This window comes from Phyllobates terribilis, unplaced genomic scaffold, assembly GCF_046119375.1.
Source record: "Phyllobates terribilis strain yellow unplaced genomic scaffold, ASM4611937v1 Scaffold_5__5_contigs__length_657084704, whole genome shotgun sequence".
NCBI classification, from domain to species: domain Eukaryota; kingdom Metazoa; phylum Chordata; class Amphibia; order Anura; family Dendrobatidae; genus Phyllobates; species Phyllobates terribilis.
This window is the reverse complement of record NW_027362765.1, coordinates 65,593,101-65,665,189: the sequence shown is the minus strand read 5'-3', so window position 1 is coordinate 65,665,189 and position 72,089 is coordinate 65,593,101. Positions and strand designations below refer to the sequence as shown.

The window sequence follows — 72,089 nt, the reverse complement described above, 5'->3', positions numbered from 1 at the left end:
CACCTTCTGACCTGCTTGCTTTCCCTCTATTGCCGCCCTTCTCTGGCTCTATGAAGCCAGAGCTGTCAATTAAAGAAGGGGTAAGGGTGGAAATAGAGGGACAACAAGCAAGTGGGAAGCTGTATTGAAATGATTGGTCCCGCCGTGGTGCACCGAGCGCCTGTACTAGGCTTAAACAGTCATTCTGTGCTGACAGAGTCCCTTTAACCAATTATATGCCTCAGTGAACCACTGACAGTGGCATTTAAATGGCATGATTGCTGATGCTTGTGATGCAATTGCGGTGTGCCATTGGGACTAAAAAAAACTGGGAAAAAAAACTATATACAGTACAGACCAAAAGTTTGGACACACCTCATTTAAAGATTTTTATTTATTTTCATGACTATGAAAATTGTACATTCACACTGAAGGCGTCAAAACTATGAATTAACACATGTGGAATTATATACTTAACAAAAAAGTGTGAAACAACTGAAAATATGTCTTATATTCTAGGTTCTTCAAAGTAGCCACCTTTTGCTTTGATGACTGCTTTGCACACTCTTGGCATTCTGTTGATGAGCATCAAGAGGTAGTCATCGGAAATGGTTTTCACTTCACAGGTGTGCCCTGTCAGGTTTAATAAGTGGGATTTCTTGCCTTACAAATGGGGTTGGGACCATCAGTTCTGTTGTGCAGAAGTTTGGTGGATACACAGCTGATAGTCCTACTGAATAGACTGTTAGAATTTGTATTATGGAAAGGAAAAAGCAGCTAAGTAAAGAAAAACTAGTGGCCATCATTACTTTAAGAAATGAAGGTCAGTCCGTCTGAAAAAATGGAAAACTTTGAAAGTGTTCCCAAGTGCAGTTGCAAAAACCATCAAGCGCTACAAAGAAACTGGCTCACATGAGGACCGCCCCAGGAAAGGAAGACCAAGAGTCACCTCTGCTTCTGAGGATAAGTTTATCCGAGTCACCAGCCTCAGAAATTGCAGGTTAACAGCAGCTCAGATTAGAGACCAGGTCAATGCCACACAGAGTTCTAGCAGCAGACACATCTCTTCAACAACTGTTAAGAGGAGACTTTGTGCAGCAGGCCTTCATGGTAAAATGGCTGCTAGGAAACCACTGCTAAGGACAGGCAACAAGCAGAAGAGACTTGTTTGGGCTAAAGAACACAAGGAATGGACATTAGACCAGTGGAAATCTGTGCTTTGGTCGGATGAGTCCAAATTTGAGATCTTTGGTTCCAACTACTGTGTCTTTGTGCGACGCAGAAAAGGTGAACGGATGGACTCTACATGCCTGGTTCCCACCGTGAAGCATGGAGGAGGAGGTGGGATGGTGTGGGGGTGCTTTGCTGGTGACACTGTTGGGGATTTATTCAAAATTGAAGGCATACTGAACCAGCATGGCTACCACAGCATCTTGCAGCGGCATGCTATTCCATCCGGTTTGCATTTAGTTGGACCATCATTTATTTTTCAACAGGACAATGACCCCAAACACACCTCCAGGCTGTGTAAGGGCTATTTGACCAAGAGGGAGAGTGATGGGGTGCTACACCAGATGACCTGGCCTCCACAGTCACCAGACCTGAACCCAATCGAGATGGTTTGGGGTGAGCTGGACCGCAGAGTGAAGGCAAAAGGGCCAACAAGTGCTAAGCATCTCTGGGAACTCCTTCAAGATTGTTGGAAGACCATTTCCGGTGACTACCTCTTGAAGCTCATCAAGAGAATGCCAAGAGTGTGCAAAGCAGTCATCAAAGCAAAAGGGGGCTACTTTGAAGAACCTAGAAACATTGATTTTGGGGATCATATTGACACCACAGGTGTGTCAAAGCATTTAACAGGCCTTACCAACACCAAGTCAGATTACCAAAGCACAAGCCGGATACAGCAGACCTCCATAATAAAGGCCGGGGAAAGCACAGCCACTGACATGTCTGACAATTCATGGAGGGAGTGGCTATCGCATCAGTATTTTGCCCCTGTTCTTCCCCCCGCCTTTATCATGGATGTCTGCTGCATCCTGCTTGTGCTTTGGTAATCTAAACTGGTGTTGGTAAGGCCTGTTTCTTTTCTGTGATGTTTTTTTAATTCATGTCCTTTTGTGAGCCGTTTTTAATTTCAAAACACTTTATACCATTGGGCGGTGAAGAAAAAATAATAAAATTTTTACAACCAAAATTTGGTTTTAGCCCCAGATTTTACATTTTCACGCTGGGAAAATGGTAAAAATGGCACCAAAATTTGTCCCACAACTTCTGCTGAATTTAGAAATACCCCCATATGTGGTTGTGCAGTACTGCTTAGCCATATAGCGAGACTCGGGAGGGACTGAGCTCTTTTTGCCCCCTGGAGCGCAGATTTTAATAAATAGGTTTGTGGACTCCATATACAGAGCCCCTACGTGCTAGAAGAGCAGAATCCCCCCTCAAGTGACCCGATTTTGGAAATTATACCCCTTTCGGAATTTATCTCCAGGTGTAGTGACGATTTTGACTCCATGGGTTTCTTACAGAAACAAGCAGCAGTGGATGTTGTGAAGTGAAGATTGCAAACTGCCGTTGTTGTGCCCAAAACGCTGTACTGATCAGTATGTTGTAGTGACCAGTACATTGTGCCCAGCTCGTGCTTCTGAAGACATGCACTCATAAATTAGGCAGGCTCTCATCGCTACAGGAATGCCAAACATGTGGATGCTAACTGCGGCTTAGGCACACACTGGAGCTCAGAAGGGAGGGTGGCATTTGGATTTGGGAGTTTAGAATTCGCTGGATTTCTTTTGGACGGCAAGAAGCCATTTCGTTTTTCGAGAGCCTTTGTGCTACCAGTAACGTGGAAGTCTCCTATATTTCCATTAACAGATGACGGACCTGAGTGGGGACTTGCTTTTTTTTGTGAATAGAGTTGAAGCTTTCATTAGGAACATTTTACATAACATTTGGGATCACAGTTATTCTGCATTTCACGCTGAGGACTTATATTGGGGTTTTCATCTAAATCTCCGAGTGTTGTCATTCCGATTAAACCCTCAAGGGATCCATTCACTGTAGTGAGGCAGCAGAGTTACTCTGGACTCCGTCTGGCCTCTGTTCAGCGTTGTCCTTTTCAGATGTGTACGAAACTGGCCGACGGCACTTTTATGCACGCCTAATAAAAAGACGGACACTGCCTGATCATAGGCCAGACGGCGTCCACAGTGTCCCCATGTGCTTCATTATAGGGAATCTTCCACTGGGGGTTCCATCTGAATCACGTATTTCAGAGATTTACACGGAAACCCCAGTGTAATCGCTCAGCGCTGGATAAGTGTCTAGTACCTGTAGTGACAGTTTCCACACGTACTGGAGACACTGACACACGCAGACCCATTCAAATCTATGGGTCTGCGCACATGTCAGTGTGTTTCCATGGTCCGTGTGCTCCACACGCTGTCCGTTTTTTTCCGGATGCACGGTCCGCAAGATGTCTAACGCTGAACACACATGGATAACATACATGTGTCTTCAGTGTGACACGTACCGGCATCTGGGAATCAGTGTACAGTTAGCGCTGTTCCCAAGCGCTGGGTGCTGAACGCTGCCCTCATCATTGTTCCTTGCTCACGCTGTGATCAGCACCAGCAGGGACAATGATGAGGGTAGTAGTGTCTGCTCCCACAGTGTCCCTGTGAAAAAATAAGAATAAAATAATAAAATCCTAATACTCACCTGTCTGGAGATGTCCCCCGCTGTAATCCTCTGACGCCGAGGAGCCGGGGAGAATGACTCACTCATTCTCATCTCTAGTTAAAAGGCATCTGTTATTAGGATCTACACTCATAACTAAGCCATCTATATGGGCATGCAGGTCATAGGAAGGTGAATAAAATGATACCTTGATATCTGTGATGCAATGTCTTATTCCAAAGAAATCCATGTTTTTCTTATATGTTAATGAGCTGTTCAGGACTATGATCTGGACATACATCTGCATGAAACTCTGCCTCCAGAGCTTATGAATAAAAGGGGCATAACTAGTGTGAGACATGTAACTAACACAGAACATTAGAACTGAACTTTGTCTCCTTGCAAACACGTTGGCAGTAGAGATGAGCGAACCTCTTAAGGTTCGGTTTGTTTCAGATAGGCAAACTACCCGATGTTCTCCGAACAATTCATCGAACAGTTCATCGAACATATCCGAATCCCATTGCATTCAATGGGAAGCAAAACCAAACGCATATACAACACCTTCAAAAGGGACCCAAAAGCTGCCGAAACAGCTCAAGTTAGGGGCATACACCGGGAAAAGTGGCATCAATTGACCCACAGTACAAATAGTATAATAATTATTATTATTATTTATTATTATTATAGTGCCATTTATTCCATGGTGCTTTACATGTGATAAGGGGTCATCGACTGGTACAGGAGGAGAGAGGACTCTGCCCTCGAGGGCTCAGAAACAATCTACAAGGGATGGGTTAGGACACAGTAGGTGAGGGTAGAGCTGGTCGTGAAGCTGTATGTGGAGCGAGGGTTACTGCAGGTTGTTCCTTTTGAAGGTTTCCACGGTAGGCAAGAGTCTGATATGTTGTGGTAGAGAGTTCTTGAGTAGGGGGATGCATGGGACAAATCTTGTATACGATTGTGGCAAGAGGAGATAAGAGGGAAGTAGAGAAGGAGATCTTGTGAGGATCGGAGGTTGCGCGCAGGTAAGTACCAGGAGACTAGGTCACAGATGTATGGAGGAGACAGGTTTTGGATGGCTTTGTATGCCAAAGTTAGGGTTTTCAACTGAAGTCTCTGTGTAACAGGGAGCCAGTGCAGGGATTGACAGAGGGGAGAAGCCAGGGAATAGTGGGGTGATAGGTGGATTAGTTGTCCAGCAAAGTTTAGGATAGATTGGATGGGTGCGAGAGTGTTAGAAGACAGGTTACAGAGCAGGAGGTTGCAGTAGTTGAGGTGGGAGATGAGGAGGGCATGCGCTAGTGTTTTTGCTGATTCATGGTTGAAGAATGTGAAGATCTGGGAGATATTTTGGAGGTGGAGTCATCAGGAAGTTTGAAGGAGAGATCAGAGTCAAGCTTGCAGGACTGGGGAGAGCGAGTCGCCATTGACTTTGATGGATAGGTCAGTTGGGGGGGGGGGGTTGAATGAGATGGTGGAATGATGTTGAAATCGGTGATCCTGATGAGACTCAGATACCTGAGGTGCACATGGACTGTACTGTGCTGTCAGGGCAGGAAGAGGAGGAGGGTGACTCTCAGGGCGAGGAGTGGGAGAACAGATAGGATGACAATGAGGTTGTAGGTCCCACTTGGTGTGAACCCAGAGACAGCTGAGTAGCTCAGCAGAGGAGGAGGAGGAAGACGAGGAGGTCACGCTGCGGCTTCTCACACAGACACGGAGTGATGCAATCACGACAAGCACTGCATCCACAGTCACAACTGTGGCTGCGGCCAGCAGCAGTTGCTGGTCTACAGTTTTCAGGGGTGGCAAGGGTTGCCTAGCTTGGGTATTTTTAGAGACCGCAAAGGATGACAAAACTCACATTATCTGCCCACTTTGTTAAAAACGACTGAGTAGAGGCAAAAATTGCAAGAATTTGACTACTACATACATGAACTGGCACATGTGCTATCAACATGCGTTAGTCTGGGAGTCTCACTAGGCTAAAATGCAGACTAGCGGGCCTGGCCAACCACCGGCTGCCCCATCAACCGCAACTGCTGCTTCCTCCTCCATCACTGTGGCAAGTGTTCTCTCACAGGTCTCCGGCCGCAGAACCTCCACTTGTTTACCCCCTCCAGACGGTGTGAGTGAGAGCCCATCAGCTATTATGGAAGTGGACATGCCTGCTGTTTTTGACTGATCTCAGACACCGAGCACACCCCATCTTTCTCAGTCCACCATAGCATCTTCGACTGCACCTCTCTCACAGTCCAGCAGTTTGTTGTGTTCACCCTCTGTAAGCACAGCAACCAGCCCTCGGTCCTGCAGTCACATAAAAGATTGTTTCCTCCTACACATGCCAAAGCAAAGAACTTGAACTTCACCATCTCCAATCTGATGGCCACGGAAAAGCTGCCTTTCCGCCTGGTTGATTCAGACATTTTCCAAAAGCTCATGGCCATCACAGTCCCCCAGTACCAGTTGCCATTACTTCTATGAGAAAGCTGTGCCTGCGCTACACCAGCATGTTGCAGACATAACCCGTTCCTTGAAAAATCTATGTTTGCAGGGTGCATTTTACCACTGACACCTAGAAAAGCACGCAAGGCCAGGGGCGTTACATCTCGCTGACTGGGCACAGGGTGACTCTGGTGGCTGTGGGAGCAGGAGGGGAATGGGCTGCTCCACAAGTCTTGGAATGCCCATGGCTTGCAGGGCACTTGGGGATGGAGAACTAAACCACTACTCACCAGAAGATGGAGAACTAAATTACTAGACCACAGCGGTCGGAGAACTAAACTACTAAACACCTAGGGTTGGAGAACGAAACAAATACACACCAGAACATGGAGAACTAAACTAATAGACAACAGGGGTTGGAGAACTAAACTACCAAACAGCTAGGGTTGGAGAACTAAACTACTACACACCAGGGGATGGAGAACTAAACCACTAGACACCAAGTCTTGGAATTCCCAAGGCTTGCGGGACAAACCTCTGTATCTAACACTTCCTCCACTGCTTCTGCCTCCTCCAACTTCTCTAGGGCCTCCACCTGCGCCCTCAACCTCTGCCTTAATGAGACATGCATTCCAACATTCCAACAGTGTAGAGAGAATCCCCCCCACCTCCATACTGTGCAGCCAGGGCTCACCGCAATCAGGCAGTGTCTAAATTAATATGCCTTGAAGATCTCAGTCATTCAGATCAAGAGTTGTGGTCACCTATTCATGCCTTGTCTCCACTGAACCTGGAGCCAGGGAAGGCCATGTGCAATAATGGTGAAAACCAGGTAGTGACCCTACATTGGGGCAACCTTACACTCGTGCCTTGCATGGCCCACATCCTCAACCTGATGGTACAGCAATTTCTCCGCCACTCTCCCGGCTTGGATGCACTGCTGCAGAAACCACGGTCGCTGTGTTTTCACTTCCGCCATTCGCAACCCACGGGTCATCGACTTGCGTTCTTTAGACCTACGTGTTAACCAGTTGATATGCGATGTGCCGATATGGTGTAATTCAACTCTGCAAATGTTGTAGCGACTGTGGCAGCAGCGACGAGCCCTGACACAGTATCTCATGTCATATATGTTTGTCTGGGAAAACGTAGTATGGACGTGGTGCAAATCACACTTGCGGAGTTGACACAGATGTGGAAACTCTGCATCCTTCTGCACATTTTCAAAATGGCTACTAAAATGGTTAGCGTTGACTATGCCATAATCAGCATCACTATTCCGGTCATCTACATGCTGGATCACACTTTGAATAGTCTGCGGGAGGAGGTGGCGGTCCCAGGGGAAGCAGAGGAGAATGCGGAAGGTTTAACAATATCTCTAAGTTCCAGTCTTTCGTCACACAGGCGGATGCCATGGGAGGAACAAATGGAGGAGAACGAGGAGGAAGACGTGATTGACACGTAACCGTTAGGAGATGAAGAGGATAATGATTCCCTCTCTATTGTCCGTTGTTGCCAGGAGGGGATGGAGGAAGCAAGCTTGAATGCTACGCTGCCACCAACACACTATGGACTTGGACCTCATGAAAGATACCGACCCATGAGTGCCTTCTTGCAGCGCTATCTGCAACATGATTGTTGCCCGTATTGTTAGGATTAGAAATGGTGCTGACTACTGGGTTGCCACTCTGTTCGATCCACGGTACAAAAGTAAATTTTGCCAGTTGCTTTCCCCATGAGAAGGGACACGCCCATGCTGCAGTATCAAAACATGCTTGAAGACAATCTTGAGAGTGGTTTTCCCCCAGACAGCAGTGAGGCACACAGTGTGCATCGCAGTGATAGACTTCAACAATAACAACAATATCAACAAAGAATTAAAAGCTCAAATATTATATGTTTTTTTGCAGCACAGTAGTAAGACAACAAATGAGAACAATATCAGCACCAAAGAATTAAAAGCTCAAATGTGGCCTAGTTTGTGTAGCACTGTAGGTGCAGGAAACATTGAGATTTAGTAATGTGAACCCTTGGTTTTTGTAGCACGCTAGTGAGACAACAAAGTTAGATTTTATCATGTCAACCCTTGTATGGAGAACAATATCAGCACCAAAGAATTAAACCCTGACAGTAGTAAGACAACATGTATTCTGCCCAGGGGAGCCAGATTTTCTCAAATTTTGGGACTTTATCCAAGAGTATGGTTGTTAGTTTTTGTTGATCATATACCAGGTAAGGCGCCTGTTAACTTCAAATATTTCCAAACTAGATTTTTTCCACGCCATTGCTATAGTTTGTTTAGCAGCTAGAAATACGAAGGCAATCAGGGCTTGGATATTTTTAGGAGTGTTAGAAATTTGCTTATTGAGAAGGGCCTCCCAAGGGTTTTTCTTGAGGCTATAGTTTGTGACTGAGAAAATAAGTTGGTATACCCTAATCCAGAATCTACGTACTATTGGGCATAGCCACCAAATATGGTACATATCACCTGAGGAACTGCAACCCCTAAAGCATCTGGAAAAATAATTAGGGACCTCTTTGGCCACTCTAGCTGGCATCAGGTACCATCTGGTCAGCACTTAATAATTTGTTTCCAGCATTAGGGTATTCAGTAAACCTCCTGTTGAAGAGGACCAAATCTGGGACCAATTGGAGTCATATAGGATAGAGCTAATGTCAGATTCCCAGTGAGAAGTATAGGTTAGATCAGGGGTCTCAAACTCAGCTGGGCATATGGGCCGCACACAGAAAAACATTTAATTTGGGGGGCCGCATTATTTGCATGACAAAGTGACATTTTTAGTGATACCATTTTATTTTCTATACAACTTTTGAACTGGTCCTCATCTTGCAGACATGGTCTCTCATCCAGGTCCTTCATACTGCAGACATGGTCTCCCATCCAGGTCCTTCATATTGCAGACATGGTCTCCCATCCAGGTCCCCCATATTGCAGACATGGTCTCCCATCCAGGTCCCCCATATTGCAGACATGGTCTCCCATCCTGGTCCCCCACACTGCAGACATGGTCTCCCATCCTGGTCCTCCACACTGCAGACATGGTCTCCCATCCAGGTCCCCCATATTGCAGACATAGTCTCCCATCCAGGTCCCCCACATTGCAGACATGGTCTCCCATCCAGGTCCTCCATATTGCACACATGGTCCCCCATATTGCAGACATGGTCCCCCATATTGCAGACATGGTCTTCATATTGCAGACATGGTCTTCCATCCAGGTCCTCCATATTGCAGACATGGTCCCCATATTGCAGACATGGTCTCCCATCCAGGTCCCCCATATTGCAGACATGGTCCCCCATCCAGGTCCCCCATATTGCAGACATGGTCCCCCATATTGCAGGCATGGTCTCCCTTATTGCAGACATGGTCTCCCATCCAGGTCCCCCATATTGCAGACATGGTCCCCATATTGCAGACATGGTCTCCCATCCACGTCCCCCATATTGCAGACATGGTCCCCCATATTGCAGACATGGTCCCCCCATATTGCTGACATGGTCCCCATATTGCAGACATGGTCTCCCATCCACGTCCCCCATATTGCAGACATGGTCCCCCATCCAGGTCCCCTATATTGCAGAGATGGTCCCCCCATATTGCAGACATGGTCTCCCATATTGCAGACATGGTCTCCCATCCAGGTCCCCCATATTGCAGACATGGTCCCCCATATTGCAGACATGGTCCCCATATTGCAGACATGGTCTCCCATCCACGTCCCCCATATTGCAGACATGGTCCCCCATCCAGGTCCCCCATATTGCAGACATGGTCCCCCATATTGCAGACATGGCCCTCCATCCTGGTCCTTATCTTGCAGACATGTCCCCCCCATACTGCGCACAGGGTCGCCCACCCCCATACTGCACACAGGGTCCCCCCCCCCATACTGCGCACAGCGTCTGCCCCCCCCATACTGCGCACAGGGCCCCCCTCCCCATATCCCCATACTGCGCACAGGGTCCCCGTCCCCCCATACTGCGCACAGGGTCCCCGTTCCCCCATACTGCGCACAGGGTCCCCGTCCCCCCATACTGCGCTCAGGGTCCCCGTCCCCCCATACTGCGCTCAGGGTCCCCGTCCCCCCATACTGCGCACAGTGCCCCCCCATACTGAGCACAGACCCCATAACAATCGCGGCTCTCTCCAGTAGCCACCAACATCAGCACTGTAATGCAGTGTATTGCCGTGCAGAGACCGGCTCTCTGCACAGCAATACCAGTGTCAGCCGCCGGCCTATCAGAGGCCGGGAGGACTGGGCCTGGCGGGTAATTACTTGGAGCCCGCCGACTTCAGCTAGATGTACGTTCTCTGACACACATCTAGCTGAAATGTATTGCAGCACACAAACTTGCCAAACCCGTGCGCTGCAATGCACGCTTCCAGCAGCCGGTGTCAGCGTACAAGCGACTGGGCACATGGCAATGACGTCATGCGCCCCCATCGCTAGGATGCTGAAATCAGCTGCCGTCTTCAGGACAGGACGTGGCACGGGAGAGGAAGGAAGGTGAGTAGGAGTGTTTATTATGTTTGTCTTTTTTTACTGTGCGATGAGCAGCAGCGCAAATACAAGTATGGGGGAGCATATTCATGGGTGGGCATGTTCCAGGATGAAGGATGGGAGACGACAACATATCTACAAGGATGGGGGGGCAGCATATCTACAAGGATGGGAGAGCAACATATCTACAAGGATCGGGGAGCAGCATATATACAAGGATGGGGGTAGGGCAGCATATATACAAGGATGGGGGAGCATATTCATGGGTGGGGCATGTGCCTGGATGAAGGATGGGAGACTACAACAAATCTACAAGGATGGGGGGCAGCATATCTACAAGGATGGGGGAGAAACATCTACAAGGATGGGGGTAGGGCAGCATATATACAAGGATGGGGAGCAGCATATATACAAGGATGGGGGTAGGGCAGCATATCTACAAGGATGGGAGAGCAACATATCTACAAGGATCAGGGAGCAGCATATATACAAGGATGGGGGTAGGGCAGCATATATACAAGGATGGGGGAGCATATTCATGGGTGGGGCATGTGCCTGGATGAAGGATGGGAGACTACAACATATCTACAAGGATGGGGGGCAGCATATCTACAAGGATGGGGGAGAAACATATCTACAAGGATGGGGGTAGGGCAGCATATATACAAGGATGGGGGAGCATATTCATGGGTGGGGCATGTGCCTGGATGAAGGATGGGAGACGACAACATATCTACAAGGATCGGGGGAGCAGCATATATACAAGGATGGGGGTAGGGCAGCATATATACAAGGATGGGGGAGAAGCATATATACAAGAATGGGGGAGCAACATATATACAAGAATGGGGGAGCAACATATATACCAGAATGGGGGAGCTGCATATATACAAGGATGGGGGAGCAACATATATACAAGGATAGGGGGCAACATATATACAAGGATGGGGGGCAACATATATACAAGGATGGGGGAGCAACATGTATACAAGGATGGGGGAGCAGCATATATACAAAGATGGGGGAGCAACATATATACAAGGATGGGGGAGCAGCATATATACAAGGATGGGGGAGCAGCATATATACAAGGATGGGGGAGCAGCATATATACAAGGATGGGGGGCAACATATATACCAGGATGGGGGAGCAACATATATACAAGAATGGGGGAGCAGCATATATACTAGGATGGGGGAGCAACATATATACAAGGATGGGGGAGCAACATATATACTAGGATGGGGGAGCAACATATATACAAGGATGGGAGAGCAACATATATACAAGGATGGGGGAGCAACATATATACTAGGATGGGGGAGCAACATATATACAAGGATGGGGGAGCAACATATATACAAGGATGGGGGAGCAACATATATACTAGGATGGGAGAGCAACATATATACTAGGATGGGGGAGCAACATATGTGTCACCCTGGCCTGGATGCCACAAATATAATAAAGCTGTGTCTGAGAGCAAGGGGGAGGTTCTCTGGTCAGGGGAACATTAGCATGCAATACCTCCTGTCTCAGGCCAGTAAGGGGAGCAGGCTGCCCCTATAAAAGCTGGAACTGGGGGCAGGGTTAGAGAGAACTGGACGACCTGTCTCTGGATTGAGAGGTGTCCTAGAGCAGAGAGGGACAGTTGTATTGCACCCTAAGAGGACGTGTGGCGGTAGGAGAGCCGCAAGCCAGGGACAAGAGGTGAAGTGCGCCTGTCCTGGCAGACAAAGAACCCAATTTACCAGACTTTGGCGTCTGAGGCTGTGAGGACTCCACGTCCTACAGCAGATAACCAGTCCGCAGGGGACTGTATGTTCCTTGGCCTAAGAAGCCCGGAGGTTCCGCCACACCAGAAGGGACCAGCAAAGCCGTACCAGGCCGGGAATAGAAAGGGACCCAAGTTGCAGGCCATACGAGCGAGAAGACACGGTGAGCTCGGGAACGTGGGCTGTTACCCTATAAGGAGGAAATAGCCAGAAGGAGCGCAGAGAGCACGGTAGGCCTACACCCTCACCCTGACCAGGGCCAATTTCCCGTTTGCTCTCAGACGTCCAGGCCCCCCTCCTAGCCGGGCCTGTTTGTGGGTCAGTTCACCTGTTCTAGTAAAGACCCTGGACTGCAACCTGTTGTCTGTGTGCTCCTTGCTCCTCCAGCACTAACGGCGCTGGGACGCCCTACACCATCACCCCCATCTTATACTATACTGCCCTGGGGCCGCACTCTTCCCGTGGGGAGTCACACTACCCCAGCTGCATACACCATCAGCCCCAGTGGTCTGCCTTGCAGCGGCGGTTTGCACTGACCGCAATCCACGGGTGGCGTAGTCGGACATTACCAACAGCGCATGGCAGACTACCAATGGTCTGACCACCCTGAGCCACGGAACCGGGTTGCCACTACTACCCCCATCGTTTCCCGATTGCCCGGCTCCGAGTGCCCCACGGCCCAGGGGGTGAGTCACATATATACTAGGATGGGGGAGAAACATATATACAAGGATGGGGAGCAACATATATACTAGGATGGGAGAGCAACATATATACTAGGATGGGGGAGAAACATATATACAAGGATGGGGAGCAACATATATACAAGAATGGGGGAGCAACATATATACAAGGATGGGGGGCAACATATATACTAGGATGGGGGAGAAACATATACAGTACAGACCAAAAGTTTGGACACACCTCATTTAAAGATTTTTCTGTCTTTTCATGACTGTCATGAAAATTGTACATTCACACTGAAGGCATCAAAACTATGAATTAACACATGTGGAATTATATACTTAACAAAAAAGTGTGAAACAACTGAAAATATGTCTTATATTCTAGGTTCTTCAAAGTAGCCACCTTTTGCTTTAATGACTGCTTTGCACACTCTTAGCATTCTCTTGATGAGCGTCAAGAGGTAGTCATCGGAAATGGTTTTCACTTCACAGGTGTGCCCTGTCAGGTTTAATAAGTGGGATTTCTTGCCTTTTAAATGGGGTTGGGACCATCAGTTGTGTTGTGCAGAAGTCAGGTGGATACACAGCTGATAGTCCTACTGTTAGAATTTGTATTATGGCAAGAAAAAAGCAGCTAAGTAGAGAAAAACGAGTGGCCACCATTACTTTAAGAAATGAAGGTCAGTCAGTGCGAAAAATTGGGAAAACTTTGAAAGTGTCCCCTAGTGCAGTTGCAAAAACCATCAAGCGCTACAAAGAAACTGGCTCACATGAGGACCACCCCAGGAAAGGAAGACCAAGAGTCACCTCTGCTTCTGAGGATAAGTTTATCCGAGTCACCAGCCTCAGAAATCGCAGGTTAACAGCAGCTCAGATTAGAGACCAGGTCAATGCCACACAGAGTTCTAGCAGCAGACACATCTCTTCAACAACTGTTAAGAGGAGACTTTGTGCAGCAGGCCTTCATGATAAAATAGCTGCTAGGAAACCACTGCTAAGGACAGGCAACAAGCAGAAGAGACTTGTTTGGGCTAAAGAACACAAGGAATGGACATTAGACCAGTGGAAATCTGAGCTTTGGTCTGATGAGTCCAAATTTGAGATCTTTGGTTCCAACCACCGTGTCTTTGTGCAACGCAGAAAAGGTGAACGGATGGACTCTACATGCCTGATTCCCACTGTGAAGCATGGAGGAGGATGTGTGATGGTGTGGGGGTGCTTTGCTGGTGACACGGTTGGGGATTTATTCAAAATTGAAGGCATACTGAACCAGCATGGCTATCACAGCATCTTGCAGCGGCATGCTATTCCATCCGGTTTGCGTTTAGTTGGACCATCATTTATTTTTCAACAGGACAATGACCCCAAACACACCTCCAGGCTATGTAAGGGCTATTTGACCATGAAGGAGAGTGATGGGGTGCTACGCCAGATGACCTGACCTCCACAGTCACCAGACCTGTACCCAATCGAGATGGTTTGGGGTGAGCTGGACCGCAGAGTGAAGGCAAAAGGGCCAACAAGTGCTAAGCATCTCTGGGAACTCCTTCAAGATTATTGGAAGACCATTTCCCGTGACTACCATTTGAAGCTCATCAAGAGAATGCCAAGAGTGTGCAAAGCAGTCATCAAAGCAAAAGGTGGCTACTTTGAAGAACCTAGAATATAAGACATATTTTCAGTATTTTCTCACTTTTTTAAGTATAGAATTCCACATGTGTTAATTCATAGTTTTGATGCCTTCAGTGTGAATGTACAATTTTCATAGTCATGAAAATACAGAAAAATCTTTAAATGAGAAGATGTGTCCAAACTTTTGGTCTGTACTGTATACAAGGATGGAGAGCAACATATATACCAGGATGGGGGAGCAACATATATACCAGGATGGGGGAGTAACATATATACCAGGATGGGGGAGCAACATATATACAAGGATGGGGGAGAAACATATATACAAGGATGGAGAGCAACATATATACCAGGATGGGGGAGCAACATATATACCAGGATGGGGGAGTAACATTTATACCAGGATGGGGGAGCAACATATATACAAGGATGGGGGAGTAACATATATACCAGGATGGGGGAGCAACATATATACCAGGATGGGGGAGCAACATATATACCAGGATGGGGGAGCAACATATATACAAGGATGGGGGCACGGTGGCGCAGTGGTTAGCACTGCAGCCTCCAAACACATACTGATAGGGAATCTAGATTGTGAGCCCCGATGGGGACAGCGACGATAATGTATGTAAAGCGCTGCGGAATATGTTAGCGCTATATAAAAATAAAGATTATTATTATTATATAGTGTGACCGAGAGAATGTCAAAAAATAAAAAAATAAATGTATACTTACCCTCCGATGGCCCGCTCTGCCTTGCTTCACCGTCCCGGCTGCCGGCAGCGGTGGATTGAAGGATCTGCCGACGTCAGCGTCGCGTGACCCGTCACATGACTCTGATGTCAGCGCAGGTCCTTCATTCCATCGCGAAGTGCCGGGAAGCAAGGAGGATCGCACCGCGCGCCGCCAGAAGGTAAGTATATATTTATTTTATTCTTTTTTTACAGCTTTTTTAATGGTTCCTGGGTGTGGATGAGACTCTCCTCTCCTCTACACCCGGGTACCATCCGCACATTAGAACGCGCCAATTATGCAAGTACAGATGCAGTCTTGCGGAATTGGCGCGTTCTAATGCAAGTCAATGGCGGCGAAAACGCAGCACTTCCGCAAAATAATTGGTAGTGCTGCGTTTTTTTCCGCAATGATAATCCGCAGTGGAAATTTCCGCAGCATGTGCGCAGCACATGCGGATTATCATTGGGGGACATGGCAGGCCTTCTACCATGCATTTTTTAAGCGTTTCTGCAGCGTTTTTGCCACTGCAGAAATGCTTAAAAAACGCATCGTGGGCACACAGCCTTCATTATGTTACGGTTCCGGATGGTGGAACCACTGTGCCGTGGTGCAAGGAGGGACCAGAGGGGCGTAACTAAGTGCCAACCTGGACCAACCCTGGCTACACGGCGGCTTAGTCGACTCCGTGAACCAAGGAGGGACCGGGAAGACCAAGTGCCACTATGGGACCGACCTTGTGCGAGAGCAGGCGACTCCCACGGAACTGACAGCCAAAGCTGACAGGCACGGCGGGTGGACTGGCAGCGGTAGAAGACAGACAGGTGTTAACGGCTGGTAGTCAGACAGGCTGGCAGGCACAGCTGAAAGACAGGCTGGTGGGCAGCATGGGAACCTGAGAACTAGAGAGGCAGTTTAATGCAAACAAACCGCAACATTGCACAGGCACCTCCATTTTTGAGGAGGTGCCTTAAATTGCAGATGTCCTCCGGCCATTGGCCGGGGACATTTTAGGATGGCGCTCGGCCCCTTTAAGAAGCAGGGAGCACGCGGGCAAGCAGGGAAGGAGAGCCAGGAAGAGGAGCGGAGGACGGCGGGCCGGGGACGCAGCGGTAAGGGGATCAGCGTCTCTGCCTCCTGCCCGGTGCTACAAATTATAGATAGCGGTCTGCAGTTAGATCATAACGTATGATCTGAATTTGGTTTATTGCTGCGAATAGGGACGATGCGCCTGGCTTATATCCATCTCTCATAGAATTGAAGTAACTAGTAAGATGGGGGATTAGGATAGAAGCATACTTCTTAAAATAAAGGTCTGTAAACCCAACTGGGCCTGGTTTCTTATTGATCTTTAGTTGTTGAATTGATTTTTCTATCAAGCTTGCTTAAGAAGATCAGTAAAATTACAACCAAGGGATGGAAGATAAACAGAATTTAAGAAGGTTTATATTTTATTCATTTTGTTAGAAGAAGTGTTATTATAAAAGCCATTATAGATTCTGTTGGAACAAGTCGGTAACGCGTTGTGGGTTTAGACGTTAGTCCAGAGGTTGTTCGTAAGCATATAGGGGTGCGAGGCAAGGGAAGGCATTTTCATCGTCGGGCCAAGTTGGCATCATTTTTGTTTTTAAGGACCAGCGAATAGCCAGACCCTTATTTTCAGTGAGGCAGAGATCCAATTGAGGGTGTGTGAGGGCGCGATATGTTATAGGGGAGAGTAAGCTCTTCAATCGAGACTCCAAGACTGACACCCTCTTCTCATGAGCAACTATTTTAGCACATCTATCTCTTTTTTTACAAGAGGCTTCTTGTATACAAAATCTTCTCAATACTACCTTGTGAGCTTCCCAGAGAGAGATAGATGAAGAGGCTGACTGGGTGTTGATAGAAAAATATTCATCCAGATGTTTTTTCAGACTCTGGGTAATCTCAGGATAAGAGAGGAAGGAGTCGTTTAAAGTCCAAGAAAGTATAATGGGGGAGTGATCCGACCAAGGTGTGGATAGAATAGAGGCGTTTGTGACAGCAGATCATATCAGCTTGATGAGATTTATAATATCGAAAGGCTTTAGATCGTTTATGCAGGAAATTAAGAACATGCATGTTGTGAGAGAAAACTTTTAAAGGCATGATGTAATAGATAATAGGAATGCATATGGATACTCCATGTTTGACCTGTAAGTGGAAGTGAGAGTGTCACACTGGTAATGATAGAACATTATACTAGGTCTCGGGTAGATGAAGGGGGTAGGGGTTGAAATGGAACCCCTGTAACAACAACACTGGGGGTCTTCTTTTATCCTTTTTAAGAAAGAGGACTAGAGTCTAAAACAAGGGCCCAACCACAGATGTGGCAGCCAGGCTGCAAAGGGCTACAGCAAAGGCCCAGCAGGAAGATCTCTCACAGGCAGCCTACGTCCTCAGGCAGACGCCAAGGGCAAGTGATGGTCCCCGCACGGGAAAGTGCAGCCGGGGTGAGGGATATGCGCCGGTCCAGGCACCCGGTCTTCCGCGCAGCAAGCCCCAGGGGGAATTCCCAAGGTAGTCTCCCCACATCAAACACGCCCCCCCCCACTCATCATACACCACCACTATCCTAGCGAAAGTGATAAAAATACTGCAGTTGAAACACAATCATTTCCCACACTTTTAAGAATTGGCCCAATTTTAAGTAAAAACGCTTGGGGATCCAATCACAAATCTGAATGTGCAACGTTCGTGCCGAATTTGAAATTGCTGAACGTTTTCCGAACATGTTCGCTCATCTCTAGTTAGCAGCTGCAGCTCTCACAGCTCTGCTGTATGGCAACACTATTGCTACACTGGCTGGCTCTGAGATTGAAGCTGCAGCATGTGTCAGGTATAATCACATACAGGAGAGCAAACAGCGGCCATTACATACCACACTGATAATAGCACCTTCTACTGAAAATAAGCTCCAAAGGTGGAGTCGCAGGGACATCTATGTCAGCTCATTTACATATAAGAAAAAAGTGGATTTCTTTGGAATAAGACATTAGATCGCAGATATCAAGGTATCATTTTCTTCAGCTTCCTATGACCTGGATTCCCATATAGATGGCTTAGGAGGGTTGATCCTACTGACAGATTCCCTTTAATGCTTTTTTTTAATAATACAGAAAAGTTTTGATTCTTCACTTAAAAATACAATAGTGCATTTTTGCATACATTTTTTTCAGGCTCCACATAGAAGTTTATAGGAAAAAAAGCACCAAAACAGCACAGTTCAGCAGCGTCTTTAGACGTTTAGTGAGCGCAGATCTCATGAAATCACAGCCACTTTGCTTCCACGTATCTCCCGTGTTCACGTGTAGCATAAATGCTTTTTTTCTGCTGCTTATTTTGTGCAGAAATTCTACTGTTTAACTGTCCAAGCAAATCGAATGTGATTTCATGAAAACTTCTGTTCGCTGTGAGTCCAAAGACTCTGCCGAACTCTGGGGTTTTGGTGCCTTTTTTTTTTTTTTTTTTTTTTTTTTACATATAATCGTCTGTGTGGAGCCGGAAAAAACCACATGTAAGAAATGCAGCTGATTAGTTGCAGAATCAAAGTTTTTTTGTGGTATAAAAAACACATTAAAAACGCAGCTTCACATCTGCACAAAAACTGCATCAAATAACAGGAAAAGGCCTAAAAAGTGCAGCGAGAATGTAATAACCAGAGGAGATTGTTATTGTATAGTTGGGTGCTGAGACCTGCAGAAATACAGAAACACAGTATATATGCAAGGTGTGAACACGGCCTTACAGATACATAAAGCCCAATGTCGTATAGAGAAGATTATTTAATAATGAGAAAGTTCTATCTGCTCCGACTGTGAATGATCACAAATAACCCAGAGGTCCCAACCGTCCCGGATACAGCGGACAGTCCCAGATACAGAGGACAGTCCCCGGATACAGAGGACAGTCCCCGGATACAGCGGACAGTCCCCGGATACAGCGGACAGTCCCCGGATACAGCGGACAGTCCCCGGATACAGCGGACAGTCCCCGGATACAGCGGACAGTCCCGGATACAGCGGACAGTCCCCGGATACAGAGGACAGTCCCCGGATACAGAGGACAGTCCTCGGATACAGAGGACAGTCCCCGGATACAGAGGACAGTCCCCGGATACAGAGGACAGTCCCCGGATACAAAGGACAGTCCCCGGATACAGAGGACAGTCCCCGGATACAGAGGACAGTCCCCGGATACAGAGGACAGCCCCGGATACAGCGGACAGTCCCGGATACAGCGGACAGTCCCGGATACAGAGGGCAGTCCCGGATACAGAGGACAGTCCCGGATACAGAGGGCAGTCCCGGATACAGAGGACAGCCCCGGATACAGCGGACAGTCCCGGATACAGAGGGCAGTCCCGGATACAGAGGGCGGTCCCGGATACAGAGGACGGTCCCGGATACAGAGGGCGGTCCCGGATACAGAGGGCGGTCCCGGATACAGAGGGCAGTCCCCGGATACAGAGGACAGTCCCTGGATACAGAGGACAGCCCCGGATACAGCGGACAGCCCCGGATACAGCGGACGGCCCCGGATTTGGGTCTCTGCTCTGCAGTCTTGGGCGTCTATTGAATGCTTGCAGGAATTCTGCTTCCAGGACCTGTGATGATGTCACAGTCATGTGATCAGTCACATGGGGGGAGGAGCAGGATGAGGCTTGTAGGAAGTGAAGGGTTTTCTGTGTAGGAAGCGGCCACAGGTAAGAGCTGAAGCTGAGGAGAAGTCTACACTGGGGACCGGTAATGAGGGAGCAGGGACTGTGTGATAGAGGGGACAGGACTCAGTCCTGGGGGAAGCACCGGGACTCTACACTGGGGACCGGTAATGAGGGAGCAGGGACTGTGTGATAGAGGGGACAGGACTCAGTCCTGGGGGAAGCACCGGGACTCTGCACTGGGGACCGGTAATGAGGGAGCAGGGACTGTGTGATAGAGGGGACAGGACTCAGTCCTGGGGGAAGCACCGGGACTCTACACTGGAGACCGGTAATGAGGGAGCAGGGACTGTGTGATAGAGGGGACAGGACTCAGTCCTGGGGGAAGCACCAGGACTCTACACTGGGGACCGGTAATGAGGGAGCAGGGACTGTGTGATAGAGGGGACAGGACTCAGTCCTGGAGGAAGCACCGGGACTCTACACTGGAGACCGGTAATGAGGGAGCAGGGACTGTGTGATAGAGGGGACAGGACTCAGTCCTGGAGGAAGCACCGGGACTCTACACTGGGGACCTATAATGAGGGAGCAGGGGCTGTGTGATAGAGGGGAACAGGACTCAGTCCTGGGGGAAGCACCAGGACTCTACACTGGGGACCGGTAATGAGGGAGCAGGGACTGTGTGATAGAGGGGACAGGACTCAGTCCTGGGGGAAGCACCGGGACTCTGCACTGGGGACCGGTAATGAGGGAGCAGGGACTGTGTGATAGAGGGGACAGGACTCAGTCCTGGAGGAAGCACCGGGACTCTACACTGGGGACCGGTAATGAGGGAGCAGGGACTGTGTGATAGAGGGGACAGGACTCAGTCCTGGGGGAAGCACCGGGACTCTGCACTGGGGACCGGTAATGAGGGAGCAGGGACTGTGTGATAGAGAGGACAGGACTCAGTCCTGGGGGAAGCACCGGGACTCTACACTGGGGACCGGTAATGAGGGAGCAGGGACTGTGTGATAGAGGGGACAGGACTCAGTCCTGGGGGAAGCACCGGGACTCTACACTGGGGACCGGTAATGAGGGAGCAGGGACTGTGTGATAGAGGGGACAGGACTCAGTCCTGGGGGAAGCACCGGGACTCTACACTGGGGACCAGTAATGAGGGAGCAGGGACTGTATGATAGAGGGGACAGGACTCAGTCCTGGGGGAAGCACCGGGACTCTACACTGGGGACCGGTAATGAGGGAGCAGGGACTGTGTGATAGAGGGGACAGGACTCAGTCCTGGGGGAAGCACCGGGACTCTGCACTGGGGACCGGTAATGAGGGAGCAGGGACTGTGTGATAGAGGGGACAGGACTCAGTCCTGGGGGAAGCACCGGGACTCTACACTGGGGACCGGTAATGAGGGAGCAGGGACTGTATGATAGAGGGGACAGGACTCAGTCCTGGGGGAAGCACCGGGACTCTACACTGGGGACCAGTAATGAGGGAGCAGGGACTGTGTGATAGAGGGGACAGGACTCAGTCCTGGGGGAAGCACCGGGACTCTGCACTGGGGACCGGTAATGAGGGAGCAGGGACTGTGTGATAGAGGGGACAGGACTCAGTCCTGGAGGAAGCACCGGGACTCTACACTGGGGACCGGTAATGAGGGAGCAGGGACTGTGTGATAGAGGGGACAGGACTCAGTCCTGGGGGAAGCACCGGGACTCTGCACTGGGGACCGGTAATGAGGGAGCAGGGACTGTGTGATAGAGAGGACAGGACTCAGTCCTGGGGGAAGCACCGGGACTCTACACTGGGGACCGGTAATGAGGGAGCAGGGACTGTGTGATAGAGAGGACAGGACTCAGTCCTGGGGGAAGCACCGGGACTCTACACTGGGGACCGGTAATGAGGGAGCAGGGACTGTGTGATAGAGGGGACAGGACTCAGTCCTGGGGGAAGCACCGGGACTCTACACTGGGGACCGGTAATGAGGGAGCAGGGACTGTGTGATAGAGGGGACAGGACTCAGTCCTGGGGGAAGCACCGGGACTCTACACTGGGGACCAGTAATGAGGGAGCAGGGACTGTGTGATAGAGGGGACAGGACTCAGTCCTGGGGGAAGCACCGGGACTCTGCACTGGGGACCGGTAATGAGGGAGCAGGGACTGTGTGATAGAGGGGACAGGACTCAGTCCTGGGGGAAGCATCGGGACTCTGCACTGGGGACCGGTAATGAGGGAGCAGGGACTGTGTGATAGAGGGGACAGGACTCAGTCCTGGGGGAAGCACCAGGACTCTACACTGGGGACCGGTAATGAGGGAGCAGGGACTGTGTGATAGAGGGGACAGGACTCAGTCCTGGAGGAAGCACCGGGACTCTGCACTGGGGACCGGTAATGAGGGAGCAGGGACTGTGTGATTGAGGGGACAGGACTCAGTCCTGGGGGAAGCATCGGGACTCTACACTGGGGACCGGTAATGAGGGAGCAGGTACTGTGTGATAGAGGGGACAGGACTCAGTCCTGGGGGAAGCACCGGGACTCTACACTGGGGACCGGTAATGAGGGAGCAGGGACTGTGTGATAGAGGGGACAGGACTCAGTCCTGGGGGAAGCACCGGGACTCTACACTGGGGACCAGTAATGAGGGAGCAGGGACTGTGTGATAGAGGGGACAGGACTCAGTCCTGGAGGAAGCACCGGGACTCTGCACTGGGGACCGGTAATGAGGGAGCAGGGACTGTGTGATAGAGGGGACAGGACTCAGTCCTGGGGGAAGCACCGGGACTCTACACTGGGGACCGGTAATGAGGGAGCAGGGACTGTGTGATAGAGGGGACAGGACTCAGTCCTGGGGGAAGCATCGGGACTCTACACTGGGGACCGGTAATGAGGGAGCAGGGACTGTGTGATAGAGGGGACAGGACTCAGTCCTGGGGGAAGCACCGGGACTCTGCACTGGGGACCGGTAATGAGGGAGCAGGGACTGTGTGATAGAGGGGACAGGACTCAGTCCTGGGGGAAGCATCGGGACTCTGCACTGGGGACCGGTAATGAGGGAGCAGGGACTGTGTGATAGAGGGGACAGGACTCAGTCCTGGGGGAAGCACCGGGACTCTGCACTGGGGACCGGTAATGAGGGAGCAGGGACTGTGTGATAGAGGGGACAGGACTCAGTCCTGGGGGAAGCACCGGGACTCTGCACTGGGGACCGGTAATGAGGGAGCAGGGACTGTGTGATAGAGGGGACAGGACTCAGTCCTGGGGGAAGCACCGGGACTCTGCACTGGAGACCGGTAATGAGGGAGCAGGGACTGTGTGATAGAGGGGACAGGACTCAGTCCTGGAGGAAGCACCGGGACTCTACACTGGGGACCGGTAATGAGGGAGCAGGGACTGTGTGATAGAGGGGACAGGACTCAGTCCTGGGGGAAGCACCGGGACTCTACACTGGGGACCGGTAATGAGGGAGCAGGGACTGTGTGATAGAGGGGACAGGACTCAGTCCTGGGGGAAGCACCGGGACTCTACACTGGGGACCGGTAATGAGGGAGCAGGGACTGTGTGATAGAGGGGACAGGACTCAGTCCTGGGGGAAGCACCGGGACTCTGCACTGGGGACCGGTAATGAGGGAGCAGGGACTGTGTGATAGAGGGGACAGGACTCAGTCCTGGGGGAAGCATCGGGACTCTGCACTGGGGACCGGTAATGAGGGAGCAGGGACTGTGTGATAGAGGGGACAGGACTCAGTCCTGGGGGAAGCACCGGGACTCTGCACTGGGGACCGGTAATGAGGGAGCAGGGACTGTGTGATAGAGGGGACAGGACTCAGTCCTGGAGGAAGCACCGGGACTCTACACTGGGGACCGGTAATGAGGGAGCAGGGACTGTGTGATAGAGGGGACAGGACTCAGTCCTGGGGGAAGCACCGGGACTCTACACTGGGGACCGGTAATGAGGGAGCAGGGACTGTGTGATAGAGGGGACAGGACTCAGTCCTGGGGGGAGCACCGGGACTCTGCACTGGAGACCGGTAATGAGGGAGCAGGGACTGTGTGATAGAGGGGACAGGACTCAGTCCTGGGGGAAGCACCGGGACTCTACACTGGGGACCGGTAATGAGGGAGCAGGGACTGTGTGATAGAGGGGACAGGACTCAGTCCTGGTGGAAGCACCGGGACTCTGCACTGGGGACCGGTAATGAGGGAGCAGGGACTGTGTGATAGAGAGGACAGGGCTCAGTCCTGGAGGAAGCACCGGGACTCTGCACTGGGGACCGGTAATGAGGGAGCAGGGACTGTGTGATAGAGAGGACAGGGCTCAGTCCTGGAGGAAGCACCGGGACTCTGCACTGGGGACCGGTAATGAGGGAGCAGGGACTGTGTGATAGAGGGGACAGGACTCAGTCCTGGGGGAAGCACCAGGACTCTGCACTGGGGACCGGTAATGAGGGAGCAGGGACTGTGTGATAGAGGGGACAGGACTCAGTCCTGGAGGAAGCACCGGGACTCTACACTGGAGACCGGTAATGAGGGAGCAGGGACTGTGTGATAGAGGGGACAGGACTCAGTCCTGGGGGAAGCACCGGGACTCTACACTGGGGACCAGTAATGAGGGAGCAGGGACTGTGTGATAGAGGGGACAGGACTCAGTCCTGGGGGAAGCACCGGGACTCTACACTGGGGACCAGTAATGAGGGAGCAGGGACTGTGTGATAGAGGGGACAGGACTCAGTCCTGGGGGAAGCACCGGGACTCTGCACTGGGGACCGGTAATGAGGGAGCAGGGACTGTGTGATAGAGGGGACAGGACTCAGTCCTGGGGGAAGCATCGGGACTCTGCACTGGGGACCGGTAATGAGGGAGCAGGGACTGTGTGATAGAGGGGACAGGACTCAGTCCTGGGGGAAGCACCAGGACTCTACACTGGGGACCGGTAATGAGGGAGCAGGGACTGTGTGATAGAGGGGACAGGACTCAGTCCTGGAGGAAGCACCGGGACTCTGCACTGGGGACCGGTAATGAGGGAGCAGGGACTGTGTGATTGAGGGGACAGGACTCAGTCCTGGGGGAAGCATCGGGACTCTACACTGGGGACCGGTAATGAGGGAGCAGGGACTGTGTGATAGAGGGGACAGGACTCAGTCCTGGGGGAAGCACCGGGACTCTACACTGGGGACCGGTAATGAGGGAGCAGGGACTGTGTGATAGAGGGGACAGGACTCAGTCCTGGGGGAAGCACCGGGACTCTACACTGGGGACCAGTAATGAGGGAGCAGGGACTGTGTGATAGAGGGGACAGGACTCAGTCCTGGGGGAAGCACCGGGACTCTGCACTGGGGACCGGTAATGAGGGAGCAGGGACTGTGTGATAGAGGGGACAGGACTCAGTCCTGGGGGAAGCATCGGGACTCTGCACTGGGGACCGGTAATGAGGGAGCAGGGACTGTGTGATAGAGGGGACAGGACTCAGTCCTGGGGGAAGCACCGGGACTCTGCACTGGGGACCGGTAATGAGGGAGCAGGGACTGTGTGATAGAGGGGACAGGACTCAGTCCTGGAGGAAGCACCGGGACTCTACACTGGGGACCGGTAATGAGGGAGCAGGGACTGTGTGATAGAGGGGACAGGACTCAGTCCTGGGGGAAGCACCGGGACTCTACACTGGGGACCGGTAATGAGGGAGCAGGGACTGTGTGATAGAGGGGACAGGACTCAGTCCTGGGGGAAGCATCGGGACTCTACACTGGGGACCAGTAATGAGGGAGCAGGGACTGTGTGATAGAGGGGACAGGACTCAGTCCTGGGGGAAGCACCGGGACTCTGCACTGGGGACCGGTAATGAGGGAGCAGGGACTGTGTGATAGAGGGGACAGGACTCAGTCCTGGGGGAAGCATCGGGACTCTGCACTGGGGACCGGTAATGAGGGAGCAGGGACTGTGTGATAGAGGGGACAGGACTCAGTCCTGGGGGAAGCACCGGGACTCTGCACTGGGGACCGGTAATGAGGGAGCAGGGACTGTGTGATAGAGGGGACAGGACTCAGTCCTGGGGGAAGCACCGGGACTCTGCACTGGGGACCGGTAATGAGGGAGCAGGGACTGTGTGATAGAGGGGACAGGACTCAGTCCTGGGGGAAGCACCGGGACTCTGCACTGGAGACCGGTAATGAGGGAGCAGGGACTGTGTGATAGAGGGGACAGGACTCAGTCCTGGAGGAAGCACCGGGACTCTACACTGGGGACCGGTAATGAGGGAGCAGGGACTGTGTGATAGAGGGGACAGGACTCAGTCCTGGGGGAAGCACCGGGACTCTACACTGGGGACCGGTAATGAGGGAGCAGGGACTGTGTGATAGAGGGGACAGGACTCAGTCCTGGGGGAAGCACCGGGACTCAACACTGGGGACCAGTAATGAGGGAGCAGGGACTGTGTGATAGAGGGGACAGGACTCAGTCCTGGGGGGAGCACCGGGACTCTGCACTGGAGACCGGTAATGAGGGAGCAGGGACTGTGTGATAGAGGGGACAGGACTCAGTCCTGGGGGAAGCACCGGGACTCTACACTGGGGACCGGTAATGAGGGAGCAGGGACTGTGTGATAGAGGGGACAGGACTCAGTCCTGGGGGAAGCACCGGGACTCTACACTGGGGACCAGTAATGAGGGAGCAGGGACTGTGTGATAGAGGGGACAGGACTCAGTCCTGGGGGAAGCATCGGGACTCTGCACTGGGGACCGGTAATGAGGGAGCAGGGACTGTGTGATAGAGGGGACAGGACTCAGTCCTGGGGGAAGCACCGGGACTCAACACTGGGGACCAGTAATGAGGGAGCAGGGACTGTGTGATAGAGGGGACAGGACTCAGTCCTGGGGGGAGCACCGGGACTCTGCACTGGAGACCGGTAATGAGGGAGCAGGGACTGTGTGATAGAGAGGACAGGGTTCAGTCCTGGAGGAAGCACCGGGACTCTGCACTGGGGACCGGTAATGAGGGAGCAGGGACTGTGTGATAGAGGGGACAGGACTCAGTCCTGGGGGAAGCATCGGGACTCTACACTGGGGACCAGTAATGAGGGAGCAGGGACTGTGTGATAGAGGGGACAGGACTCAGTCCTGGGGGAAGCATCGGGACTCTGCACTGGGGACCGGTAATGAGGGAGCAGGGACTGTGTGATAGAGGGGACAGGACTCAGTCCTGGAGGAAGCACCGGGACTCTGCACTGGGGACCGGTAATGAGGGAGCAGGGACTGTGTGATTGAGGGGACAGGACTCAGTCCTGGGGGAAGCATCGGGACTCTACACTGGGGACCGGTAATGAGGGAGCAGGGACTGTGTGATAGAGGGGACAGGACTCAGTCCTGGGGGAAGCACCGGGACTCTACACTGGGGACCGGTAATGAGGGAGCAGGGACTGTGTGATAGAGGGGACAGGACTCAGTCCTGGGGGAAGCACCGGGACTCTACACTGGGGACCAGTAATGAGGGAGCAGGGACTGTGTGATAGAGGGGACAGGACTCAGTCCTGGGGGAAGCACCGGGACTCTGCACTGGGGACCGGTAATGAGGGAGCAGGGACTGTGTGATAGAGGGGACAGGACTCAGTCCTGGGGGAAGCATCGGGACTCTGCACTGGGGACCGGTAATGAGGGAGCAGGGACTGTGTGATAGAGGGGACAGGACTCAGTCCTGGGGGAAGCACCAGGACTCTACACTGGGGACCGGTAATGAGGGAGCAGGGACTGTGTGATAGAGGGGACAGGACTCAGTCCTGGAGGAAGCACCGGGACTCTGCACTGGGGACCGGTAATGAGGGAGCAGGGACTGTGTGATTGAGGGGACAGGACTCAGTCCTGGGGGAAGCATCGGGACTCTACACTGGGGACCGGTAATGAGGGAGCAGGGACTGTGTGATAGAGGGGACAGGACTCAGTCCTGGGGGAAGCACCGGGACTCTACACTGGGGACCGGTAATGAGGGAGCAGGGACTGTGTGATAGAGGGGACAGGACTCAGTCCTGGGGGAAGCACCGGGACTCTACACTGGGGACCAGTAATGAGGGAGCAGGGACTGTGTGATAGAGGGGACAGGACTCAGTCCTGGGGGAAGCACCGGGACTCTGCACTGGGGACCGGTAATGAGGGAGCAGGGACTGTGTGATAGAGGGGACAGGACTCAGTCCTGGGGGAAGCATCGGGACTCTGCACTGGGGACCGGTAATGAGGGAGCAGGGACTGTGTGATAGAGGGGACAGGACTCAGTCCTGGGGGAAGCACCGGGACTCTGCACTGGGGACCGGTAATGAGGGAGCAGGGACTGTGTGATAGAGGGGACAGGACTCAGTCCTGGAGGAAGCACCGGGACTCTACACTGGGGACCGGTAATGAGGGAGCAGGGACTGTGTGATAGAGGGGACAGGACTCAGTCCTGGGGGAAGCACCGGGACTCTACACTGGGGACCGGTAATGAGGGAGCAGGGACTGTGTGATAGAGGGGACAGGACTCAGTCCTGGGGGAAGCATCGGGACTCTACACTGGGGACCAGTAATGAGGGAGCAGGGACTGTGTGATAGAGGGGACAGGACTCAGTCCTGGGGGAAGCACCGGGACTCTGCACTGGGGACCGGTAATGAGGGAGCAGGGACTGTGTGATAGAGGGGACAGGACTCAGTCCTGGGGGAAGCATCGGGACTCTGCACTGGGGACCGGTAATGAGGGAGCAGGGACTGTGTGATAGAGGGGACAGGACTCAGTCCTGGGGGAAGCACCGGGACTCTGCACTGGGGACCGGTAATGAGGGAGCAGGGACTGTGTGATAGAGGGGACAGGACTCAGTCCTGGGGGAAGCACCGGGACTCTGCACTGGGGACCGGTAATGAGGGAGCAGGGACTGTGTGATAGAGGGGACAGGACTCAGTCCTGGGGGAAGCACCGGGACTCTGCACTGGAGACCGGTAATGAGGGAGCAGGGACTGTGTGATAGAGGGGACAGGACTCAGTCCTGGAGGAAGCACCGGGACTCTACACTGGGGACCGGTAATGAGGGAGCAGGGACTGTGTGATAGAGGGGACAGGACTCAGTCCTGGGGGAAGCACCGGGACTCTACACTGGGGACCGGTAATGAGGGAGCAGGGACTGTGTGATAGAGGGGACAGGACTCAGTCCTGGGGGAAGCACCGGGACTCAACACTGGGGACCAGTAATGAGGGAGCAGGGACTGTGTGATAGAGGGGACAGGACTCAGTCCTGGGGGAAGCACCGGGACTCTGCACTGGGGACCGGTAATGAGGGAGCAGGGACTGTGTGATAGAGGGGACAGGACTCAGTCCTGGGGGAAGCATCGGGACTCTGCACTGGGGACCGGTAATGAGGGAGCAGGGACTGTGTGATAGAGGGGACAGGACTCAGTCCTGGAGGAAGCACCGGGACTCTACACTGGGGACCGGTAATGAGGGAGCAGGGACTGTGTGATAGAGGGGACAGGACTCAGTCCTGGGGGAAGCACCAGGACTCTACACTGGGGACCGGTAATGAGGGAGCAGGGACTGTGTGATAGAGGGGACAGGACTCAGTCCTGGGGGGAGCACCGGGACTCTGCACTGGAGACCGGTAATGAGGGAGCAGGGACTGTGTGATAGAGGGGACAGGACTCAGTCCTGGGGGAAGCACCGGGACTCTACACTGGGGACCGGTAATGAGGGAGCAGGGACTGTGTGATAGAGGGGACAGGACTCAGTCCTGGTGGAAGCACCGGGACTCTGCACTGGGGACCGGTAATGAGGGAGCAGGGACTGTGTGATAGAGAGGACAGGACTCAGTCCTGGTGGAAGCACCGGGACTCTGCACTGGGGACCGGTAATGAGGGAGCAGGGACTGTGTGATAGAGAGGACAGGGCTCAGTCCTGGAGGAAGCACCGGGACTCTGCACTGGGGACCGGTAATGAGGGAGCAGGGACTGTGTGATAGAGGGGACAGGACTCAGTCCTGGGGGAAGCACCAGGACTCTGCACTGGGGACCGGTAATGAGGGAGCAGGGACTGTGTGATAGAGGGGACAGGACTCAGTCCTGGAGGAAGCACCGGGACTCTACACTGGAGACCGGTAATGAGGGAGCAGGGACTGTGTGATAGAGGGGACAGGACTCAGTCCTGGGGGAAGCACCGGGACTCTGCACTGGGGACCGGTAATAAGGGAGCAGGGACTGTGTGATAGAGGGGACAGGACTCAGTCCTGGGGGAAGCACCGGGACTCTGCACTGGGGACCGGTAATGAGGGAGCAGGGACTGTGTGATAGAGGGGACAGGACTCAGTCCTGGGGGAAGCACCGGGACTCTGCACTGGGGACCGGTAATGAGGGAGCAGGGACTGTGTGATAGAGGGGACAGGACTCAGTCCTGGGGGAAGCACCGGGACTCTGCACTGGGGACCGGTAATGAGGGAGCAGGGACTGTGTGATAGAGGGGACAGGACTCAGTCCTGGGGGAAGCACCGGGACTCTACACTGGGGACCGGTAATGAGGGAGCAGGGACTGTGTGATAGAGGGGACAGGACTCAGTCCTGGGGGAAGCACCGGGACTCTGCACTGGGGACCTTTAATGAGGGAGCAGGGACTGTGTGATAGAGGGGACAGGACTCAGTCCTGGGGGAAGCACCAGGACTCTACACTGGGGACCGGTAATGAGGGAGCAGGGACTGTGTGATAGAGGGGACAGGACTCAGTCCTGGGGGAAGCATCGGGACTCTGCACTGGTGACCGGTAATGAGGGAGCAGGGACTGTGTGATAGAGGAGACAGGACTCAGTCCTGGGGGAAGCACCGGTACTCTGCACTGGTGACCGGTAATGAGGGAGCAGGGACTGTGTGATAGAGAGGACAGGGCTCAGTCCTGGAGGAAGCACCGGGACTCTGCACTGGGGACCGGTAATGAGGGAGCAGGGACTGTGTGATAGAGGGGACAGGACTCAGTCCTGGGGGAAGCACCAGGACTCTGCACTGGGGACCGGTAATGAGGGAGCAGGGACTGTGTGATAGAGGGGACAGGACTCAGTCCTGGAGGAAGCACCGGGACTCTACACTGGAGACCGGTAATGAGGGAGCAGGGACTGTGTGATAGAGGGGACAGGACTCAGTCCTGGGGGAAGCACCGGGACTCTGCACTGGGGACCAGTAATAAGGGAGCAGGGACTGTGTGATAGAGGGGACAGGACTCAGTCCTGGGGGAAGCACCGGGACTCTGCACTGGGGACCGGTAATGAGGGAGCAGGGACTGTGTGATAGAGGGGACAGGACTCAGTCCTGGGGGAAGCACCGGGACTCTGCACTGGGGACCGGTAATGAGGGAGCAGGGACTGTGTGATAGAGGGGACAGGACTCAGTCCTGGGGGAAGCACCGGGACTCTGCACTGGGGACCGGTAATGAGGGAGCAGGGACTGTGTGATAGAGGGGACAGGACTCAGTCCTGGGGGAAGCACCGGGACTCTACACTGGGGACCGGTAATGAGGGAGCAGGGACTGTGTGATAGAGGGGACAGGACTCAGTCCTGGGGGAAGCACCGGGACTCTGCACTGGGGACCTTTAATGAGGGAGCAGGGACTGTGTGATAGAGGGGACAGGACTCAGTCCTGGGGGAAGCACCAGGACTCTACACTGGGGACCGGTAATGAGGGAGCAGGGACTGTGTGATAGAGGGGACAGGACTCAGTCCTGGGGGAAGCATCGGGACTCTGCACTGGTGACCGGTAATGAGGGAGCAGGGACTGTGTGATAGAGGAGACAGGACTCAGTCCTGGGGGAAGCACCGGTACTCTGCACTGGTGACCGGTAATGAGGGAGCAGGGACTGTGTGATAGAGGGGACAGGACTCAGTCCTGGGGGAAACACCTGGACTCTGCACTGGGGACCGGTAATGAGGGAGCAGGGACTGTGTGATAGAGGGGACAGGACTCAGTCCTGGGGGAAGCACCGGGACTCTGCACTGGTGACCGGTAATGAGGGAGCAGGGACTGTGTGATAGAGCGGACAGGACTCAGTCCTGGGGAAGCACCGGGACTCTGCACTGGTGACCGGTAATGAGGGAGCAGGGACTGTGTGATAGAGGGGACAGGACTCAGTCCTGGGGGAAGCACCGGGACTCTGCACTGGTGACCGGTAATGAGGGAGCAGGGACTGTGTGATAGAGGGGACAGGACTCAGTCCTGGGGGAAACACCTGGACTCTGGACTGGGGACCGGTAATGAGGGAGCAGGGACTGTGTGATAGAGGAGACAGAACTCAGTCCTGGGGGAAGCACCGGGACTCTGCACTGGGGACCGGTAATGAGGGAGCAGGGACTGTGTGATAGAGGGGACAGGACTCAGTCCTGGGGGGAAGCACCGGGACTCTGCACTTGGGACCGGTAATGAGGGAGTAGGGACTGTGTGATAGAGGGGACTGGACTCAGTCCTGGGGGAAGCACCGGGACTCTGCACTGGTGACCGGTAATGAGGGAGCAGGGACTGTGTGATAGAGGGGACAGGACTCAGTCCTGGGGGAAACACCTGGACTCTGGACTGGGGACCGGTAATGAGGGAGCAGGGACTGTGTGATAGAGGAGACAGAACTCAGTCCTGGGGGAAGCACCGGGACTCTGCACTGGGGACCGGTAATGAGGGAGCAGGGACTGTGTGATAGAGGGGACAGGACTCAGTCCTGGGGGGAAGCACCGGGACTCTGCACTTGGGACCGGTAATGAGGGAGTAGGGACTGTGTGATAGAGGGGACTGGACTCAGTCCTGGGGGAAGCACCGGGACTCTGCACTGGAGACCAGTAATGAGGGAGCAGGGACTGTGTGATAGAGGGGACAGGACTCAGTCCTGGGGGAAACACCGGGTTTCTGCACTGGGGATCGGTAATGAGGGAGCAGGGACTGTGTGATAGAGGGGACTGGACTCACTCCTGGGGGAAGCACCGGGACTCTGCACTGGGGACCGGTAATGAGGGAGCAGGGACTGTGTGATAGAGGGAACCAGGACTCACTCCTGGGGGAAGCACCAGGACTCTGCACTGGGGACCGGTAATGAGGGAGCAGGGACTGTGTGATAGAGGGGACCAGGACTCACTCCTGAGGGAAGCACCAGGACTCTGCACTGGGGACCGGTAATGAGGGAGCAGGGACTGTGTGATAGAGGGGACAGGACTCCGTCCTGGGGGAAGCACCGGGACTCTGCACTGGGGACCGGTAATGAGGGAGCAGGGACTGTGTGATAGAGGGGACAGAACTCAGTCCTGGGGGAAGCATCGGGACTTTCTGCACATTAGGATACAGCCGGCTCTACGTGAGAAAGCCAAATCCTAGTGGAAGTAGTCACTAGATCCTATCACCCACTAGGATTCAGTCATCTACATTGGGAAAAATAAGTATTTGATACACTGCCGATTTTTTAGGTTTTCACACAAAGAATGGAGAGGTCTGTAATTTTTTTCGTAGGTACAGTACAGACCAAAAGTTTGGACACGCCTTCTCATTTAAAGATTTTTCTGAATTTTCATGACTAGGAAAATTGTACATTCACACTGAAGGCATCAAAACTATGAATTAACACATGTGGAATTATATACTTAGCAAAAACGTGTGAAACAACTGAAAATATGTCTTATATTCTAGGTTCTTCAAAGTAACCACCTTTTGCTTTGATGACTGCTTTGCACACTCTTGGCATTCTCTTGATGAGCTTCAAGAGATAGTCATCGGAAATTGTTTTCACTTCACAGGTGTGCCCTGTCAGGTTTAATAAGTGGCATTTCTTGCCTTATAAATGGGGTTGGGACCATCAGTTGTGTTGTGCCGAAGTCAGGTGGATACACAGCTGATAGTCCTACTGAATAGACTGTTAGAATTTTTATTATGGCAAGAAAAAAGCAGCTGAGTAAAGAAAAACGAGTGGCCATCATTACTTTAAGAAATGAAGGTCAGTCAATGCGAAAAATTGGGAAATCTTTGAGAGTGTCCCCAAGTGCAGTTGCAAAAACCATCAAGCGCTACAAAGAAATTGGCTCACATGAGGACCGCCCAAGGAAAGGAAGACCAAGAGTCACCTCAGCTTCTGAGGATAAGTTTATCCGAGTCACCAGCCTCAGAAATTGCAGGTTAACAGCAGCTCAGATTAGAGACCAGGTCAATGCCACACAGAGTTCTAGCAGCAGACACATCTCTTCAACAACTGATAAGAGGAGACTTTGTGCAGCAGGCCTTCATGGTAAAATAGCTGCTAGGAAACCACTGCTAAGGACAGGCAACAAGCAGAAGAGACTTGTTTGGGCTAAAGAACACAAGGAATGGACATTAGACCAGTGGAAATCTGCTTTGGTCTGATGAGTCCAAATTTGAGATCTTTGTTTCCAACCACCGTGTCTTTGAGTGACACAGAAAAGGTGAACAGATGGACTCTACATGCCTGGTTCCCACCATGAAGCATGGAGGAGGTGTGATGGTGTGGGGGTGCTTTGCTGGTGACACTGTTGGGGATTTATTCAAAATTGAAGGCATACTGAACCAGCATGGCTACCACAGCATCTTGCAGCTGCATGATATTACATCCGGTTTGAGCTTAGTTGGACCATCATTTATTTTTCAACAGGACAATGACCCCAAACACACCTCCAGGCTGTGTGAGGGCTATTTGACCAAGAAGGAGAGTGATGGAGTGCTACGCCAGATGACCTGGCCTCCACAGTCACCAGACCTGAACCCAATCGAGATGGTTTGGGGTGAGCTGGACTGCAGAGTGAAGGCAAAAGGGCCAACAAGTGCTAAGCATCTCTGGGAACTCCTTCAAGATTGTTGGAAGACCATTTCCGGTGACTACCTCTTGAAGCTCATCAAGAGAATGCCAAGAGTGTGCAAAGCAGTCATCAAAGCAATAGGTGGCTACTTTGAAGAACCTAGAATATAAGATATATTTTCAGTTGTTTCACACTTTTTTGTTAAGCATATAATTCCACATGTGTTAATTCATAGTTTTGATGCCTTCAGTGTGAATGTACAATTTTCATAGTCATGAAAATACAGAAAAATCTTTAAATGAGAAGTTGTGTCCAAACTTTTGGTCTGTACTGTACATTTCAACTGTGAGAGACAGAGTCTACAAATAAAAAAAACAGAAAATCACATTGAATGATTTTTAAATAATTAAATTGCATTTTATTGCATGAAATAAGTATTTGATCACCTATCAACAAGCAAGAATTCTGGCTCTCACAGACCTGTTATTTTTTCTTTAAGAAGCTCTCCTTACTTGTATAAAAGACACTAGCCCACACACTCAATCAATCACACTCCAACCTCTCCACCATGACTAAGACCAAAGAGCTATCTAAGGACACCAGGGACAAAATTGTAGACCTGCATAAGACTGGGATGGGCTACAGGATAATAGGCAAGCAGCTTGCTGAGAATGCAACAACTGTTGGAGCAATTATTAGAAAATGGAAGAAACACCAGATGACTGTCAATCTTCCTCGGTCTGGGGCTCAATGCAAGATCTCGCCTTGTGGGGTAAGGATGATTCTGAGAAAAGTCAGAAATCAGCCCAGAACTACACGGGAGGACCTAGTCAATGACCTGAAGAGAGCTGAGACCGCGGTCTGAAACACTATACCGTCATGGATTAAAATCCTGCAGGGCACGCAAGGTCCCCCTGCTCACGCTAGCACATGTCCATGCCTGTTTGAAGTTCGCCAATGACCATCTAGATCAGGGGTCTCAAACTCGGCTGGGTATATGGGCCGCACATGGAAAAAATTTTAATTTGGGGGGCCGCATTCTTTGTTCAATGTGACATTTTTAGTGATACCATTTTTTTTGTATACACCTTTTGAACATTTTTGCCGTGTTTATTTTTTTATGGCTTGGGTCGTTATGGATGTGGCGATAATAAACGTGCACTTTTTTGTGTTTACTTTAGTTTACATATAAAACAGCATTTTTAGTGCCCAATATTTTTTCATGCTTTATTTTATTTTTTATTTTTTTTACAATTTTATTTCCCCCAATTGGCCACATACAGTAATATTGTCTTACAATTAGCATCATATAGTAATAATGGAAAACATCTTGTAGTAATGTTCCCCATCCAAGTCCCCATCTTGTACTAATGTGCCCCATCCAGGTCCCCATCCTGTGGCTATGTGCCCCATCCAGGTCCCATCCTGTGGCAACGTTCCCCATCCTGGCGCCCATCTTGTACTAATGTGCCTCATCCAGGTCCCCATCTTGGGGCTATGTGCCCCATCCAGGTCCCCATCCTGTGGCAATGTTCCCCATCCAGGTCCCCATCTTGTGGCTCTGGTCCCCATCTTGTGGCTCTGTGCCCCATCCAGGTCCCCATTATGTGCCCCATCCAGGTCCACATCTTGAGGCTCTGTGCCCCATCCAGGTCCACATCTTGAGGCTCTGTGCCCCATCCAGGTCCCCATCCTGTGGCTATGTGCCCCATCCAGGTCCCCATCTTGTGGCTCTGGTCCCCATCTTGTGGCTCTGGTCCCCATCTTGTGGCTCTGTGCCCCATCCAGGTCCCCATTATGTGCCCCATCCAGGTCCACATCTTGAGGCTATGTGCCCCATCCAGGTCCACATCTTGAGGCTCTGTGCCCCATCCAGGTCCCCATCCTGTGGCTATGTGCCCCATCCAGGTCCCCTCTTGTGGCTATGTGCCCCATCCAGGTCCCCTCTTGTGGCTATGTGCCCCATCCAGGTCCCCTCTTGTGGCTATGTGCCCCATCCCGGTCCCCATGTTGTGGCTATGTGCCCCCTGTGCTGTTCTTCACACACATAAAATAGAAAAAAAAAAAGATGATTCTCACCTGTCCTCCGTTCCCTCGGCGGCCTTCCTGCAGATGTGGCCCGCAGGCACCACAGAGTCCGACCCCTTGACGATCCCGACCTGGTCCAGGAGGAGCCGCCGACAGCAGCGCTGCATTGCCGCACAGAGACTGTCTCCCAGCACAGCATTTTCAATGTCAGCCGCCGGCCAATCAGAGGCCAGCAGCTGACATCTGCATATGGCAATGACGTCATACTCGCTGCGCCGACACGCAGATATCAGCTGCTGGCCTCTGATTGGCCAGCGGCTGGCATTGGAAATGCAGTGCTGGGAAACAGTCTCTGTGCGGCAATTCAGCGCTGCTGTCGGCGGCTCCTCCTGGACCAGGTCGGGATCGTCAAGGGGTCTGTGCCTGCGGGCCGCATAAAGCAGCCTCAGGGGCCGCATGCGGCCCGCGGGCCGCGTGTTTGAGACCCCTGATCTAGATGATCCAGAGGAGGCAAGTGAGAATGTCATGTGGTCAGATAAGGCCAAAATAGAACTTTTTGGTATCAACTCCACTCTCCGTGTTTGGTGGAAGATGAAGAATGAGTACAACCCCAAGAACACTGTCCCAACCGTGAAGCATGGTGGGTGAAACCTCATACTTTGGGGGGTGCTTTTCTGCAAAGGGGACTGGATGACTGCACCATATTGAAGGGAGGTTGGATGGGCTCATGTATTTCGAGATTTTCGTCAACACCCTCCTTCCCTCAGTAAGAGCATTGAAGATGGATTGTGGCTGAGTCTGCCAGCTTGACAATGACCCGAAACACACAGCCAGGGCAACAAAGGAGTGGCTCCATAAATGCATTTCAAGATCCTGGAGTGGCCTAGTCAGTCTCCAGACCTGAACCCAATAGAAAATGTTTGGAGGGAGCTGAAACTCAGTGTTGTCCAGCGACAGCCCCGAACCTGAAAGATCTGGAGAAGATCTGTATGGAGGAGTGGGCAAAAATCTCTGCTGCAGTGTGTGCAAACTTGGTCAAAAACTACAGGAAACGTCTGACCTCTGCAATAGCAAACAAAGGTCTCTGTACGAAATATTAAGTTCTGTTTTTCTATTGTGTCAAATACTTAATTAATTTGCATTTTATTGCATGAAATATGTAAAAATCATACAATGTGATTTTCAGGTTTTTTTTTTTTAGATTCTGTCTCTCATAGTTGAAGTGTACCTACGATAAAAATTACAGACCTCTCCATTCTTTGTAGGTGGGAAAACTTGCAAAATTGTCAGTGTATGAAATACTTATTTTCCCCTCTGTATCTAGTGTGCGACTCTGCAGGTGGAGGTATGTGGAGATTCCCCATTTCTGGGCGCTCCATGTTTTCACTATCAGGAGATATTAATGTTCTATCATTATCTGTTACTGATTTCCCGGTTCTGCCGTCCCGATCTCTGTGGATGTTCCCGGCACTTTATAACTTTGTGTTTTGTTTTTATGATTATGTTTAGCAAAGATTCAGATAATTTAGATTTTTCTTTTAGATTTGTTCTGTGTTTTTGGATCTGGATTGGAGACATTATGTGATAATTCTTTTGTATGTGACTATAATGTGATTGTGTGTTATACCGGGGGCAGGACGGGGCCATGACTGGATGTAGTGATCATGTGAAGCCGGTAACAGCTCCGGAGATTTCTTACATGTGATCTTTATGATGTTACATCGTCATCTTCTCCCCATTCAGGTCCCTACAATATCGGATCCTCTCAGTGGAGATCTTCTATATAAGAGAATTGTCCTGATTGACCCTACAAGGATGGATAGGGACAGGGACAAGATGGCGGAGAGGATATTACACCTCACCCTAGAGATCCTCTTCCGGCTTACTGGAGAGGTGAGAGATTCTGATGACGTCACATTACATCATTCTTATCTATGGGAATAACAGATGGACAGAACTGGAGAGGTGAGGACTCTGGAAATGTCTGTAGTGAGATTTATTAATGTGTCTCTCCATAACCAGGATTACACAGTAGTGAAGAAGACCTCTAGTGACCGCTGTCAGGACCCTGTGTCTGAGGGATGGGGAAGACCCCTGAGCCCAATCACAGGACCTCCACCTCACTCCCTGATACATGAGGACATCAATGACCAGAAGATCCTAGAACTCGCCTACAAGATGATTGAGCTGCTGACTGGAGAGGTGACACTGCTGGGGATGCTGGGACATTATACAGTAACGCTATGAAGGGATCGGGGGGATGACCGTATCATTGTATGTGTCAGGTTCCTATAAGATGTCAGGATGTCGCCGTCTATTTCTCCATGGAGGAGTGGGAATATTTAGAAGGACATAAAGATCTGTACAAGGACGTCATGATGGAGGTTCCCCAGCCCCTCACATCACCAGGTAATAGACAGGACTAAATACACACGGCCAATAATTATCTGTATGTAAAGAATGAATCAGTCCCTGTATGTGTTTCCTCCAGTTCTATCCAGTGAGAGGTCAACACCAGAGAGATGTCCCCGTCCTCTTCTTCTACAGGACTGTAAACAAGAAGATCCCGATGTTCTTCAGGATCATCAGGTAGATGGAGAGAAGGTTTCATTAGATCTCCCCTATGATGTGTAGACGGCTGTGAAGGTCTTATGTTCAGTCTTATTTTATCTCCCAGTATTATACATTGAATGGGCAATTTATGACAGACACTTTCACACTTCCATCTGAAACTTATTAGACATGTGACCGCAGAGTGCAACATAAATCGGAGTGATCAGTTTTCAGGATGGGAGTTTTTAGCAATCTAAATGACTTTGAACAATGTCATTGATGCTAGATTAGCTAGGACCAGTAGATAAAAATTGCCAACCTCATGTAATGGTGATAAGATTATATTGAGAATGGTGTCGTCAATTGAAAAGATCCAGTGATATTGGATCCCGTGGATGTAAACAACGTATGAAGGAAAATGTGATCAATAGTTGTGAGAATGACTAGCCCAGGGGGAGATAGGGATGACTCGGTACCCGGGCCTTTAGCCTGGCCTTTAGGGATGTCGCGGTGGTCGGCTCCCGGTCCCGTAGCCTGGGCCTCTCCTTTAAAAAGGGGTTGGTGATTTGTTAAGTTTATAAAAGAGTTCGTGACGCCAACTGTGGCTTCTGGTGATAATCATCAGCGCTGCGCAGTCCACTGAGGCTGGTGATAAGGCAGCTGGATGGTATAGCTCCCCACAGGTGGAGCTAGGCCTCAGGGCAGTGTATGAACGGGGAAAGCAGGACGAAGAGACCCCGCCGGGTCCGAGCAAGAACAGGGACAGACGCGATAGTCACTTCAGTACCTTTTACTGATGGAAATTCAGGCACTCCCCGGAGCACTGTAGGGTGAAGGGTGTATGTCCGGATCCTCCCCAATGAGCGGATTTTGGGCCTCCTGCTTCTTGACTCTGCGTAGTAAGTTTCTGACCTGCCTGGAGCTAGGCCTAACTTTGTCTTTGTCCTGCGCTGGCTGACCTTGTGGTAGGGCCTTCTGTTGGATTACACGCTCCCGACTTATGGGGCCTGTGTGTCTCCTGGCTCTGGTACGTATCAGCACTTTAGCGATCCTGGGACTTGTAGTTCTCCAGGGATTCCGGTTTATCTTACTGGGTCATGGAGATCCCGGTAAGCTTCGGACCCGGTGTCCGGTAACAGCTTCTTCGGGGTGAGCTAGTTAAGCTCCTCTGCCCCCTATGAACTAACTCGCTCTACTCGCCTTCAACCTACTCGGGCCCTCTCTAGGCTACTCACACTAACGGCAGCTTGCCGCGCTTCACCGATCATATGGCGCCGGCACACCTAAAGCTCACCTCTCTGAGCTACAACTGAGTCTCGACTGTGCTCCACCGCAGACTAACCTCTCACAGGCTTCTGCTGCAGGAACTCTCTCAATAGGTTTGCTTTCTGTCAACTCCAGTCTAGACTAACTGAGCTCGACTCTGCATTCAGGTTTGTACTTGCTGAACTCTTCAGAGGAACTGAGCTGCCTGGCTCCACCTTCCCTATTTATCTATCCCTAATGGGCTCCCTCTGGTGGTCTGAGGTGGGAGGTGGAGATGTGTGAATGGTTATGGGTTCCTCTTGTGGAGGAATCCTTCAATACACCCTTCTAGGATTTGTGATACCAAGCAGAGCTGGGCTTCACAAGATCATGTGGTGCAGTTATACAGACTGCAGCTGAGTACTGCGCTAGTGTTCAACTAATGTGTGTGAATGCAGCCATCATTCCTTAGAACAGATGGGCGATAGCAGCAGGAGACCAGTTCCAGTGTCATTGCTGACCTATAGGAACAGAAAGGAAAAGGAGAATATTTTTTTTGCACATTCTGGGTCTGCTGATGCCTGTGGATGGATGTTTTGACACTAGGTATTGTGAATTTGTGACTGATCAAATTCATCCTTTCATGGCAGCTGTTTACTCTATGGTAGAAGGGTAATGATGACCTGTGTTACGTAGTCATGGATTGCTACCAATATAAGGGTCACACTGGCCGCTGTGTGTTATTACGACCCAGGCACCAGTGAAACACATTCCTAAAGGTGTGTAATGTTATCTTCCGTAGATGTTTCCCTTGATTACCGCATACTATCAGATGACACAGACACCACAGTTGTAATGTATAGAAGATTACTTTGTGTTAGTATCTCATAAAATCCCAATAAAATACATTTAAGTTTGTGGGTGTAACATGAAAAAATGGGGACAGGGAGCCATTTCTATAGAGAAACACCTATCATCAGGAGACTGTCTGATAGGAGCGAGGAGCTGCACACTGATGTAATGTCCCAGACGGAGGGGTGAGCAGTGCAGTGAAGAGCAGCTTCTGTCACACCGCCCACTGTTAATGTCTCCCTGTCTGCAGCGCAAGGTGGTGGGGCATGGCCTGCTCCTGTCTTTTAGTAGCAGCAGCCAGCCCCCTGATAATGTCTCCTTCACTGCAGGGCTAGTAGCAGGGAGCAGGCCATGCCCCCTCACCTCGGATTGCAGACAAGGAGCTATTTTCAGGGGGCTGATGTGACAGAAGCTGCTTTTTACTGCATTGCTCACCCCTCTGTCTGGGACATTACAGCAGTGTGCAGCTCCCTGCTGTTATATGGAAACAAACTTAACCCCTTAATAACATCTGACGTACTAATACGCGTCTGTGCCCTGGGACTTAAGAGCCAGACCCGTATTAGTACGTCATGGCGATCGCGCGCGCACACAGGCTGTGCGGGTGCGATCGCCGCCGGGTGTCAGCTGATTGTCACAGCTGACACCCGGTACTATGTGCAGGGAGCGGTCCTGCACCGCTCCCAGCACATTAACCCCTGCGATGCTGCGATCGAAGTCGATCGCAGCATTGTGGGGGCAAGGGGAGGTGATCGCAGATACTCACCTCCTCTTCCGGCTTCCAGCGCTGTCTGCAAAGGCTTCCCGGGTGTTGCCATGACGACCCGATGTCGTCATGACAACATCCGGGTCACCAGACAGCAGGAAGATTGTTTGGACATGCGCAGTGCATCTCCAAACAATCTTCTCACTGTGCAGCGCTGATAGCCTGTATGACACAGGGATGGTGCTGCATTCCTGTGCCATGCAGGCGATCAGAGAAAAAAAAGTGAAAGTCCCATAGTGGGACAAAGTAATAAAGTATAAAAACTGTCAGTAAGTGAAAAAAAAAAAAAAAAATTGCAAAAATATAAAAAATAAATAAATAAAATAATCCACCAAAAATAAAAATATAATGTACCCATCAATAAATATTATTATAAAAAAAAAACAATAAAAGTACACATATTTGGTATCGCCGCGTCCGGAACAACCTGACCTATAAAACTGTCCCACTAGTTAACCCCTTCAGTGAACACGGTAAAAAAAAAAAAAAAAAACGAAGCAAAAAACAATGCTTTATCACCATACCGCCAAATAAAAAATGGAATAACACGCGATCAAAAAGACGCATATAAATAAAAATGGTACCGCTGAAAACGTCATCTCGTCCCGCAAAAAACAAGCTGACATACAGCTCCATCAGCCGAAAAATAAAAAAGATATTGCTCTCAGAATAAAGCTATGCTAAAAAATATTTTTTTCTATAAAATTGCTTTTATTATGTAAAAGTGCAAAACATAGAAAAACGATATAAATGTGGTACCGCTGTAAACGTACTGACCCGAAGAATAAAGCTGCTTATCACTTTTACCACACGCGGAACAGAATAAAAAAAAAAAATTCCTGAATTGTTGGTTTTTGTTTATTCTGCCTCCCAAAAATCGGAATAGAAAGCGATCAAAAAATGTCACGTGCCTGAAAATGGCACCAATAACAACGTCAACTCATCCCGCAAAAAACGAGCCGTCACATGACTGTCTGCCAAAATCTGGAAAAATTATAGCTCTCAAAATATGGCGATGCAAAAACTAGATTTTACAAAAAATGCGTCTTTTTGTGTGTGACAGCTGTCAGTCATAAAAACCCCATATGATTCTGGTATTGCTGTAATCACACCGACCCGAAGAATAAAGTCGTCTAATCACTTATACCGCACGAGGAACGGCGTCAAAAATAAACTCTTGGGTTAGGGTTGTGCTAGGGTTAGGGTTGTGCTAGGGTTAGGGTTGTGCTAGGGTTAGGGTTGTGCTAGGGTTAGGGTTGTGCTAGGGTTAGGGTTGTGCTAGGGTTAGGGTTGTGCTAGGGTTAGGGTTGTGCTAGGGTTAGGGTTGTGCTAGGGTTAGGGTTGTGCTAGGGTTAGGGTTGTGCTAGGGTTAGGGTTGTGCTAGGGTTAGGGTTGTGCTAGGGTTAGGGTTGTGCTAGGGTTAGGGTTGTGCTAGGGTTAGGGTTGTGCTAGGGTTAGGGTTGTGCTAGGGTTAGGGTTGTGCTAGGGTTAGGGTTGTGCTAGGGTTAGGGTTGTGCTAGGGTTAGGGTTGTGCTAGGGTTAGGGTTGTGCTAGGGTTAGGGTTGTGCTAGGGTTAGGGTTGTGCTACGGTTAGGGTTGTGCTACGGTTAGGGCTGGGGTTGGGGTTGGGGTTAGGGTTGTGATGGGGTTGGGATTTTTTTCAAAAGTAAGAAAAAAGATGACGATATGGCGACTAGTGTTGAGCTCAAGTGCTCGCTACTTGAGTTTGCATCGGGTGCTCTGGTATGCATTGAGTATCGTGGGTATTTGAGTGACATGCTCGAGTCTCTGCCCCATATGCTTCGCTGCCAAAAAAACTTTACGGGGATTGCCTGCCATGCACGAGCGATCCCCGCATGTTTTTTTTTGGGTGTCTAATAACCGTGAAACATGCGGAGCAGGGACTCGAGCATGTCACTCGAGCACACGCTGTACATGGTGCATACCTGAGTACCCGATGCAAACTCAAGTAGCGAGCACTTGCGCTCAAGACTGATGACAACTTATTCAATATGATGACCTAATGTAAACAAATTCTGTGTCGTACCTCTGGGTTCAAAATGTTCACTATACACCTTAATAAAATCCTTGAGGGGTATAGTTTCCAAAATGGGGTCACTTGTGGGGGAGCTCCACTGTTTAGGCACATCACGGGCTCTCCAAACGCGACATGGTGTCCGCTAACAAATTGAATGGAAAATCGGCTCAAATTGTTAGCGGACATCATGTTGCGTTTGGAGAGCCCCTGTGTGCCCAAACATTGGAGCTCACCCACAAGTGACCCCATTTTGGAAACTAGACCCCCCCAAGGCACCTATCTAGATGCATAGTGAGCACTTGGAACCCCCAGGTGTTTCACAAATTGATTCATAAATATGAAAAAGTGTTGTTTTTTTTCACTTTTTCATTTTTACGAATCAATTTGTGAAGCACCTGGGGGTTCCAAGTGCTCACTATGCATCTAGATAGGTGCCTTGGGGGGGTCTAGTTTCCAAAATGGGGTCACTTGTGGGGGAGCTCCAATGTTTGGGCACACGGGCTCTCCAAACGCAACATGATGTCCGCTAACAATTTGAGCCGACAATTTGCTAGCGGATACCATGTTGCATTTGGAGAGTCCCTGTGTGCCCAAACATTGGAGCTCTCCCACAAGTGACCCCATTTTGGAAACTAGACCCCCCAAGGCACCTATCTAGATGCATAGTGAGCACTTGGAACCCCCAGGTGCTTCACAAATTGATTCATAAAAATGAAAAAGTGGTGTTTTTTTCACTTTTTCATTTTTACGAATCAATTTGTGAAGCACCTGGGGGTTCCAAGTGCTTACTATGCATCTAGATAGGTTCCTTGGGGGGGGTCTAGTTTCCAAAATGGGGTCACTTGTGGGGGAGCTCCAATGTTTGGGCACACAGGGGCTCTCCAAACACAACATGGTGTCCGCTAATTATTCAAGCAAATTTTACAATCAAAAAGTCAAAAGGCGCTCCTTCCCTTCCGAGCCCTGCCGTGCGCCCAAACAGTGTTTTTTCCCCACATATTGGGTATCTGCGTGCCCAGGGGAAATTGCACAACAAATTTTGGGGTCCATTTTTTCTTGTTACCTCTGTGAAAATAAAAAAAATTGGGTCTAAAATAACATTTTTGTGAAAAAAGTTAAATGTTCATTTTTTTCTTCCACATTCAAAAAATTCCTGTGAAGCACCTGAAGGGTTAATAAAGTTCTTGAATGTGGTTTTGAGCACCTTGAGGGGTGCAGTTTTAAGAATGGTGTCACTTTTGGGTATTTTCTGTCATAAAGACCTCTCAAAGTGACTTCAAATGTGATGTGGTCCCTAAAAAAATGGTTATGTAAATTTTGTTGGAAAAATGAGAAATCGCTGGTCAACTTTTAACCCTTATAGCTCCCTAACAAAAAAAAATTTTGATTCCAAAATTGTGCTGATGTAAAGTAGACATGTGGGAAATGTTATTTATTAACTCTTTTGTGTGACATCTCTCTCTGATTTAAGGGCATAAAAATTAAAATTTTGAAAATTGCTAAATTTTCTAAATTTTCGCCAAATTTCCATTTTTTTCACAAATAAACGCAAGTGATATCGAAGAAATTTTACCACAATCATGAAGTACAATATGTCACGAAAACACAATCTCAGAATCAGGGGGATCCGTTGAAGCGTTCCAGAGTAATTACCTCATAAAGTGACAGTGGTCAGAATCGTAAAAATTGGCCTGGTCATTAACTTGCAAACCACCCTCGGGGCTTAAGGGGTTAAAGGGGTTATCCCACGAACAAAGTACTTTTTAATTAATAGATCTTAGAATAAAATATTGGAATAATATGTAAGAGCAGTAAACAGCATATGGCCTAATTGCCTAATTTAAATATGTAATGACAAAGGATAAAAAAACTTAAATTATACATATATTGAAGTATGATGCAAACAAGTGCCCCCAAACACAGTATGATACCCCCACTATGAATTTCTCTATACGCACGGTATGACAACCCTACTGTACTCCCTCCCTTAATCCCCCCGACAAATGGTGACTCCATCACAGTATGATTATTCAGTTGTAATCCCTACACAGCCCTCCAGTATATTGGACACACAATTTTCTCCTCCATACAGTATAATGGGACCCACATAGTGCTCCATACAGTATAATGGGACCCACATAGTGCTCCATACAGTGTAACGGCCCCACATAGTCCTCCATACAGTATAATGGGACCCACATAGTGCTCCATGCAGTGTAACGGCCCCACATAGTGCTCCATGCAGTGTAACGGCCCCACATAGTGCTCCATGCAGTGTAACGGCCCCACATAGTGCTCCATGCAGTGTAACGGCCCCACATAGTGCTCCATGCAGTGTAACGGCCCCACATAGTGCTCCATGCAGTGTAACGGCCCCACATAGTGCTCCATGCAGTGTAACGGCCCCACATAGTGCTCCATGCAGTGTAACGGCCCCACATAGTGCTCCATGCAGTGTAACGGCCCCACATAGTGCTCCATGCAGTGTAACGGCCCCACATAGTGCTCCATGCAGTGTAACGGCCCCACATAGTGCTCCATGCAGTGTAACGGCCCCACATAGTGCTCCATGCAGTGTAACGGCCCCACATAGTGCTCCATGCAGTGTAACGGCCCCACATAGTGCTCCATGCAGTGTAACGGCCCCACATAGTGCTCCATGCAGTGTAACGGCCCCACATAGTGCTCCATGCAGTGTAACGGCCCCACATAGTGCTCCATGCAGTGTAACGGCCCCACATAGTGCTCCATGCAGTGTAACGGCCCCACATAGTGCTCCATGCAGTGTAACGGCCCCACATAGTGCTCCATACAGTGTAACGGCCCCACATAGTGCTCCATACAGTGTAACGGCCCCACATAGTGCTCCATACAGTGTAACGGCCCCACATAGTGCTCCATACAGTGTAACGGCCCCACATAGTGCTCCATACAGTGTAACGGCCCCACATAGTGCTCCATACAGTGTAACGGCCCCACATAGTGCTCCATACAGTGTAACGGCCCCACATAGTGCTCCATACAGTGTAACGGCCCCACATAGTGCTCCATACAGTGTAACGGCCCCACATAGTGCTCCATACAGTGTAACGGCCCCACATAGTGCTCCATACAGTGTAACGGCCCCACATAGTGCTCCATACAGTGTAACGGCCCCACATAGTGCTCCATACAGTGTAACGGCCCCACATAGTGCTCCATACAGTGTAACGGCCCCACATAGTGCTCCATACAGTGTAACGGCCCCACATAGTGCTCCATACAGTGTAACGGCCCCACATAGTGCTCCATACAGTGTAACGGCCCCACATAGTGCTCCATACAGTGTAACGGCCCCACATAGTGCTCCATACAGTGTAACGGCCCCACATAGTGCTCCATACAGTGTAACGGCCCCACATAGTGCTCCATACAGTGTAACGGCCCCACATAGTGCTCCATACAGTGTAACGGCCCCACATAGTGCTCCATACAGTGTAACGGCCCCACATAGTGCTCCATACAGTGTAACGGCCCCACATAGTGCTCCATACAGTGTAACGGCCCCACATAGTGCTCCATACAGTGTAACGGCCCCACATAGTGCTCCATACAGTGTAACGGCCCCACATAGTGCTCCATACAGTGTAACGGCCCCACATAGTGCTCCATACAGTGTAACGGCCCCACATAGTGCTCCATACAGTGTAACGGCCCCACATAGTGCTCCATACAGTGTAACGGCCCCACATAGTGCTCCATACAGTGTAACGGCCCCACATAGTGCTCCATACAGTGTAACGGCCCCACATAGTGCTCCATACAGTGTAACGGCCCCACATAGTGCTCCATACAGTGTAACGGCCCCACATAGTGCTCCATACAGTGTAACGGCCCCACATAGTGCTCCATACAGTGTAACGGCCCCACATAGTGCTCCATACAGTGTAACGGCCCCACATAGTGCTCCATACAGTGTAACGGCCCCACATAGTGCTCCATACAGTGTAACGGCCCCACATAGTGCTCCATACAGTGTAACGGGCCCCACATAGTGCTCCATACAGTGTAACGGGCCCCACATAGTGCTCCATACAGTGTAACGGGCCCCACATAGTGCTCCATACAGTGTAACGGGCCCCACATAGTGCTCCATACAGTGTAACGGGCCCCACATAGTGCTCCATACAGTGTAACGGGCCCCACATAGTGCTCCATACAGTGTAACGGGCCCCACATAGTGCTCCATACAGTGTAACGGCCCCACATAGTGCTCCATACAGTGTAACGGGCCCCACATAGTGCTCCATACAGTGTAACGGGCCCCACATAGTGCTCCATACAGTGTAACGGGCCCCACATAGTGCTCCATACAGTGTAACGGGCCCCACATAGTGCTCCATACAGTGTAACGGGCCCCACATAGTGCTCCATACAGTGTAACGGGCCCCACATAGTGCTCCATACAGTGTAACGGGCCCCACATAGTGCTCCATACAGTGTAACGGGCCCCACATAGTGCTCCATACAGTGTAACGGGCCCCACATAGTGCTCCATACAGTATAACGGGACCCACATAGTGCTCCATACAGTATAACGGGACCCACATAGTGCTCCATACAGTATAACGGGACCCACATAGTGCTCCATACAGTGTAACGGCCCCACATAGTGCTTCATATGGTATAATGGGCTCCACTGTGACTGCGTGTGTGACCGAGCGGACAGGGACAGCAGGCCGGTGAATAATCCAAAAGAGCTTTATTGGGACTGGGAGAATATAAAACCCAACATAGATTCCTTAGAGTCTGCAATGTGGCCACACAAAAGGAATAAATCCAGGGGCGCCACGTGGTAATCTGACACCGAAGAAAATGCACCAACAGTCCTTAGGCTAGTTCCTTAAATCCAGCAAACCTACAAAGAATACTTCCATACAAAAACTCATTTAAATAGTTAATCTTTATTTGTATACAAAAACATTATAAAAACAGGTAAAAAAGATATACTGCAGAATGAAAACAGCTGGTATACAAAACCTGTGTGTGTCACATGCATAGAATAAATTCAGATTAAATACCATATAAATATGTTCACTTATATGCAGAGAGACATGTATGCACACACATGCCCCCTTAATATATACAGGTAAATATAAATAAACCAATATAAATAGGACATCAGTAGAGAAAAAGCATGTATATTACTGGAGATTGTAACTCCGCTATGCAGAAGAAGATCACTGGGACATTTTGCCTAGGTATTTTAATTTGGTAAACAAAAATGCAAATGTAAGTATAAATTCTAAGGCAACCGGAAGTGCTTCTTGGTAAAGCAGATAAATATATATGCACACACGTGAGAAGGTCCACACTATAGTTACCAGACATAGCCCTCTAACGTACGTTTCGCGTGTCTTGCTTCCTCAGAAAGGGCGTGATATATAGTTCCTTAAATCCAGCAGAGTGAGCAAGACATCACAATCCCATGTGGAAACTGATCTCCAATCTTTAACCTTTCTGGCCTGGGGTTAGTACGCCCCAGGCCATCACCCCCGGTTCAGTGAGGGCTCCGGCGGTGAGCCTGCTCTGAACCGAGCACATGTCACCTGATTATTACATCGCGATCCACCCGCGGCTGCTAACATGTTAAATGCCGCTGTCAATCTCTGACAGCGGCATTTAACATCGCCGCGCCGGAAGCTCATCACTTACCCCGCCCATCGGTGATCCCGTCACGTGATCGCGAGTCATCGATGGGTGGTAGGCATGACAACTCTGGGTCTGCAGCAGACCCCAGTGGTTGTCATGTAAAGATCGCTATGAGCGCCACCTAGTGGTCGGCGCTCATAGCACAGGAGCATTTCTGTTACATAGAGGTGATCTGCTCATCACTTCTATGTAGCAGAGGCGATCAGACAGTTGCTGCTTCTAGTCTCCTATGGAGACTATAGAAGCATGCAAAAAGTAAAAGAAAATGTTTTTTAAAAAATATAAGTTTAAATCACCCCCCTTTTGCCCCATTCAAAATAAAATAATAAAAAATAAACCCCACATACACATATTTTGCATCACAGTGTTCAGAATCGCCCGATCTATCAATATAAAAGAAGAATTAATCTGATTGGTAAACGGCGTAACAAGAAAAAAATTTCAAACGACAGAATTCCGTTTTTTTGGTCGCCGCAACATTGCAATAACAGGTGATCAAAACAACAGATCTACCCCAAAATGGTATCAATAAAAACATCAGCCCGGCACGCAAAAAATAAGCCTTCACCCGGCCCCAGATACCGAAAAATGGAGACGCTACGGGTCTCGGAAAATGGCGCCATTTTTTTTTTTTTTTAAGCAAACTTTTGGATTTTTTTTTCACCACTTAAATAAAAAAGAACCTGTACATTTTTGGTGTCTACAAACTCGTAATGACCTAGAGAATAATAATGGCAGGTCAGTTTTAGCATCCAGTGAACGTGGAAAGAAAAAAAAAAAACCCAACAACTGTGGAATTGCATTTTTTTTGCAATTTCACCACACCTGGAACTTTTTTCCCGTTTTCCCGTACACGATATGGTAAAACTAGTGATGGCGTTTAAAAGTACAACTCGTCCTGCAAAAAATAAGCCCTCACATGGCCGTATTGACCAAAAAATAAAAAGGCTATGGCTCTGGGAATAAGGGGAACAAAAAACGGAAAATCCCAAGGTCGCGAAGGGGTTAATAGTCTATAAATGGGCACCAGGACCTGGCAGCAGCAATAGATTTTAGCCCTTCACAAGATACCGCACCCACTACCAAACCAAACATGAGGCTTATTGTTTTACCTCTCTTGGGATCAGCCCCCTGGTTGGGCAGAGATACTCACATCTCAAACCCTTAATCATTTTCTACAGGTAGCTCAGAGTATGAAGAAGGTTACGGAAGACAAGTCATGAGCTTGTCTACTGGGTTGAGTATTAGGGATGCCTCCTGCAGATAGGAACAAAGACACACAGGCCACCATCAGATGCCGAATAAAAAATGCTAATGTAAGCCTGCTTATAGTATTGTCCATGAAAATTGAAAACGGTATATTCTGTGAAACAGCCTCCATGTAACTCTCTCCTGCCCAGCTGCGTGGCTGACCCTCTGTAACTCTCCCCTGCCCAGCTGCAGGGCTGACCCTCTGTAACTCTCTCCTGCCCAGCTGCAGGGCTGACCCTCTGTAACTCTCTCCTGCCCAGCTGCAGGGCTGACCTCCTGTAACTCCCCCCCCTGCCCAGCTGCAGGGCTGACCCTCTGTAACTCTCTCCTGCCCAGCTGCAGGGCTGACCTCCTGTAACTCCCCCCCTGCCCAGCTGCAGGGCTGACCCCCTGTAACTCTCCCCCTGCCCAGGTGCAGGGCTGACCCCCTGTAACTCTCCTCCTGCCCACGTGCAGGGCTGACCCTCTGTAACTTTCCCCCTGCCCATCTGCAGGGCTGACCCTCTGTAACTCTCTCCTGCCCAGCTGCAGGGCTGACCCTCTGTAACTCCCCCCCCCCGCCCAGCTGCAGGGCTGACCCCCTGTAACTCTCCTCCTGCCCAGGTGCAGGGCTGACCCTCTGTAACTTTCCCCCTGCCCATCTGCAGGGCTGACCCTCTGTAACTCTCTCCTGCCCAGCTGCAGGGCTGACCCTCTGTAACTCCCCCCCCCTGCCCAGCTGCAGGGCTGACCCTCTGTAACTCCCCCCCCTCCTCCCCCCCCCCTGCCCAGCTGCAGGGCTGACCTCCTGTAACTCCCCCCCCCCCCCCCCCCTGCCCAGCTGCAGGGCTGACCCCCCTGTAACTCCCCCCCTGCAACTCCCCCCCCCCCCCCCCTGCCCAGCTGCAGGGCTGACCCCCTGTAACTCTCCCCCTGCCCAGGTGCAGGGCTGACCCCCTGTAACTCTCCTCCTGCAACTCTCCTCCTGCCCAGGTGCAGGGCTGACCCTCTGTAACTTCCCCCCTGCCCATCTGCAGGGCTGACCCTCTGTAACTCTCTCCTGCCCAGCTGCAGGGCTGACCCTCTGTAACTCTCCCCTGCCCAGCTGCAGGGCTGACCCCCTGTAACTCTTCCCTGCCCGGCTGCAGGGTTGACCCTCTGTATCTCTCCCCTGCCCAGCTGCAGGGCTGACCCCCTGTAACTCTCCCCCTGCCCAGCTTCAGGGCTGACCCCCTGTAACTCTCCCCCTGCCCAGGTGCCGGGCTGACCCCCTGTAACTCTCTCCTGCCCAGCTTCGGGGCTGACCCTCTGTAACTCTCCCCCTGCCCAGCTGCAGGGCTGACCCTCTGTAACTCTTCCCTGCCCAGCTGCAGGGCTGACCCTTTGTAACTCTCCCCTGCCCAGCTGCAGGGCTGACCCTCTGTAACTCTCCCCTGCCCGGCTGCAGGGCTGACCCTCTGTAACTCTCTACTGCCCAGCTGCAGGGCTGACCTTCTGTAACTCTTCTCTGCCTAGCTGCAAGGCTGACTCTTTCTAACTCTCCCCCTGCCCAGCTGCAGGGTTGTCCCCCTGTAACTCTCCCCCTTCCCAGCTTCATGTCTGACCCTCTGTAGCTCTCCCCCTGCCCAGCTGCAGGGCTGACCTTCTGTAACTCTCCCCTGCCCAGCTACAGGGCTGACCCTCTGTAACTCTCGCCTGCCCAGCTGCAGGGCTGACCCTCTGTAACTCTCCCCTGCCCAGCTGCAGGGCTGACCCTCTGTAACTCTCCCCCTGCCCAGCTGCAGGGCTGACCCCCCCTGTAACTCTCCCCCTGCCCAGCTGCAGGGCTGACCCCCCCTGTAACTCTCCCCCTGCCCAGCTGCAGGGCTGACCCCCCCTGTAACTCTCCCCCTGCCCAGCTGCAGGGCTGGCCCTCTGTAACTCTCCCCTGCCCAGCTACAGGACTGACCCTCTGAAACTCTCCCCTGTCCAGCTGCAAGGCTGACCCTCTGTTAACTCTCCACTACCCAGCTGCAGGGCTGACCCTCTGTCACTCTCCCCTGCCCATCTGCTCTGCCCAGCTGCAGGGCTGACCCTCTGTAACTCTCTCCTGCCCAGCTGCTGCAGGGCTGACCCTCTGCAACACTCCCCTGCCCAGCTGCAGGGCTGACCCTCTGTAACTCCCCCCCCCCCCCCCCCCCCCTGCCCAGCTGCAGGGCTGACCCTCTGTAACTCCCCCCCTGCCCAGCTGCAGGGCTGACCCCCCTGTAACTCCCCCCCTGCCCAGCTGCAGGGCTGACCCCCTGTAACTCTCCCCCTGCCCAGGTGCAGGGCTGACCCCCTGTAACTCTCCCCCTGCCCAGGTGCAGGGCTGACCCCCTGTAACTCTCCCCCTGCCCAGGTGCAGGGCTGACCCCCTGTAACTCTCCCCCTGCCCAGGTGCAGGGCTGACCCCCTGTAACTCTCCTCCTGCCCAGGTGCAGGGCTGACCCTCTGTAACTTTCCCCCTGCCCATCTGCAGGGCTGACCCTCTGTAACTCTCTCCTGCCCAGCTGCAGGGCTGACCCTCTGTAACTCTCCCCTGCCCAGCTGCAGGGCTGACCCCCTGTAACTCTTCCCTGCCCGGCTGCAGGGCTGACCCTCTGTAACTCTCCCCTGCCCAGCTGCAGGGCTGATCCTCTGTAACTCTCCCCCTACCCAGCTGTAGGGCTGACCGCCTGTAACTCTCCCCCTGCCCAGCTTCAGGGCTGACCCCCTGTAACTCTCCCCCTGCCCAGGTGCAGGGCTGACCCCCTGTAACTCTCTCCTGCCCAGCTTCGGGGCTGACCCTCTGTAACTCTCCCCCTGCCCAGCTGCAGGGCTGACCCTCTGTAACTCTTCCCTGCCCAGCTGCAGGGCTGACCCCCTGTAACTCTCCCCCTGCCCAGGTGCAGGGCTGACCCCCTGTAACTCTCTCCTGCCCAGCTTCGGGGCTGACCCTCTGTAACTCTCCCACTGCCCAGCTGCAGGGCTGACCCTCTGTAACTCTTCCCTGCCCAGCTGCAGGGCTGACCCTTTGTAACTCTCCCCCTGCCCAGCTGCAGGGTTGTCCCCCTGTAACTCTCCCCCTTCCCAGCTCCAGGTCTGACCCTCTGTAACTCTCCCCTGCCCAGCTGCTGCAGGGCTGACCCTCTGTAACTCTCCCCCTGCCCAGCTGCAGGGCTGACCTTCTGTAACTCTCCCCTGCCCAGCTGCAGGGCTGACCCTCTGTAACTCTCGCCTGCCCAGCTGCAAGGCTGACCCTCTGTAACTCTCGCCTGCCCAGCTGCAAGGCTGACCCTCTGTAACTCTCCCCTGCCCAGCTGCAGGGCTGACCCTCTGTAACTCTCTCCTGCCCAGCTGCAGGGGTGACCCTCTGTAACTCTCTCCTGCCCAGCTGCAGGGCTGACCCTCTGTAACTCTCCCCTGTCCAGCTGCAGGGCTGACCCTCTGTAACTCTCTCCTGCCCAGCTGCAGGGCTGACCCTCTGTAACTCTCCCCTGTCCAGCTGCAGGGCTGACCCTCTGTAATTATCTCCTGCCCGGCTGCAGGGCTGACCGTCTGTAACTCTCCCCTGCCTAGCTGCAGGGCTGACCGTCTGTAACTCTCCCCTGCCTAGCTGCAGGGCTGACCCTCTGTAACTCTCCCCTGTCCAGCTGCAGGGCTGACCCTCTTTAACTCTTCCCTGCCCAGCTGCAGGGCTGACCCTCTGTAACTCTCCCCTGCCCAGCTGCAGGGCTGACCCTCTGTAACTCTCCCCTGTCCAGCTGCAGGGCTGACCGTCTGTAACTCTCCCCTGCCCAGCTGCAGGGCTGACCCTCTGTAACTCTCCCCTGTCCAGCTGCAAGGCTGACCCTCTGTAATTATCTCCTGCCCGGCTGCAGGGCTGACCGTCTGTAACTCTCCCCTGTCCAGCTGCAGGGCTGACCCTCTTTAACTCTTCCCTGCCCAGCTGCAGGGCTGACCCTCTGTAACTCTCCCCTGCCCAGCTGCAGGGCTGACCCTCTGTAACTCTCCCCTGTCCAGCTGCAGGGCTGACCGTCTGTAACTCTCCCCTGCCCAGCTGCAGGGCTGACCCTCTGTAACTCTCCCCTGTCCAGCTGCAGGGCTGACCCTCTGTAATTATCTCCTGCCCAGCTGCAGGGCTGACAGTCTGTAACTCTCCCCTGCCTAGCTGCAGGGCTGACCCTCTGTAACTCTCCCCTGTCCAGCTGCGGGGCTGATCCTCTGTAACTCTCCCCTGCCCAGCTGCAGGGCTGACCCTCTGTAACTCTCCCCTGCCCAGCTGCAGGGCTGACCCCCCTGTAGCTGTCTACTTCCCGGCTGCAGGACTGACCCTCTGTAACTCTTCCCTGCCCGGCTGCAGGGCTGACCCTCTGTAACTCTCTCCTGCCCAGCTGCGTGGCTGACCCTCTGTAACTCTCCCCTGCCCAGCTGCAGGGCTGACCCTCTGTAACTCTCTTCTGCCCAGCTGCAGGGCTGACCCTCTGTAACGCTCCCCTGCCCAGCTGCAGGGCTGACCCTCTGTAACTCTCCCCTGCCCAGCTGCAGGGCTGACCCTCTGTAACTCTCCCCTGCCCAGCTGCAGGGCTGACCCCCCTGTAGCTCTCTACTTCCCGGCTGCAGGACTGACCCTCTGTAACTCTTCCCTGCCCGGCTGCAGGGCTGACCCTCTGTAACTCTTCCCTGCCTGGCTGGCTACACTACATAACTATCACATTAAAGTGATTACAATGAACCATAGTTTTAACCATATAATCGCAATACTTTTCAGCAGTGTCCTGTAATAACAGTATATCCTGCAACACCACAAATATACCTTTGTCATACATCAGTTAACTTCAGGAGGTGCCAGCAACTTCCTTTCATTTACACCAGAAACATGACAACGAGTTTTCCTTGTTTTCCCACCTTCAAAGTCCTAAGATATTAACCCTATAAAGGCCAGTAACACTAAGCGAGATCGCTAGCGAGATCGCTGCTGAGTCACAAGTTTGACACGCGGCAGCGACCAGGCCCCTGCTGTGAGATCGCTGGTCGTGTCGGAATGGTCTGGACATTTCTTTGATCGTTGAGGTCCCGCTGGGTAGCATGCATCGGTGTGTTTGACACCTTACCAACGACCTCGTTGGCGACTCAGACACAGAAACACATAGGCGTGCATCGTTATACAGGTCGCTACGGGTCGCTGCATCGCTGCTGCGTCGTTGGGAAGATCTGACTGTTTGACATCTCACCAGCGACCACATAGCGACGCAGCTACGATCCCTGACAGGTTGTATCGTTGTCGGGATCGCTGTAGCGTCGCTAAGTGTGACGGTACCTTAATGCATCTCTGGGATGAGGTAGAATTCGTTGTTCAGAGCATCTTAGGACCTTCATCTAATTTGCAGCAACTGCAAGAACCTATCCTGGTGGCATGGGCCAGTATTCCTGGGGAACAATCTCAACACCTAGTACAATCTATGACTCGATTAATTGCTGAGGTTCTGAAGGGGAATGAAGATTCTACGTGTTACTAGATGGGTGTCTCTAGTAATGTGGCCATTCAGTGTATGTTTTATATCTGGTGGAGATGACAGGATAAAGCTGATCATAGACATTAGATGTTGTCTGGATCTTCTCAAACGTCTTCATCTGTCTGTGACTTTTACAATATTTATTTCAGGGTGAAGATCTGACCCATATTAATACTACAGAGACATATGTGAGGGATGATGAGCGGTGTAAAGAGGAGATTCCTACATATGACTACCCAGGTGAGTAGTGACCACTAAATGCCGAGAAGTCACAGGATCTAATCAGTCACTGACTTTTAGAATAACTTTAGACATTCTAGTTTTTTAGGGTTTGTTCACATGGAACTTTTGATGGGGAATTAGGGGCTGATTCATTAAAGTGGTTGTCCGGGACAATTTCTATTACAATGTGCTAAGAACTAACACGCTGGCAGTTGCTAACTACCTAACTGTTGTGCCCACTGCCGATTTCTGTTGGCACAGATCGGTCAAAGGCCGCTCTTGCTTTTGATTCAGCGTCTTCTGGTGACGTCATGTAGACAGAGCAGCGACTTCTCTTCGACTCTGCTCTGTTGATGGGGCATTACTACCAATATCATGTGATTGATAGTTTATCTGTGGTAAGCCGGCTGTCAATCACCATGACGTCACCATGACGTCTGAAGTCATGCTTTATCGACAGAGCAGCCTGGAAGAAGAAGAGCTGCTCTGCTGACGTGACCGCTCTGAGCCGGCATCTGATACAACAGGCATGTAATTGCTTCTGTTAGCAACTGTCTGCTTGTCTAGTTTTTAGACCCATAGTTAAACAAAAAAAAGTCTTGGACAACCTCTTTAAGACTGCCACTGTGCACACCAGTCTTAATTAAGGGGGGCAGTGGAGTAAGTAATGCTAAATTCTTTTAGATGAACACGCCTTTAAGACACTTAATGAATTCGGAGCATCTTCTCAGTGACATGTGCCTCTGAGCGCGTCGCCAGCAATGGTAACTGTGAAAATCTGAGGTCGTATTAATCACCTAGGCAGGCTAACGATGCAGTTTAGTTTTCATTCTTGGGTCCACGGTCTTACAGCAATACTGGGTAGATGGCCACAATGAGATGCCCCCAGACCACAAGATCCTAACCCGGGACCGGTAGTTTCCCTGCCCCCTCATCAAGTGATACTCACGTTTTCCTAACTTTCGGTTGGTCCACAGCTTTTGTATCTCCCACCGGTATAGTCTGCAGTCACAGCGTATACTCCTCAAGATGAAGGATATTGACCATAGCATGTATACCCAGCTCCAGCCGGTAACAACAATCCCACTCCCTCGTTAATGTCCTAAATACCCCAACCCGACCCCCCCCCCCCATAGCTAACCCTGCATTGATGGAGGTATTTTCCTGAGGCCGAACCCTACACCTGGGACTGTAGGTGAGACCCCCTTTGGTGATGGCTCCACTGGGTCTACTACCCCCTTCCACATAATGGGACTAGTGACTGGGAGAACAATGGCTTAATTGAGGCCTCTGAGACACAAATGAGAGTAATGGAATGATTGCTTTACCTAATTACCAATCTCGTTTCTGGCCTTTATGTATGTATGCATAAGATTCTGCCCGCACATCTCTGCCTCATGACTCTGGGGTCTGGATGAGCATGGTTTGTGTACGTGTGAACTGTATCTCCCACGGTGCCCCTCCCCATCCATTAACATTTTATTGTGCACCTTAAACTGATGAGCAAGCAAATCTCGAATAAAACACAACAGTGAGATCGACGTAACCGGTTCTCCGTGCTGTAAAAAAATCTTCATCCCCTTAGAGCCGTGGACTCTGCTCTACGTCGAATAGTCTTTAGTCCGTGGGCAGCTACTCACAGTAACCAAGTCAGGGACGAACGTGAGAACATTTTCTGATGGGCTTCTGGCATAACTTTTCATGAATTTGGCGGGCACCACTAAGTCCTGTCCGTGCTCCACACACTTTATTGGAGCTAACTGAGACTGGTGTGAAAATGCCAAAAAGTTGCAAAAAGATGTTGTTAATTTTCAGTGTTACAAGCCTTTTTTTTTCCCCAGCAGCATAATTCAGAGCTGCTGCAGAGGAGATACCTCTTTATTCACAGTCCTGTCCATCACAGGTCACTGTGCTCAATGTTTCTAAATACACTTTTGAAGCATATTAGTGTCGGTGACCTCTGATGTACAGTAGAAAGCAGAAGTGTTAGGCTATGTTCACACATTGCCTTTTTTCAGCGTTTTTTTTTTTTCTGCAGCAAAACCTGATCTCATGTCAGGAGGTTTGGTCAGGATTTTTCTTGCTTTTTTGCTTGTTTTTTTCGTGCGTTTTTTTCACTGTCCTTTTTCCTCTTTATGCATGTACATAAAGTTCAGTGAAAAAAAAAAAAAATCTCAATCTGGTTTTGGCACAAAAAAGCGCTGAAAAACCTGACACCTGCGTTTATGGTGCGTTTTTTCCTGCGTTTTTTTTCACCACCCATTACTTCCAATGGGTGAAAAAACGCTGAAAGAAGTGACCTGCTCTATTCTGTAAAAACACATGCAAAGCACAAAATACTAATCAAATAAAAACTGAGCTGTGTGCATGAGATTTCTGGAATCTCAGACTTTGCTGGTACTGTAAAACGCAGCTGAAAATGTGCATAAAAAACGCTGAAAAAATGCAATGTGTGAACATAGCCTTGCCAGCCAGCCACAGGCTTCAATATTATATACAAGGCTGGATGCAGATGGCCATGTCAAAAATAGTCATATTTGCAAAGTGTAGACTTGATTGGCTCCGTGTGCAGCTTTAGATTTGCATTTTGGGTGGGTGCAGGAACTGCCTTCTTTCCATGCAATATCTTAATCCATTAAAGTAAACTAAAGATTGGCAAATCGATTTGATGCAAACTGAATTTGTGTAGAATTTCAGGTAGCACTTTTGTCCAGTCAAATTCGAACAATTTTGATTTATGCAAATCCCCATTTTTCATTTTGCAGATGTTTGCATCTGCGACAGAAGGCTCCTGTGACCTCAGATGTGGCCAAGCAGGCTTCTCCATGAGGCCTTTCAGCTATCACATCACATGGTGTAGCTTAGCAAATCAGGAGAGGGTACCAGAGCCTTTATAAAAGCTGAGGCAGGGAATGCTGTACCCAATTTAGTATGGTTCTAGATCAGGGGTCTCAGACGAGCGGCCCGAGGGCCGCATGTGCCCTGAGGCAATTGCGTCCAACAAGCCAGGGGTCACGGACGTCAGTGCTTCTTTTCAACTTATTGTGTGTCCGAAGACGCACATTCAATTGAAAGGTATTGCAGCACAGAGACCAGCTCTCTACACCGCAATACCAATGCCAGCCGCTGGCCAATCAGAGTCCAGCAGTGGTTGTCCGTGTCCCTGTGTGACCGCACATGACTTCATTGCTAAGCGCCCTGTTTGTGGAGGAGGAAGGGGACACTGTTCACCGAGGGAGCGAGGTCAGGTGAGAAGGCTATTTTTATGTGTGTGTAAAGAGCGATAGAATGTGGGACACTGTTACAAGAAGAGGACAAGGATAGGGACATTATTATAAGGTGGCACCAGGATAGGGACATTATTATAAGGTGGCACCAGGATGGGAACATTACTATAAGGTGTCACCGGGATGGGAACATTACTATAAGGTGGCACCAGGATGGGAACATTATTGTAAGGTGGCACCAGGATAGGAACATTACTGTAAGGTGGCACCAGGATGGGAACATTACTGTAAGGTGGCACCAGGATGGGAACATTATTGTAAGGTGGCACCAGGATGGGAACATTATTGTAAGGTGGCACGAGGATGGGAACATTATTGTAAGGTGGCACCAGGATGGGAACATTACTGTAAGGTGGCACCAGGATGGGAACATTACTGTAAGGTGGCACCAGGATGGGAACATTTATATAAGAATGGGGATATTACTACAGGACAGGCAACATTATTACATACTGAGGGACATTATTAGAAGCTTGGGGATATGATTACAGGACAAGGGATATTATTTCAAGCTTGATGACATTATTACAGTGTGACAGACATTATTACAGGACAGGGGACATTATTACAGGATGGGGGCCAGAATTACTATATAGGGCTAATTTTAAAACTATATTACTGTATAAGACCAGTTGAGAGTAAAAAAAAATGGAAAATAAAGAATGGAATAATATTTGGCCACTACAAATGCTGTTTTATGTAAAAAAAATTAAGCAAAAGAGAAGACCTATAAAAAAATGTAAAAAAAACAATGGTATAACTGAAAACGTGATCTTCTCCTGCAAAGAACGCGGCCCTTCATATTCAAATTTTTTCTATGTGCGGCCCATTTACCCGGTTGAGTTTGAGACCCCTGTTCTAGATAGTGAGAGGACAACAGAGCTAGGAAGAGAAAGCCTTAAAACATGTGACATACAGTTGTGCTCAAAAGTTTACATACCCCGGCAGAATTTTTGCTTTCTTGACTTGTTTCAGAGAATATGAATGATAACAAAAAAACTTTTCTCTACTCATGGTTATTGGTTGGGTGTCAAAACTACTGTTTTTTCTATTTTTAAATCTTAATGACAACCAAAAACATCCAAATGACCCTGATCAAAAGTTCACATACCCTGGTGATTTTGGCCTGATAACATGCACAGAATTTCACACACATGGGTTTGAATGGCTACTAAAGGCAAAATCCTCATCTGTGACCTGTTTGCTTGTAATCAGTGTTTGTGCATAAAAGTTGAGTGAGTTTCTGGGATCCAGACAGACTCTTGCATCTTTCATCCAGCCACTGACGTTTCTGGATTGTGAGTCATGGGGAAAGCAAAATAATTGTCAACGGATATACGGGAAAAGGTAGTTGAACTGTATAACACAGGAAAGGGATACAAAAAAATATCCAAGGAATTGATAATGCCAGTCAGCAGCATTCAAACTATACTTCAGTGTGTGTGTTGTACAACTGCAACAGTGAAAGAAGATGTGTAGCATTCTGTGAATAATCCAAAGATTAAGTTGACCAGTAGAAAGAGAGAGGACAGCAGCAGAGCCGGAGCCAGTGAGATTGATCTTGGGATATAGTGTAGCTAGGCTGGCATCTTCACTTGCTTTATTTGAATTACACAATTTTCTCTAAATTCTTCATGCATTAGAAAGCATCAAGCCAACACAATATTTGTCAAAGAAAATAAAACCTGAACTTTGTGTCAGCCAAAGAAAATGTGCTTAGAAAATGTGCTTGTCGCAAGTGATTGACTGTGCTGAATTTTTCCATTTCTTGTGTATTTATTTTTGTGAAGGGGAATAATTGTATTTTAAAAAATACTAAATATAATTGACCTTTCTTATTTATTTTTTTTCTTTCTCAAAAGAGACATTTGTTAAAAAATAGAAAATTAATTAAGAATAAATCCAGACATTTAACTGCGCATGTCTGTTTTTGTACACCTGTATAGTAGTTTATTTTGATACCCCTACACGCGACACCAATACAGCAGCATTTTATTGTTTGTAGCTTTTTGGACATGTACTGACCTAACCAGTATGTTGTTTTTTATGTCATTTTTGAGACGGGGAAATAATTTAAAATGAAAAGATGAATTTTGTATTTGACAAATGTAAAAATGTAGGGAAAAAATAGTGGCAATTGCAATGATCAGGGTTGTTTAAAACAGAAAAAAAAGGTGATGCCACAACTGCTGTTGCTGGAGGCGGCTCAATAGCACCTGAAAGCTTTGGCTATAGCTGTACTGGTGGGGAGTTGTGTTGCAATGTGAAAGCTTTGCAGGAGGAATAAAAACAGTGGATATACAGGCAAGACAAAACTATGAAGTACAGCTTCTCATAAACGCATGAAGCAACACCACCTACTCATTTGGGTAAAGCAATCTGCCCAACTATATGAGCAAGGCTCAATATTTCTTCCAACATATTCTCCTCGCACTTCTATTTTGGTAGCCAGGCTGCATCCCCGAGTAGTAAATGGTCGCTGTCATCATTTTCATCATCCACAACTACTTTTTTTCATACTACTATTCCTCTATTTCTGTCTCACTGTCAGGCATGCGTCCCTGAGTGTGTGACAATGAAACAGGTGTACACTCCCAGTCATCCACTTGTGCATGGCTCGCTGTGTAAAGATTTGTACAGCAGCGATGCAGCCTTGCAGCCAGAACCTAGGATAAAAGCAAACTGAGCAAATACCGTACAGTAAGTAAATATTAATATTATGTGTAAATTACATAGGGTACTTAGATGACACTATCAGGACGTTATTATTATTATTATTACGTGGTCTCTCCAGAAAACTAAATTAACAGCCACCCTGATAGTTAGCAAATAATCAGCCATGGGCCTTGGGGAGGACTGACCTTATAATGTTACGTAACTGACCCGCTAGATAGTACAAATAGACGTCTCTCTTTATCTACTTTTAGTGTGAAAATCTGATGTGGTTTTAGGTCAAATTTATGCAGAAATATGAAAAATTTTGAAGGATTTACAAACTTCCAAGCACCAGTGTAAGGCTAGGTGATCTACAAAAGAGCCAGGGATGGACAACTACCGTATTTTTCGGACTATAAGACGCACCCCAAATTTGTGGGTGGAAAATAGAAAGATTTTTTTTATAAGATGGGGGTCCATCTTCTAGTCTGAATAGGTATGGTATCTTACCTGGGGGGCAGTGGAGCGAGGGTCACAGAAGGCAGGGTCCCTCAGGAAGTCAGTGGCTGCAGCAGAAGGGGTCAGATGCTGTGGAGCCTGTGCCGGGCTGGGGCCTGAGCCTGGCTGAGGCCCTTAGCCTGGCCGGTTCCTGTGCTGGGGCCGGGTGGCGAAGGTGCCGGGTGCGCGGCCATCTTCCTAGAGCTGTGATCTACAGGAAAATGGCCGCTGGAGCTACCGGTCTGTGCATGCGCTGGCTTGGGCGGCCATTTTCCTGTAGATCACAGCTCTAGGAAGATGGCCGCGCACACCGGAAACCTGCGTAGGCCGCACTGCTTCACCGCCCGACGCGCTCACAGCCCGACACCAGCCCCAGTACCGGCCAGGCACAGGTGCCGGCCCCAGCCGCTCTGCCTCACCTCTTCTGACGCCGCCACCGCTACCACCACCGCGTTCCTGGAGGGCCCTGCTACCACTATTCCACCACCACTTACCTCTCCCCGTTCCTCCACAGATCCGCTGTCTTCCTGCTGTGCGCTCCCTGTGACGCAGCGCAAAGCGGGACGACGCCGGAGTCTGGACCTGAGCAGCGGCAGCAGGTGAGGAGCAGTGAGGTGAGTATTTCATTATTATTATTATTTTTTAAAATGTATGGAGGCATGGGCCATTATATGGGGGTTGACATCCTGCATGGGGCATTATATGGGGGGTTGACATCCTGCATGGGGCATTATAATGGGGGTTGACATCCTGCATGGGGCATTATATGGGGGGCGACATCCTGCATGGGGCATTATATGGGGGGGCGACATCCTGCATGGGGCATTATATGGGGGGGCGACATCCTGCATGGGGCATTATATGGGGGGGCGACATCCTGCATGGGGCATTATATGGGGGGGCGACATCCTGCATGGGGCATTATATGGGGGGGCGACATCCTGCATGGGGGATTATATGGGGGGTGAAATCCTGAATGGAGGATTATATGGGGGGTGAAATCCTGAATGGAGGATTATAAAGAGAGGGGGGTGATATCCTGCATGGGGCATTATATGGTGGGGGAAAGGGACATCCTGCATGGGGCATTATATGGGGGAAAGGGACATCCTGCATGGGGCACTATATGGGGGGGGACATCCTGCATGGGGCATTATATGGGGGGGTGGGGACATCCTGCATGGAGCATTATATGGGGGGGTTACATCCTGCGTGGGGCATTATAAGGAGGGTGACATCCTGCATGGGGCATTATATGGGGGAGGTGACATCCTGCATGGGGCATTATATGGGGGGGTGACATCCTGCATAGGGCATTATATGGGGGGTGACATCCTGCATAGGGCATTATATGGGGGGTGACATCCTGCATGGGGCATTATAAGGGGGGGGGGGGACAGCCTGCATGGGGCATTAGAAGGGGGGGGAACAGCCTGCATGGAGCGTTATATGGGGGCCAGTATTCTGTATGGCGCGTTTTATGGGGGCCAGTATTCTGTATGGAGCATTTTATGGGGGCCAGTACACTGTGTGGAGCAATTCGCTGGTTTCTGAGCTATTGTGGAATTTACGATAAATATCACTCATATAATGTAAGAAGTGAAATCTTTGGCATTGTACTATACCTATATTTCTCTGCCGTATCTCTGCATCATGAATTGTGGTATGTGTGAAAGGGGCCCACTGAGACTCTTTCGCCTGGGGCCCAGAAAAACCTGGAGCCAGCCCTGCTTGCATAACATATATAAGAATATGAAGGACTTGTTCTTCTTTCGTGTATCTACTGTTTAGTTACAGTGGGGAGAATAAGTATTTGATACACTGCCGATTTTGCAAGTTTTCCCACCTACAAAGAATGGAGAGGTCTGTAATTTTTATTGTAGATACACTTCAACTGTGAGAAACAGAATCTAAAAAAAATCCAGAAAATCACATTGTATGATGTGAATACTTGGGGTCTTCCGTTGGCATAATGCTACTCAGACAACACAGGGTGAGGGTAAAACAGTGTGGCAATACTTTATTGATCCACTAAACGGCCAATAAACACATAGAACAGTCCCAGCCAATACCCAAGATGGTACAACATTACACAGTCTCACCCTTCCACTGGCCCGCCTGGGATAGAACAGCTGCGACTTTGGGACTTCCAGGGCCAACTACCTCAATCAGTGGCCCTCCGCTTTTGGCGGGCCCCCACAGAGAGAAGGCAGCGACAAGCTTAGGAAGCTGACTGTCCACCGAGGTATAAAGCCAGGAGTCCCGAAGGTCCCACACTGGCCTCTCCGAGAGTTTCCATGGGGCCAGATGACTGGCTCTTCCCTATCTGGCTTCTCCAATGTCTCCATCGGTTCCGGGCAACTGGAGAGTCCCACCTGGCAACCCCAAACAACATATCCATGGGGGCAGGTGACTTCATCGTCCCAACCTGGTCTCCCCAAATGTATCCATGGGCTCTCTGATGGTCAATGGCGCAGATCCGTATCTTTCCAGTCAGGGACATATACCCTTAGGTTGGAATCATGTAGAATCCAAATCTGTGTCTCTTTGGATAAAGCCATGCTACCAAGCTGATAGACTGAAGAAAGTCTGATCCTTTCTCCTTGTAAAGTCTTTCAATTCTCTGTTTCAAATCTCCTGCTACAGAGGCATATGTTCCTTAAATAGTTCACATTTGTTCTTCCAAGTACACATCCACAGGGCAAGGGTTAGGGAGGGTATTGTTCCACAGGGCTCAGGTCTCATTGTTTGGTCATTCAACCAACCCACACAACCGGCATAGCAGGGGGGCTCTTTAAATCAACATCTAACTGGCTTTAGTATAATGTAATTCGTATAGTAACAATCATTATTGTTTCCGATCCAAGAGAAGACAACAGTCAGGGTTATACAAATACTGGTCTGTCCTTGACCAGCCACAGAAATACACATACATTCACAAGTCAACACAAACACAATAGGACATTTCTCTTGGCATAACAAATCTAGACGTCTGGCTGATTAAGATTAGAAGCTGTTTCGTCACACATGACTTTTACATAATTAAGTTGAATATTATTACATGAAATAAGTATTTGATACAGTAGAAAAACAGAACTTAATATTTGGTACAGAAACCTTTGCTTACAATTACAGAGGTCAGACGTTTCCTGTAGTTATTGACCAAATTTGCACACACTGCAGCAGGGATTTTTGCCCACTTCTCCATGGAGATCTTCTCCATATCTTTCAAGTTTCGGGGCTGTCACTGGGCAACATTGAGTTTCAGCTCCCTCCAAAGATTTTTTTATTGAGTTCAGGTCAAATTTGCACACACTGCAGCAGGGATTTTTGCCCACTTCTCCATGGAGATCTTCTCCATATCTTTCAAGTTTCGGGGCTGTCACTGGGCAACATTGAGTTTCAGCTCCCTCCAAAGATTTTTTTATTGAGTTCAGGTCTGGAGACTGGGTAGGAGGACCTTGAAATTCTTCTTACGGGGCCACTCTTCAACTTCTCTGGCTGTGTGTTTCGGGTCATTGTCATGCTGGAAGACCCAGGCACAACCCAGCTTCATTGCTCTTACTGAGAGAAGGAGGTTGTTGGCCAAAATCTCGGGATACATGACCCCATCCATCCTCCCTTCAATAAGATGCAGTCATTCTGTCCAATTTGCAGAAATGCTTCACGACTGGGAAGGTGTTTTTGGGGTTGTACTCGTCCTTCTTCTTCCGCCAAACATGACGAGTGAAGTTGATACCATAAAGTTCTATTTTAGCCTCATCTGACCACATAACCTTCTCTGGATCATCCAGATGGTCATTGGTGAACTTCAAGCAGGCCTGGACATGTGCTGGTGTGAGCAGGGGGACCTTGCGTGTCCTGCAGGATTTTAATCCATGACGGCATAGTGTGACACTAACTGTAATTTTTGAGAATGAGGTCCCAGCTGTCTTCAGCTCATTGTCCAGGTTTCCCGTGTAGTTCTGGGCTGATTCCTGTCCTTTCTCAGAATCCTCTTTACCCAATGAAGCGAGATCTTGCATGGAGCCCCAGACTGAAGAAGATTGACAGTCATCTTGTGTTTCTTCCATATTGTAATGATTGCACCAACAGTTGTTGCCTTCTCAACAAGCTGCTTGCCTATTTGTAGTCCATCCCAGCCTTTTGCTGGTCTACCATTATGTCCCTGGTATACTTACAGTGCTTTGGTCTTGGCCATGGTGGCGAGGTTAGAGTGTGATTGATGTGTCTTTGAGCTCGTTACCTGTATAAAACAGGTGCAATATAGGTAATAATATAGGTAATAAGTGCAGAGTAGAAGGGCTTCTTAAAGAAAAACTAACAGGTCTTTGAAAGCTAGAATTCTTGCTGGTTGGTAGCTGATCAAATACTTAATTCATGCAATAAAATGCAATTTTTATATAAAAATCATACAATGTGATTTTCTGGTTTTTATTTTTAGATTTTGTCTCTCATAGTTGAAGTATACCTACGATAAAAATTACAGACCTCTCCATTCTTTGTAGGTGGGAAAACTTGCAAAATCGGCAGTGTATCAACTACTCGTTTCCCCCACTGCCGATTGTATATCTTTTTTAAAGTCTTTCTCACAGGTACAAACACTCCAACACAGAGTGAGTGTGAGAGCTGGAATCACCGAATAAAACTGATTACAGATCCCTTTTATGAGTCTCCTCTGAACCTGTAACTGGAATCAATTCATGACAGACACTGAAACATGAACTGAGAAGATGGCTATAATAGAGAAGTGAAAATTAAAGGACATAACCTGGTGACCTAACACTATAAACCATTAGTCCCTCTTTCGTGGACTTTGTCTTAGTTTGTCAATAATTGAGTTGTATTACAGTTTGCATGGAAATGCTATAAAGTAAATAATATATATCTATAATTCCAATGCAATGTTACTGACCAATATCATTTTTTATTCTTGGCAGATGACTGTACCTGGAGCTCAGAAGGACGTCTGATATTCTCAGATTTTTCATCAGATATTCATGGTATCACAGCAGATACTTGTGAAGAACATGTCATTATACCTGATACACCTCAGGACCTCAGAAAAAATCTGTCATCTGATCCTTTTCAACAGGTCCTTTTTTCAGCTTCATCAAAGACAAATATGCAAATCAAAAGTCACAAAAGGGCTGCTGAACATGAAATAGCTGACATGGGGGAGAAACCATTTTCATGTTCAGAATGTGGGAAATGTTATAGTGAGAAATCCATACTTGTTACACATCAAAGAATTCACACAGGGGAGAAGCCGTATTCATGTTCAGAATGTGAAAAATGTTTTACAGACAAATCAAGTCTTTTAAAACATCAGATAATACACACAGGGGAGAAGCCATTTTCATGTTCAGAATGTGGGAAATGTTTTAATCGGAAAACAAATCTTGTTACACATCAGAGAATTCACACAGAGGAAAAGCCATTTTCATGTTCAGAGTGTGGGAAGTGTTTTTGTGATAAATCAAATCTTACTAGACATTGGAGAACTCACAGAGAGAAGCGATTTTCATGTTCAGAATGTGGGAAATGTTTTCATAGAAAAACAAATCTTTTTATACATCTAAAAACTCACACAGGAAAGTAGCTATTTTATTTTTTTCCAAAGTTTATTGATTTTGTAACAGCATAATATGACAATAAACAAAAAATCAAAGTCTGCAAGAGGAAAAACGGGAAAAAAGGGATATATAGACTTCATTACAGAAAGCATCAAAGCACTTGAATAAAGGGGGATGATCATGGTATAAATATTATGAAACCAATGTAGCATATGGATAAGCAAGGCTTCTAAGGGATGGGAGGCAAGGAGAAGACGCTGAAATGCCAAGGAGATCCATGGGTATTCATCACTTTATAAAGTAGATTGGATTAGAATCCGAGTGTAAGGACGTCGATTTGTGGGAAAGTAGTCGACAATTGGTTTGGTATTATTGTTTTGGCTGCCTGAATGAGATGCCTTGATAAGAATTTTATTTTTTTATACACCTGTTTGGGCATAAAAAACATGTACAATAGTGTAGCCTCTGGTGTCATAGGTACTGATATTTGTCACCTTCTTATAAACTCTGATGACCCCGTCTCCCAGAGCCTGGGCAAGGCCATCATATGCGCCATCGTCCCCCCACGCACCCTGCAATGCCACCATACACTAGATACCTCAGGGAACCTTTTATGCAAAGCGGAGGGGACCCAGTACCACCTTGAAACAATTTTATAGCTTGTTTCTTTAAATTTAATGCCCATACCAGATTTGTGGGAGAGGAAAAAGTATTGATCATATTGATCTTTCGTAAATGTTCTTTGCAGCTCAGTCTCCCAAGCCTTGCAAAATTGAGGAAGATTTTCCAGATCTGGGTCTGTCAGCAATTTATAGATACCCGAGATGGCATGCAGAGGACATAGCAGGTGGATTCTGGGTTAGGTGCTCGTTACCCTTTGTTCACTTCTAAAGGATGTCACGCCATGTATCGTGTTGGAGAAAGAAACCGGAAACAGCTGGCCTCCACACCTCCCATGTGGATGCCAGCACCAAGGCCAAACATCAAGCCTGTAACGGACTTGTTTCATCTGCTGGTACTACCATCTGTATTTGCATATGTGACCTTTCTATAAGTACTATATATCCATAGTTTACATAGTGTTTTGTCTAGTGTACCCTTAAGGCTATTAAATATTCAATTTAACCTCGGACTGCATTTTTATCTCGATCTACGAATCCACATGTCCGTGTTCTTCGTTTAACTTCACATGCTACCAGAGCTGCTTTCCGGATGGATATAATCCCAGTCCGTTGTGAGCTAGTGTTGTGTCAGGCCGAGACACGTGGGCCACCCTCTCTTACTCCCCGTTCCTCTCTGTGCACGTGTGGACAGAGGGTGTCTATGTAAAACCGTGCTAAGCTGACATTACAAATTCCCAGGGGGTGCGGAACGTCACATTGGTGAACGTGGGGAGACCGTACCGCATGACTCCCTCCTTCCCCCGTGACATATTAGTGACGTCAGGCAGGGCTGCGAGATGCGGTGCTTCTCACAAAATTAGAATATCATCAAAAAGTTAATTTATTTCAGTTCTTTAATCCAAAAAGTGTAATTCATATTATATAGAGTCATTACAAAAAAAATGATCTATTTCAAGTATTTATTTCTGTTAATGTTGATGATTATGGCTTACAGCCAATGAAAACACAAAAGTAATTATCTTAGTAAATTAAAATAATTAGCAAAAAACACCTGCAAATGCTTCTTACGCATTTAAAAAGGTCCCTTAGTCTGTTTCAGTAGGCTCCACAATCATGGGGAAGACTGCTGACTTGACAGATGTCCGGAAGGCAGTCACTGACACACTCCACAAGGAGGGTAAGCCACAAAAGATCATTGCTAAAGAAGCTGGCTGTTCAGATAGCTGTATCCACGCATATTAATGGAAAGTTCAGTGGAAGGAAAAAGTGTGATAGAAATAGGTGCACAAGCAACCGGGATAACTGCAGCCTTGAACGGATTATTAAGAAAAGGCCATTCAAACATTTGGGGGAGATTCACAAGGAGTGGACTGGTGCTGGAGTCATTGCCTCAAGAGCCATCACACACAGATGTATCCAGGACATGGGCTACAAGTGTCATATTCCTTGTGTCAAGCCACTCATGACCAATAGACAACCCCAGAAGCGTCTTACCTGGGCCAAGGAGAAAAAGACCTGGACTGTTGCTCAGTGGTCCAAGGTGTTGTTTTCAGATGAAAGTAAATTTTGCATTTCATTTGGAAATCAAGGTCCCAGAGTCTGGAGGAAGAGTGGAGAGGCCTCAATCCAGGCTGCTTGAGATCTAGTGTGAAGTTTCCACAATCAGTGATGTTTTGGGGAGCCATGTCATCTGCTGGTGTAGGTCCACTGTGTTTTATCAAGACCAAAGTCAGCGCAGCCGTCTATCAGGAAATTTTAGAGCACTTCATGCTTCCCTCTGCCGACAAGCTTTTTGGAGATGGAAATGTCATTCTCCAGCAGGACTTGGCATCTGTCCACACTGCCAAAAGTACCAATAGCTGGTTTAAAAGCAACAGTATCACTGTGCTTGATTGGCCAGCAAACTCGCCTGACCTTAAAACCATAGAGAATTTATGCGGTATTGTCAAGAGGAAGATGAGAGACACCAGACCTAACAATGCAGATGAGCTGAAGGCTGCTATCAAAGCAACTTGGGCTTCCATAACACCTCAGCAGTGCCACAGGCTGATCGCCTCCATGCCGCCACGCCGCATTGATGCAGTAATTGATGCAAAAGGAGCCCCGACCAACTATTGAGTGCATTTACTGAACATACATTTCAGTAGGCCAACATTTCGGATTTTAAAAACATTTTTCAAGCTATTGCTATAAAGTATTCTAATTTACTGAGGTAATGACTTTTGTGTTTTCATTGGCTGTAAGCCATAATCATCAACATTAACAGAAATAAACACTTGAAATAGATCACTCAGTTTGTAATGACTCTATATAATATGAGTTTCACTTTTTGTATTGAACTGAAATAAATTGATGATATTCTAATTTTGTGAGAAGCACCTGTAGGTGACAGCGGTGGGATCAAGATAATAG

The 72,089-nt window shown here is 49.7% G+C and overlaps 1 protein-coding gene across 1 annotated transcript; it reads left to right on the top strand.

Annotated features, from left to right (window-relative positions):
• The first annotated feature begins 19,962 nt into the window (after positions 1-19,962).
• Positions 19,963-69,947, top strand: LOC141270755 (oocyte zinc finger protein XlCOF8.4-like). Its single transcript, XM_073680866.1, has 7 exons — positions 19,963-20,189; positions 38,669-38,818; positions 38,948-39,127; positions 39,211-39,334; positions 39,417-39,514; positions 56,966-57,056; positions 68,419-69,947. Exons 2-7 carry the CDS (start codon positions 38,741-38,743, stop codon positions 69,078-69,080), a joined length of 1,233 nt encoding a protein of 410 aa, XP_073536967.1. The 5' UTR covers positions 19,963-20,189; positions 38,669-38,740; the 3' UTR covers positions 69,081-69,947.
• The last annotated feature ends 2,142 nt before the right edge of the window (positions 69,948-72,089 follow it).

What these genes read in the sequence shown, in the direction of transcription:
- LOC141270755 (XM_073680866.1), top strand. Translation starts at nt 38,741, where the DNA reads ATGGATAGGGACAGGGACAAGATGGCGGAGAGGATATTACACCTCACC. An exon ending in TTGAGCTGCTGACTGGAGAG is followed by an intron (nt 39,128 to 39,210) that starts GTGACACTGCTG and finishes TGTATGTGTCAG; the next exon opens with GTTCCTATAAGATGTCAGGA. An exon ending in ATGTTCTTCAGGATCATCAG is followed by an intron (nt 39,515 to 56,965) that starts GTAGATGGAGAG and finishes TATTTATTTCAG; the next exon opens with GGTGAAGATCTGACCCATAT.